This window comes from Streptopelia decaocto (assembly GCF_964273445.1).
Source record: "Streptopelia decaocto genome assembly, chromosome: 1".
NCBI lineage: Eukaryota > Metazoa > Chordata > Aves > Columbiformes > Columbidae > Streptopelia > Streptopelia decaocto.
Window position 1 is genome coordinate 179,801,647 of NC_138663.1, and position 72,089 is coordinate 179,873,735.

General features: G+C 40.7%; 2 protein-coding genes across 4 annotated transcripts in view; one reads left to right on the plus strand and one right to left on the minus strand.

The window, feature by feature from the left end:
* Nucleotides 1-7,237: 7,237 nt before the first annotated feature.
* On the minus strand, nt 7,238-58,156 carry EPSTI1 (epithelial stromal interaction 1). 2 transcript variants are annotated; one of them, XM_082075951.1, is made up of 12 exons: nt 57,876-58,155; nt 47,421-47,479; nt 45,375-45,458; nt 41,471-41,544; nt 40,767-40,850; nt 35,131-35,204; nt 24,242-24,335; nt 19,806-19,889; nt 16,412-16,485; nt 14,243-14,348; nt 9,199-9,231; nt 7,238-7,848 (listed from the first exon to the last, which is right to left on the minus strand). In XM_082075951.1, exons 1-11 carry the CDS (start codon nt 58,070-58,072, stop codon nt 9,211-9,213), a joined length of 951 nt encoding a protein of 316 aa, XP_081932077.1. In that variant the 5' UTR covers nt 58,073-58,155; the 3' UTR covers nt 7,238-7,848; nt 9,199-9,210. The 2 variants fall into 2 exon arrangements, with proteins under 2 accessions (XP_081932077.1, XP_081932078.1); XM_082075952.1 differs by lacking the exons at nt 7,238-7,848; nt 19,806-19,889 and having other exon boundaries at nt 57,876-58,156.
* Nucleotides 58,157-68,101: 9,945 nt separating this feature from the next.
* DNAJC15 (DnaJ heat shock protein family (Hsp40) member C15) overlaps nt 68,102-72,089 on the plus strand; it is a 25,676-nt gene continuing 21,688 nt past the window's right edge. The window contains exon 1 of one of the 2 annotated variants that reach the window (XM_082043746.1): nt 68,102-68,306. In XM_082043746.1, coding sequence (XP_081899872.1) covers nt 68,121-68,306 — 186 coding nt within the window. In that variant the 5' untranslated portion in view covers nt 68,102-68,120. The remainder of the gene's footprint in view (nt 68,307-72,089) is intronic. The other variant, XM_082043745.1, reaches the window with a different exon arrangement.

The window sequence follows — 72,089 nt, forward strand, 5'->3', positions numbered from 1 at the left end:
GTGAAATTGAAAACAGAACCAGTAAGAAATATGTCCTCTATGAATCATAGATTTTGCAAAACATGAATGCAATAGCATTCATTTTCAGTACTTGATCATGAGCCCGCATAACCACCCCCAAATCGGAAAAGCTGTCCATTTTGCATGTCCGTTTTGTGACACCAGAGAGCAGGAGACCCAAGTGCTTGATGTGAAGTCAAAATGAGCTGCAGCTTGCAAGGCAATAATTACATGGAATCAGTTTATTAAATTATTTTATCTTTATGGTTGGGTTTCTTTCCTACCAGTTTAACCTGTTTCAGTTTTAGTATTTCCCACTGCCTTCTGCTGGAGAAAACTGCCAGGGTACAAAGAGCAAGTAATGCTATTTCCCAGATTAAACAGAGAAAGCAGAATGAAGCACTGCTTCATACAGTCTTTTTTTTTCCCAAGGAGAGCCAAGAGACACATTGATTTAAAGAGTAAAGCAGTCGGCACTTTGAGTTTTGATCTCACTTATAGAAAACATAAAAGTTCAAGAGAACAGAGAATTCATTAGAATTGATCCAGTGTGACAAGGTACTGCAGAACTTCTGAAAAGTCATGTAAAATAAAGGGTAATCCAAAAAACAAAACAAAAAAAAAAGCAGCCTATCCAATTCAGTATTTCTTCTCTCTAGAGGGAAAAAAAAAAGAAAAAAAAATATTTTGTTTTATTTTGGTTTGGTTTTGTGGTCTGGGTTTGGAGGTTTTGTGGGTTTTTTGGATTTGGGGTGTGGTGTTTTTTTTTGCCATTTTATTCAGGTCAGAAAGATATTGGACAAAATAGGTGAATCTATACATTACAGCTTTGCAGTTGCAATCCACTTACCTTAACCTCCAGTAAAAGGTCTGGATTAGTTCATGACAACAAGTCTTTTTGCTTTATTTATATGGGGTTGGATCAAGTATGTGAATAAAACAGAGTCTAGGACTGAATACTCCAGTCTCTGCTTTGCTGTGGTAGCAATTGCTGACCTTCAAGATGTGCTACAACAGCCTGAAGAGGGAGGAAGCAATTCAGTTGTGTAGATCAAGAAAACAAATACAAATCAAGATACAAGCATTCCAATAGGCCTTTTGCACCTTTTTTTTTTTTTTTTTTTTTTTTAAGAGAAAGTCAAGAGCAATAGAGTCTCTCCACAAAAGCAGAGCAAAACTGAAATAGCACAGGGTGCTCTACGTTAAGGAGGAAAGTGTAGATTCCTTAAAGTGAGGAAATGTGAGAAATGCCTTTTCTTGGCTTTGCATTGAACAAATGCAATTGAACAAACCAGAAAAACCTGAGAGGATGGTAGTGAAGAGTGGACCTGGTTGTCTTCCTCTCGGCTGCTGGGCCACAGTATTACTCAAAGCTTTGAAGTGACAATTAGATACAGCTTTGGTATCAGGAGCACACTAAGACTGCATTTCTTATTTTCCTCTTTTTATAACTTTGTTTTCACTTTTGTAATCCAAGACTTAACCTTTTCCTTGGTGGAGTAAATATGGAGGGTGGCTACTAAAAGCTTATCTGCTGTGAGGATAAAGGTTACAAAAAATGCGCTACCCTGCTTCTCCAGCAGTCACTAGTCATGTACCATGGCTTGTGAAAACAGCCTCTGGAACCAGCTGTAACCCAAGAGGAGTCTGGGAATTGCTGGCACTGGAGTAAGTCCCCTGCTAAGGGACCAGGGTCATTTTGGAGACTACTGCTGCTATGTGCCTACCTCCAGGGAAAAATCCCACTCCAGGCTGAGACCAAAGTATCTAAGACAAGGAGCACCAGCATAGAAAGTCTGCCACCCCCACAGATTAGCTCAATAACAAACACTGTGCCAAAGAGGAGGCAAAGTGCAAAACCCTTACTTCTGGTAATAAAATAAATTCTTATTTATTTGGGTGGAAACAGACAGATGGCTATTTGCAGCTTAGAACAGGGAAATATATATTTTTTTACTCCTTTACTAAAGCCATGGGTTACCAAATATCAACAAAGCAGAAAACTTGCGCCATTGGCTGCAGATGTATTGACTGATGAGACTGTCAAACTGCTGTTTTCAAAGTAGGATACTGGGTAAGTCCTCTGAGATACAGTGACTGTCCAAAAGATTGAATGGAGAAGACAGGAAACAAATTTTTCAATATATCAAAAGGATGATGTGCTGAAAATGTAACTATAGGTCTATCAATTTAATGCTTAGCCAGGGCAAAATCTCAGGAAGGCAAAATTGGATGTGGTCAATAAAGAATTAAGGGTGAACAGCATAATTAATACCAGACAACACGGTTTAATGAAAGATGAAACTTTAAAGATAAATAAGCTGCATTTTTGGTGAGATTACTAGTCTGACAATATGTTAATTTGTTAAAATAGCAGAGTTATATAAGGCCATAAGACTTTATCATTAAAAAAAAAAAACAACCAACTATTCATACTTCAAAGTCTACGTAAGCAAATTGAAAATTTACTAGAGAGATTTTAAAATAAAATACTAAACGGATTGATCTTTCAAAAATAACATTTCTGGTAGGGTTTTCTTACCCAAATGTAGTTCAGGGGAGTCCATGGACTGGGAGGGAAGGCTAAAGAAACTAGTGGTAAAGGCCGTGGTTGCCACTAACAGAACGAGAGATAAAAGATAGCTTCTAGAGAGAGGTCCAGACAGCAGGAAAATCTGGGCTTGACATCTTGTAATTAAAGAACTAGGTGCAAAGATCAAACAGCTAGGAACAGGGAAATAAAATATGAATTTATGTTGGCAAGAGAAAAACCCACTCTTTTTCAATGAAGGCAGACTCAAGAGAGTTCAGATGAGATCTCTAGAGTGGTTTGAAATTTGGAAAGCCTTTAATGACAGACTGAAGAAACTCAAGTGAATTCTCTCATCTTCAAGCCTGCATTTCTACCCAGTCCCAGCAAATGCTCCTCCTCTACTAACAGTGTCAGCACCTGCCGAGCACTTGCCCATGACTGCTGGGACTCAAATGACTCCTTTAAGGCCAGGATGAAAGAAGGCATTTGTTCCAGCTATCAGGAGACACTTACATGTTCCTCCTCCACAGGTGAGGGAGGGAAGTGAGCATTTCAGACCCCTGATGCACTGATGCTGGTGCCCAGGGTCCTGCAGAGCCATCCAGAGCTGCCCAAGGGAGCAAGCAGAGAGTTGGAGGAGATCCACCATGGGCAGAACTCGGCAGGACCAGGACTGGCTGTTGCTAACAAGAAAGGAGGATGAAAGCAAAAGATCAGCTGCAAGATTTAGGCAAAAAGAAATAATTTGAGATAATGATTTAAGCTACTTATTCAAAAATTAACTTAAAAAATGCAGGATCACTGTAAACAAGGTACAAAATCTAAAAAAAAGGACTGGAAGAAGTTAAAATTAATTGGGGCACAAACATTTTGGTTTATGTCTGCAGGATAAACAACGCTTTCTTGAATTGTGCCCTGAAAGTGGAAAATGCAGGCTGAGGAAAGAAGAGTGATAGCAGAAGATCAAAAAAGCTATGGACAGATTAGGAGATCACCGCAGGGTGGCTGAGGTTCAGAGACACCTCTGGAGATAATCTAGTACAAAGTCCTTGCTCAGAGCAGGATCATCTACAGCACGTTGCTCATAACTGTCCAGTTCGAATATGTTGAAGGATGGGGACTCAGCAGCCTCTCTGGGCAACCTGATCACTCTCAGTAAAAAAAACACAAAACCAAAACCAACCAACAACAACAACCAAACAACCAAACAACAACAACCAACCAACCAACACATGGGGTTGTTTGTTTAGACAGCATTTTCTGTATTTTAACTTGTGTCCATTGCCTCTTGTCCTGTCATTGGGCACCAAGAAGAGCCTGGCTCCATCCCTTTTACTCTTTCTCTTCTAATATTTACCACATGGATAAGATCCCTCTGAGTTTTATATTCTCCTGGCTGAACAGTCCCAGCTCTGTCAGTCTGCCCTCATGTCAAAAATGATCCAGTCCCTTCATCATCTTTTTGGCCCTTTGCTGGACTCACTCCAGCATGTCCATGTCTTTCTTGTACTGGGGATCCCAACACTGGACCCAGCACTCCAGATGTGTCTCCCCAGTGCTGAGCAGAGGGGAAGGATCAGCTCCCTTGACCCATGGGCAATGTTCTTCCTAATGCTGCCCCTTATCAAGATGGGAAAGGATGGGATAAGTAGGGACGCAGAGAGGACTCAGGAAAACACATGTGCCTCCCAGAAGAGACAAATGATTGCGAAATAAAAAAGGTGAAGCAGTACATAGCAATAGTATTTTGTCCTTTTGTTCATTGATGAGATACAGCAGAGAAAGAGTCTGTTGATGAAGACGTTAAGAGTGCCAAAAAAGAATCCATGGATTACAGGCAGCTGATTCAATTCAGCTGGTGTAGTAGAGGGATTTAACAAGAAAGGGGGCATGACTAATAGGGAAAGGTGGAAGAAAAAGGGATTTCTGACAAAGAGTCCATATTCCCAGAGCAGCACTAGAGCAAACAAATATTTGGAAGTGTAAAGGAGTGAGGGCGCTATGTGAGGGAGCCCTTAGGGAAGACTACGATGGGGAGCAGGGTCAAGGCATGGGCCAAGCAGGAACATTCAGCACTTGGCTAGATACAGCCATGTGCCTTCTCACTTCACAGGAGTTTCTATTCTTTTGCATAAAGCAGAAGGGCCATCACAGCCTGAGTGCTAAGAACTACCCAAAAGAGACCGCTGGTTAAGATATTGTCCAAGATGGGAGACAGGGATTTGGATTTCTTGAAGCAGAGGCGTGAACTGAACATGGATGAGTACCATAAAATGTAAGCTATGGATTAGCTCCCTTCCTAGTAGCTAAGAATATTCTGCCACAGGGTCTGAGTAGTGGTGCACATACCAAAAAGAAGAGTCCTATTGCATCTAAGGCTTTTGTAAATCTGGGATATTTTTAAGAATAAATGCTGCAAGGATTGCAAATTGAATAAAGCTGTCCAAACATGCAGATTGAATAAAATAAGAGTCCCATGAGCAGAAAACTCTTTAATTTACCAGGGAAGTGGTTAAGAATATTGAATAACTGATACCTGAAACTTGGCAAGCTTGAAGTAGGAGTCAGGCAGATATTTTTAAAAGCAGGGATAGTTAAACTATTGGAACAACTTTTAGGTACATAATGGTGAATCAGTCCTGGAAGTCCTTAAATGAACATTGCATTTCTTCATAGGAAGGTAGCTTCTAATTTAGGCAGACCATAAAATCCAAATACAGGAATCTTGCAGTCAAGTGATATTGTAATTCAGAGTAGCTGATCATACTGGTTTAGTCAGTTTGCTAAAATGAATTTATCTCAGCAATGTAAAGCAAAGGGGCTTCCTCTTGTAACTTCCATCCCCACACCACTCACTGTTGGAAGGTTAGTTTCTGAAATAGCAAGGAGATCATCAGTGTAGATTATATTGAGATAACAACAGTTTTCAAAACAAAATAATCTTCGTTCACTGTTATTTAGTAATAAAATCTGGTTTTATGCCACCTCATAATAGATAACTAATTCTGTCGGTGGAAGTTATAACTAGAAGAACCTATTTGGATTTGAAAACATTTATCAAAGGTTTACTCTAACAGGTAGATAGCAAACACACCCAACTATCAGTTCCTAACTCTCAACAGACATGAAGCCATTTTGCCCAGTCTATTGCCCATTCACTTCATTATAACCACTTTCAAGAGACGTCATAACGTCCCTTTGCTTTCAGTTAAAGTTTTGGCAGGATGTGTGTGTGGGGAAGTGGCAATTCTGAGATATTGGAAGCTTACTGATAAGAACAGTATTTTCCAGACATCCTGCTAACATCAATTTGTGGATGCATGTAACTTCTTATCATCTCCATTGCAGGCTATGGCTCTCAAAGACATTTCCTGGGCCACTGTTCATATAGATTTTTTATTTTTTTTTTGTTATATATATAAGATAGGAGAGGAAAAATTCAGATACTTCACCATTAAAAAGGGCTGGAATAGTTAATATCTGAAATAGTTTGTAGAGAGCATTTCAAATAAGAGATTGAAATGTGGATAAGAGGAAACACTTTGAAGATTGGGATCAAGTTTCATCTTTGAAGACAGCTAAAAGAAAGTAGACAAACATAATGGAAGAGGTTACTCAAGGTGACCTGCTGTCACTATTCCTGAATGTGAAAGTAGCATATTAATAAAAAGTTCTCATTTTTCTTTGGATATAGGAACACAGCAATATGGCCACATCAAATTTTAACTTGTCAGTGACCACAGTGACTTCTCCTCCCACTCAGCGTTTGTCAGTGGGGCACAGAGGTATCGTGTGTCAAGTGCAGAGAGGCTGCAGGTTCACTGCTTCAGAAAGATCACCTACAAGTCTTAGTTTGATTAGAGTACAATACAAGGATCTGATTAAAGCAAAGACATCTCCTTTAAAATATATGTGCATGCATGTACACACATCCCACTCTGAAGACATTTAGCCCCAGCCCTGATATCTACTGAAGGAGGTTGGGTGAGGGAGTTCTTGGAAGGAGATGGGAATTTAATTTCCAAAGCAGCAGTCTGAGAACACAGCCAAGTACCCTATGCAACACAGTGCCATTGTGTCTTCCCAAGGAATTTTCCCAGTGTCAGATACTTTTAAAAAAGGCTCAAACACAGAGCATTACCAAGCATTTCCCATTAACATCAGCTAGCTAGTAGTATAAGATATTTGAGTAATTCTCTGACTCAGAGAGAGCCAAGGGCAACTGCATAGAGTGCCAGAGGAGAAAGCAAACGTAACAACATCCATGGGGCAGAAGAAAACTTCAGGTGATCCATTAGGAAATTCCCATATTGCAAGGGTTATGGAAAAACATTGTCACATGCCTGCACACTGAAAAAATCTCCTCATGAAACCTTTACCTTCGCCTAAGATGTACTTGTAAATGCTGCAGATACTTTTTTATTTTCTGCATGGTTTACCTAACGTACTGTGGACCATTCTTTTCCATTAGAAATATCTTGGTCATGCATCTGACTTTTGGAAAGCATTAAAATGTTGTCATCTGCAGAAACAGGGAGATAGAAATTAAATTTCATCAGACTAGAAGGATAAAAAAAAAAAAGCAAGAAACTAAAGCTAACCTTGCAGTATTTTTTTCCATTCACGTAACAGAAATTACCAAATTAAAACAAGTAAAGCAAAAAACTGGTATATCATATCACAAAAGATGTGGGGGAGACCAAATAAATTTCAATATTATTTCAAGTTTTATTTCTTTCATGTGTTGTATTTTTCTACAAATATATTTAAAAGATCCTGTACACAATACACACATCTGTTGCTTCTTGAGCATCTGCTGTCGAATACAATAATAAAACAATTCCACAAAATCCCCACCAAAACAAACCAAAAATCCCAAGCCAGTAACACCCTCCTTCCCATCCCAAAAGAAAACCCTCTACCTCCTTTTTAAGTTCAAGTCTCAGAGATGTTTTTGGCTTAGTACACAGCAGAAAGTAAACACAGTTATTACTGCAGCTTCTATAGCCACTCTCTCCTTTTTCTGAGATCCCAAAGACTGAGATAATTACATTCTGCAAGAGGCAAAACAATTTATTGAAAAAAATGACACATTCACTTATTAAAAATTAAAAAGGACTTTCATAATCAGCTGCTTCAAATATGCGTGAATAATGACAGCTAGAAACCAGTCTCTGCAGACTGCTCATGAAGTGGGTGTGAAGCTGAAGTCAGGGTAAGGAAAAAAAAATCACAATGATAAAAGAGCATTTTCTCAGAGCTTTTACGAGGTCATTTGGCCAAGGCCAGATAAAAGTGAATATTTCTCCAATACCCTGTAACAAGAGTGAGAAAACAGAATTAAAAATTATCTTTTACAGCAAAAACAAAAATCAAAGTCAGGTTCTCTAGGATTAAGTCCACTGGAAAATAAAGTCTCCCTTTTCTTCCACAGGTTTTAGAGCTTTTAATTATGTAAAGCCTTCATGAAGGGATTTCTATCTTTTTGTAAATTTAATTCACAAAGTGTCCTAATTATCTGCAGAGGCAATAATAAATCTTTGAACAATATATTAATGTAGCAAGCTGAGAGTTGTTTTCAAAACAAAAGTAAAACAAAGCTTATTCCATAATTATTCCAAAATCCTTGTACAGTTCACATGTAAATATATCATTGGTATTGTAGATATTGTGAAAAACAACAAAGAATCCAATGTGTTGAACTCCTTCAGCTGTCCACAGTTTACAAAACCCAATAGTATTATGGGCTGCAAAAGATGGCCATTTATTGCCCTGTGGGGAACTGCCTTTATCTACTTGTTTTCATTTCTTTAGTGAATTTGAGTTAATTTTTAATAACAATTTTATTCCTCATAAAACTGAAAAGACGACTCATGGGAGACCAACAATATTATTTAGATACCGTCTTCAGAATTCAGTCCTGCTGCAAAAATACTAAAATAACTGTTGGCGCAGAAAATGAGGAAGAAAGTCGCAGAATACCTGCATTTGTGGGAGAAGGGTTGAAAGCAAGTGGCTTTTTTAAGTTGGATTTTTTAAAAAATTCTCCTTTACAAAATCTTAACTTTCACAAAAAATAATTATGTCAAAGCCATCTCCTAAGGCAAGAATAACGTGCCAGTACCTGAACTTCCTTCAAAAGTCTCCAAGGCTAGAAGTAAAGGCTCTGCACAAATCCTTCTATTGGAACTGGGGATTAGGGTAGGGAACCCCTTTCAGAAAATAATATAGGTGCAGTGGGCCTTATGCAAAGGTCATTTGAAAAGAGAAAGGCCTTGTTTCTCCAATTCAATAGTGGTGCTTTACCGACAGCCTCCACTGATGCGAACAGTCTCCCTTTTTGCTCATGGGTTATATAACAGCAGGAAATGAACGCAGGCCAAGACAGCATCATCTGTTTTCACTGAAGACCACTGTAAGTTTGCAGAGTCGCCTCCTGCATTTCCAGCCACATTCCTCAGCTGCCCAGGTTTATTCACCCACAGTACCTGACACAGAGCATGTTGCTGTACTGAGGTTTTAGCTGGGAAGCATTTATTTTAAGATTCCCTCTCATATTACTTGAAATTTAAGCCAGATAAGCTGTCATAATATAGCTTCATATTTGGCATTTCATTAACACCAGCACTGGTACTAAAAAGAATGAACAAAGTCATTATTCTTACCTTTCTCCTCCTTTATTCTAAGTAGTTTGGCCCCTGGATTAAAGAACAACAACAAAAAAGCCTTAGTACAGTACAATGTACAAGGTACAGTACACTGACATATTTATGCAAGGAATTACGGTTGCCCAGTCGTGTGGAACTTCCTTGATTACTTGGTGCCCTTTCCTGTCTTTTGAAACTCCACTTAAAAAAACCCAAGTAAACCTTTCTACAAGACTTCAGGTCTAGCAATAAATATTTATTTGATTTGAATTCAATATGAATAGCAGGATGTATTGACTCAAGAGATAAACATATCTTGTTTTTGCTGGAAAAAAATCAATATAGAAGTGTTCCAAATATCTTCAGATGCCTCAATCTTTTCCTGATCTCACACAATTTGAAGGAGTGAAAAGTTTCTTCTGCTTCTCCCCAGACTCCCACTACTCTTTTTTAGGGTGATATTTTCAAAGGAAAGAATGATTTAGCTGAAAGCTGAGCCATGCAGAACACATCTGCATGTGCTGTTTGCCTGCCTTGTCAGAGGTAAGTCATTGAACTCAGCTGCAGCATCCCTGGACTTTCTCATCTGAGGTCCCTACATCAATGTTGATACTTCCGCTGAGTATTTTATCTATTTTCTTCCATCATTCTGCCAGCAAAGATGAGCACATTACTCTCAACAAAAAAAAAAGAAAAGAAAAACAAAAACAAGCAAACAAAAAACCAACAACAAAAACAACCAGTTTTAGGAAAAAAATTAATAATCTTTCCAACTCAGATTGTACATAGACTAACCAGGTTAAGGCTACATTAGCAAAACACATTCTTTATTAAAACAGATGGATCACACAATTAAAACATTGTGGATTGCATTCTGAAACCTTCTTACATAAACATTTCATTCTCAATATTCCCATGTTAAACAAAAGCTTTGTCTTTGTGATAGGAAACCAGCATTTTCAGTGCAACTGTATCCATCTAAAAGTTCACTAAAGTCTGCATTAAAGACTGATTGTGCATGGGAAACTGAGGCATGAATGATGGCCTTGTAACTTTACAGACCTTAGATTTTGACAGTAAACTTTGTGACATTCTTCCTCTCAAACTGGTAGCAAATAGCATAAAGTGCTGGTTGAGACTCCAAAGAAACATTCCTATGGATCATGCTACAAAAACTGAGTGCTAACCTACAAACTACATTTATATGAAATATTTTTATCCATAAATCATGTTTCCTCAAAACAGATTTATCCAGCATCCATGAAGTTCCTGTTCTGAATATGGGAAAGGAAGAGGATGGGGCTTCCCATCACACTGCACCTGTGTATTCAGGGCACAGTTGCTTCCCAGAACAAATATCTGGAATTATGCACCCACTGAAAGAGCAGAGTCAGCACCTGAGAGAACATTTCTCATTCTTATGCATGACACTGGGTGTAATGAAGACATGAAATGGGGAGGTGCAATATATCATGTTGCCTTTTAGATTCTGGGTTTACTATAGCTCAGAGAGTTTCAGCAAGACAACTAGTATTTCATTAGAGTAGATATATAAATTTCATATGTTCACAATGTGACCTCTCCCCATTAACAGAATAGACAAAAACATCCTTGGCAGTGCTCCACTTCCACGCAAAAAAATAAACAAGGGCTCTGTTACAGGCTTGCCATGCATTAGCATTTGGCCTCTGCAAATCCCTCTGAACTTGAACATGGGCAAACCCGAAAAGGAGTGAATATAAAAATGTGCAATTGTTTTAAAGTTATTCTTTTGTAAAAATAGAAGTATTTTCATTTTTAAATAAAACTGACCATTTGTGCCATTACAGTGAACAGATACTATCTCAGTCATAGGTCCCAGCAGAATAAGGATAAGGATTTAATCTTCTTGATTAAACTTTGATGTCAAAATGACAACTGTTTTTTTGTGTGTGTGTTTTGGGTTTTTTTTTTACCCTCCTATCCTATAAGGTTTATCCTTATGTTAGAGACAATGGCGGCACAAAGGACATCAAAACTTTTTTAACAGCATACAAGACTCAATGGTTTCTCAAGGGTGAAGTAGCTCACAGAGAGAAATGGAAATTCATTAGTCTTCCCATTAAAAAAAAGAAACCACACAACCACCCAGAGAGTGTCCTAGCATTTATAACCAAAAAGAGAGAAAAGATTACTTCCATGAAGATACTTCTTGAAACAACAGCTCATAAATATTCCTAATAAAATGCAAGATATCTGGAGGGCACACAAATTAATGAAAACTGGCTTCCTATAGATTAATGGAGAACTGGGCAATGCAACTGCTCTCCTCCCACTTGCCCAGACACACACAATAAATTTGTGTTCCTCTGCTCCTCTCCATGTCCCCTGGGATATCCATGTCCCCGTTTGCCTCTCCTAGCCCCCAGGACAGAGCTGCAGCTGCTCTGGAGCTGTGCCCATGCTGGTCAGCTGGAGGACTGCAGCTGGACAACACATGGAGTGCCCAGGTCCTTCCCACCACCCCTCAGAGCTGGGCACTGTCTTGGGGTCCCTCCTCTGCCCAGTCACCACTTTTCAGGAAATGTGTAGAAATTTAATTATCTTTGAGACTTTTACTCCCTTTCAAATTTGGCTAAGATTGGCCAGCAGGTTGAAAACCTTTTTACATGTAGACAGTGTGATCATACAAACCTCATTTCCTTAGGAAAGCAGGCTAATAATAACAAAAAATACAGCAGGCAGATCAATAACACAGCATGATGTTCAGTTTCTGCAAGTGAGAAACCATTGTGACTATAGAGAGTTCAATCAGGACGAAAAGAAGTGGCAAAGAGAATGAATATTTCCTCTTTGGTGCCACTGCACAGACAGAGCAAGCTCAAAAATTACCTGCAGGTCTTAACTTTGGGAACTTCTTTCATTTCTTTTAATCTTAGTATATAGTCTGACCTGCTTCAGTTAGCTCCCTTGTAATGTAAAACACCATGATGCAGACTACATGACTTGTAAGTCCCACCTGGAGTTCAATTTTTTTTCTGAAAATCCCAAGGCAAGGGAGACAAATCTCGTAATCAAAGACACTGAGGTTGCAGCCTCCAGCCTATCTTTTGAGAAATATGTTTCTTTCTTGCTCTTGTTACCAATACTCATTTTTAATTCCTTTCCATGATGAGATATTCTTTCATAGTTTACTCTTTTCCTGCTTTATTTAGTCTTCTAATCTCACATCATAGCATAAAGGAAAAATGGATAATCTAGCATTATCAAACAGAAGGCAGGTTCCTTGGGAGCCATTAAGTAAACATCAGAGTAGGAAATTTATCACTTCTACATGCAGGGTTTTATTGCATCTGTGTTTATGCATTCTTTGAAAATATATATATTAAAAAAGAAGTATAGGTTGGCTGCGTACATCACAGAGCTGTCTGTTGTTAAGACTGTGCCTAGGCTGAGTGCACTTGTTTGCTGGTACCAACACCCACCCTGTGGAAAATGACATATGGCATCTAGGTAAAGGCAAAACCCTGCTCCCCGTGCACACAATGACATGGTTTTCAGTGGTGACAGCAGGTGCTCTGATGGAGATACTTGAGTTGAAATATTGGGGATCTTGGCTGTGTCACAGACTTGCTTTCAAGTTTATCAGGAAATGGTTTACCACTTGGGATTAAGAACACAAAATTAAAGAAAAAGGAATAATTTCTGCCCTTGCTGCCGTTGTTAACCAGGCCCCTTTCAGCAGACATTACCATCTGCCACTTACTAGTTATCAGTTGGCTCTGTCCTATCTGAAGTCTCTAATTCTGCTGTCTGCAGACATGCCATCCTTCAGGAGACGGTTCAGACCTGCTACACAGAGTGCTCTCTTACTCATACTCTTTTACTAGTTTGGACATCTGTAGTTTGGCTTCCAAGAGCTCCTGGATTTCCTGGAACATGATGAACAGGCCCCACTAGTAAAGCCCCTAACCAACTGGTTTTCCAAGCAGCAACCTGTGGACCTTATGGGATGTCAATCTGGCAGGTCCTGCCCCTGCTTGGCAAGACCAAGAGAACTGCTATGCACAAAGATGGCCTCAGTCTGAGGTTCCCAAGTCCTTCACCACAAGCCAGGGCTTGCCCAAAGCTTGCAGTGATTAAGACTTTTTTTCCAGCTCCAGTATCTGGCAAACTCCAGCAGCAAGAATACCTGCATCTTCATCGTGCCTGGACTTTGTAGATGCTTGAACCCAAGTCTTCCAGGCATTCATCTGGCAAGACACACATCCACACCAGACAGTCTAGCTAGTCCAGTTCAAGCTTTTCTGGTTATCAGCTAAACATCTTTCTCTACACTGTCACGTTCACTAAATTCTCTTTGACTCTCATCCTTTTGCCGTTCAGTCTTTGTAAATCTTCCATTTTTGCACTATGGTCCTCTCAGCGATGGAATTTCAACCTAATGGAAATTTCCATGATGGGAATACTACATTTTTTTTTTTTTTAACGCTGAAGAGTGTAATTCTAAATAACAGTCACATTAATGCCTCATGAGGACAGCTGAAAAGATTCAATAGGTGTTTAACAGGCTATAATCAAGATATCTTTTCTTCAAAGAATCCTTAAAAATATTTTGTATTTTAAATTGGATGCAGTTGAGTCTTAGTCATAATTCTATAGAAGTAAAAAACTAAAAGCTGTACCTTTCATAAGATTTTTCTTCCTCCACTTTCAATATCATATTAAAATACTTATAGCATTTCCAAACATCTTTCATCTAAAGACTTTCAAAAAATCCTTATAATTTCACTACCATTGTTTTGAACTTAAGGAAGTACTTTGGATTTTGGTTCCTTGCAGTACCTTGCATGCAAAGCAACCAAGTTCTGCTGCAAGACCAGCTATTCCTCCCTCCTCCCATTTGAACAGCTTCTATATTTATGACAAGATTTCTTTTTAAAAGCTACTGCAGGCAGCCAGCCAGGATTGTAAGTTCTGTCATGCAGGCTAAACGCACATGGACATAATAGTATCTGGGAAAAAAAAAAGTCAACTTTCAAACAATCTCATTGCTTTTGCATTTTTCACCCAAAAAGCTTACCCAGGCACTGTTACTGAGGTAGTTCAGACTCCCAGAATATCCAGGTTGGCTGTTGCAATTATGTTGTGTTTTGTTCTGGAGTCGGTCCAGGAAAGCATTATTTACCCTTAAAATACAACAAAAAATAAATAATGATTGAAGGTATCTGAGGAGTTCACAAACTTTTGAATTTTAACATCCTCTGAGCATTTTTCCCTTTTCTCAGTTCAATACCCATCTTCCCATGTTTTTCAAGCCTCTGCTGAATAACCATGGAGTGGCACGAAACTGTGTGGATTGTACTTTCATTTCACTAGGTACATCCTTATCCTGTGATCAGTCTGTTTTAATTAAAAGGTATACCTCAGCTGCTGTAAGAAATGCACCAAAATTCCCTGCAGAAAGAGGACCTGCACACCACCACCCACCCCATCCAGGAGGTGAGCTGTTTCAACAATTCACCTGAGGTAGTTTTTCAGCCTTCAGTACCCAAGGAGAGTTTCTAGAAGTACTGATTTGCTAATGCAAATGAAAAAAAAAAATACTTAGTTTTGTTACTTATTGAGGCAATTTGTGTAGCTGATAACTTTCCCTACCATACAGCTTTGAAATCAACTCTGGAGTCCCACATTCAGCTCTGGAGCCCTCAGTCCAGGAAAGACATGGACTTGTTGGAAAGGGGCCAGAGGAGGCCACAAAAATGGTCAGAGGGCTGAAACAGCTCTGCTGTGAGGACAGACTGAGAGAGTTGGGCTTGTTCTGCCTGGAGACGGCTCCAGGAAGACCTTATTGTGGCCTTTCAGCACTTAAAAGTGACCTATAACAAAGATGGGGACAGACTTTTTAGCAAGGCCCTGTTGCAATAGGACAAGTGGTAACGGTTGTAAACTAAAGGAGGGGAGATTTAGACTAGACATGAGGATGATTTGTTTTTTTACAATGAGGATGGTAAAACACTGGCCCAGATTGCCCAGAGAGGTGGCAGATGCTCCATCCCTTGAGATGTTCACGGTCAGGCTGGATGGGGCTTGGAGCAACCTCATCTAGTTGCAAATGTCCCTGCTTATTGTAGGGGGATTGAAATAGACGACTTTGAAAGGTCCCTTCCAAGCCAAACTGTTCAATGATTCTGTGAGTCTAGAATTTTCTTCTACCGCTCTGTCAATCTGGAAATCATGTGCACATACAAATACATTTTCCTTCAGTATGCTTAAAATATTTTCAAACCTTCTGAAAACTGTTTCTTTTTTCCCCCCCGTTAATGCTTAGGACTGATACACATGCTTAGACATGACTGTTGTTTTAATGTTTTACAACACTTTTTGTAAGAATGATGTAAAATGCAAGATACTGGTTTATTTCTATCTAGGGACATGAGACGGACTGAATTGAAAATCCTTCATTAACTTCTATGGGTAATTATCTCAATATCTTTGCTAGAGACAAAAAGAAATGAAAACAGTATGGAGAGTGATTGCCTACAGAAGTAATTTTTTTTTATATTTCCCTAATGATAGAAAAAGAAAGAAACAAATGGGGCTTTTACTTTTGAGCTTGAGTGTTATTTCTTTTTACTAGCAGAAAACAAAGCTGAGAATAAAGCTGCGCTTCAAGATAATGGAAAGTCAGTTAAGTGACAGAGGGCAAGATGAGAAGCGCTGAGCACAGAGAGGGCACAGCACCAAGCAATGCAGCTGCAGAATGCCTGCCTGCACGGCAGCTTCTGTCTGTATTGATATCGAATCCCATGTTTAGCTCTGCCTGTTAACCCCAGTGACAATCAACCACAAAACGTGGCAGGGACAAAGTAGCCCATTCTAAAATAATGCAGAAATAAATAGATAGATAGGTAGATAGATAAAATGTTTTCCAGCTGAAATTACTGTACTAGATAAAATGTTTTTCCAGCTGAAACTACTGTACTAGTAGTTACCCATGAAACTACTAATACTTTCTACCCTATGCTATATCATACGCTGATAGGATAAAGTGAAAAAGGCACTCTCGGTCACACTGCCGTACAGCGAGCAGCTGTAATGATGGATATTAGTGGCTCATTTGAAAGCAAAGTTAAACCAGAGGTGAGATCAGGGATCCTCATTGCAATTGTCTTCTAAATCATGAATGCCTGCAATTTTAGACCCTTTCCAGATAAGAATTAAAGTGTATTCTCGCATTTTTGCATCATACCTCCTTTGTTCGTTTTGATGTGCTCTTGTCCTGGCTTCCTCTTCATGCTTTTTTTTAAATTCCATTAATTCAGTCTGGAAATGATAAAAGTAAAAAAACCAAAACAAAACAATAAACTTACTTTTAATTAACACACCAATATTGCGAACCCAATTAATTCCACACAGTGTTAACTTCAGCTATAAAGCCATGTGCCATTCCCAGAACTTTTCCCAGTAGCATTTTATTTTTGTGACAGTACTATGTTAAAAACTGAGTTCATTTTTTCCATTCAGTGTTGCAATTGCTGAGTTTTGTTTGTGCCTTAAAAAGTGGGAAGTTACAGGATTCAGACATTTACAGTCTGGGTATGCCAGACACCAGTCTGCTTCCTTTTATCCCAACCCATGGGTTTGAATTTCCTTATGGGTCCAAGGGAAAAGACAGCCAAAGTCATCTAGCAGGAGCAGACATAGCCATTGCACCTGTATGAAGGAGACGTGGCCTCCACCTCCTGCCTCCATGGGGCATGAGGAGAAGATGAGAAGGTGGGTATGTAGGATGGTGTGCTACCTCCAGCTCCCTGGGGCTCCCCCAAGGCTGAGTGAAGGGCAAATGGTACCTCTTGTTGTGGTGAAAGCGTGTGCAAGCTCCCAGCATTGCAGCAGCCTACCATCCTTACGTTATGTAATATTAAGGTATATAAATGGTGTCAAAGGGAATTATTTTCAGAGGAGAGCTGGCTCATGCAATTTTAGCCAGGACTGTGAAGGAAACACAGCTTGTATGACTCTGTTCTGCTTGCCTGCTTGTTTGTCTGGCTCTTACTCCCTGCAATGTACCCAGGAATTGAAGATGTAGATTTTTCTGCAAGGAAAATATGACTTGCAGGGTGAGGGGAAGGGATAGAAACAGACCTATCTTTCATATTTTCCATAGCAACTGAGCAGCAGTAGGAATAGGAACTAAAATAAAATTATGTGGTTAGATAAAAGCTTCAATAACTGAATGGAACTACGAAAGTTTTTTTTTTCTTTTTAAATCAATTTAAGTGGAGCATTAAATAAAAACTATGCAATAAATACATGAAGAAAATCAATAACTATGAATGTGTTGTGTATCAATATTTGTCTAGCCCTAAAAGAAGAAACAGGATTAAGAAATAAAAAAGCCAACCTTAATTTTCACTGTTTTAAATAACTATTCAACCTGAAAATTAAAACCCAGTATCTGACTTTCCAATACGCTAAGTCCTCTCTCGAAATAATGTTCTGAAATATATTGTATGTATATGATGTAGTGTTCAAAGTGTACTGAAAATTTCTAAGTCGAGCAATACATACTAAAACCCATTCTGAAAAGAAAAAAAAAAAGGAACTGACAATACCAATACGTTTTATAGCTACACTGTGCTAGGAGGTACACACAAGACTGAATTCTCAATTACTTTAACAAATACCAGTTTGAAACAGAAACGAGTCAACATATATCTGAGGGACAATTATTGGAGCCTATAAAATACATATTATTTGCAGTAGGTTTGTAAGTAGTGCATTACTCTGTGCAATAGGCAGCAGCAACTGTGAAGTCAAGGAGCATTTGGAACTGTGTACCAAGCAAGAGCAGCCTTAGAAGCAGCCAACACCTTCTTTGCAATGTGTGGAAATCATTAAAGAGCCTAAAGCCCTACATGAATCCCTAAACCAAATTAATAAAGTATGGGCATGCTAATTCATATCTGTGGTTATTTTCTCTATGGAGGAATAAATGTAAATAATAAAACCGCTACAGGCCTTACACCCATCAGGACTGGCTTTCAAAGATTTTCCTCTGTATAGTTCCTGGGAATAAGCATATAAATAACAGAAAAGCAATTAAGAGCCTCTTTTCTTCCCCCCACCTTTTTGTTTCCAGCATCCTGGTTGCTAGAATACTGTGAAATGAGGACACATCCTCAACATGTAAAGAAAGGTATCTGTGAGGGGGGATTGAGTCACTTCTCCAGCTCTAGTAGAAACTCAACGTGTGAAATTTGTTGCACTAAAATTCTGCTACTGGGGAAATAGTTTAACATTAATTTGGATGTTAGCAACAGCAGAGGCATAGCAAGAGGCTCAGTATGTGCTAATATGTTTTCAAATTATTTGCAACCAATTCTGCCCTTTCCCGTACTTGCACAGTCGGACCTGGAGTCATGACAGACAGCACAGAAGAGTGCTATCACCTTGAGCAGATGAACTTTATGTGGATATGGTACCCAAATCCACATCAAAGGGACTACAGTGGTTCGGATGCATTTCAGAAGATGGAGTTCAAACTTGTAGTTTAAGGCACACCTGCTTTTTTAGACAATTCAAAACTTTTCAATTAGGTAGTTAGCAAGGAACAGGGAAGCATACAGACTTAAGAGCAAATTTGAGTGCTTCCACATCCCCTCTGGATGCATTAGGAGAAGTGTGACCAGCAGGTCGAGGGAGGTTCTCTTCCCCCTCTACTCTGCCCTGGTGAGGCCTCATGTGGAGTACTGCCTCCAGTTCTGGGCACTCCAGTTTAAGAAGGGCAAGGAATTACTGGAGGGAGTCCAGCGGGGGGCTACAAAGATGATCAGGGGCACCATTCCCATGAAGACAGACGGAGAGAGCTGGGTCTGTTCAGCCTGGAGAAGAGAAGGCTGAGAGGGGATCTTATAAATGTTTATAAATATCTAAAGGGTGGGTGTCAAGGGGAGGGGACCAGACTTTTCAGTGGTGCCCAATGATAGGATGAGGGGCAACAGGCACAGACTGAAGCACAGGAGGTTCCACCTGAATGTGAGGAGAAACTTCTTTACTTTGAGGGTGCCAGAGCACTGGAACAGGCTGCCCAGAGAGGTTGTGGAGTCTCCTTCTCTGGAGACATTCAAAACCTGCCTGGACACATTCCTGTGTGAACCTGCTTTAGCAGGTGGGTTGGACTACATGATCTTCAGAGTTCCCTTCCAACCCCAACCATTCTGTGATACTGTGATTTGGGAAGGCAAAGCACACAGGCCTTGATTCTCTAGAAAGAGACTACTCAAAATCTGATATCATCATGAACACCTCAGTAACGATTACTTCTGCCTGAAAGAGAGGAAATTGGTTTCCTTAGCCTGTGACATCAGGTACCATGATCAAAAAGTGCTTGGCACATTTGTTTGAATGGAGAGGCGAGCAGGAGCTAGTCATCCAGATGCAAACAGCCTTGAACCCAGGAGATAATTGTCCTGTCCAAATTTTACAGCTTGGCTCATCTCTCTCACAATATTTGCAAACAGTGACTAAATCACTTTTTCTAAAGAGAAGCTCTGTGCGTAGGCTACAAGTAATCAATGTATTTAATTGGTTTCACAGCATGTAAAAATGATACAATATGCAAACTGTTAATGTATAATTACCTTCCTCCGTTGTTCTTGCTTCATTTCCTCTAATCTTCTGTTTTCATCCTCTCGAAGAGCTTGCTTATAAGCATGGCTCCTAGTCTATTGTTCAGCAGAGAATACAAACATATTGGTGTGGGGAGAGGGAGGACCAAAATCCCAAACCTTATTCCCAAGTCTTTATACAGGTAATTAACAAAACAGAAATGGTAGAATGATTCCTGTTATTTAAGAAAACAGATTAGTCTCAAGACTAGAATTTAAACAAGAAGTGGTTTAATGCCTCTCAGTCATTCAATTTGGCTGAATGTCCATCTGCACATCACAACAAGGCAGCCACAGCACATGCTGCTTCTGCATCCCAGTGGCAAGCATTAAGATATTCTGAGCAGTCACAAAACACGATCAGGATACGTGACAGTGAGGTAGGGTATTCTGGGAAGAAGGAAAAGTACTAAAAATATTACCAAGATAACGAAGCAGAAAGGAGGCATGGTAACAGAGGGGAACCAGGATTATTTCCATAGGAGTATTGGAGAGGCATTTGTGGAGGAAGGTAGGACAACAGAAGCTGAGAGATCAGGTCTGCTGAAATATTTGTGGGGCAGTCAAGAGAGCTGAAAATCTGAACTACACATGATGCATAAAGTATTCAACTGTGTAGGCTTTTATTATGACTAGCCCTGTTGTTTCACAAGTTGTAGGTCTTAGCAAAGAGCCAGCCTGCGATTAGGATCTTACAGGATCCTTAGGATCTTATACATAGGAATTTATACTGTAAAGTCTTTGAGCAGGGACAGAGCATAGCACACCAAATAATGAGCCAGTATAATTTAATACAAGAACTATGCAGGTTTGACTTTAGTGATGAATTTGCTGCAGATCTACACAATGTTCTCAAATCTTGATATATGCATGCAGAATGATACCATTAAAACGACAGGCACATAATTTGCTAAAAAGACTGAATACAGAAAGCAATTATTAATAGCTCAATTTTGAGTTGGGAGGAGTTGTTACATGTGTCCAGGGAGACTCATTCCGTGTGCAATATTATTCATTACTCTCCGTAATGGCTTGGAGAATTGTGTGGAGTGTATGTTAATCAAGTTGGAAGACAATAAAAATCTACACAGGATTGGGAACACTTTGAAAGACAGGATTAAAATTAATTATGAGCTTGATTAAATAAGCAAGCCAAAAAAGTCACCAATGACAGAGTCACTCCAAAGAGTCAAATTTGTTCATGCCCATCAAGTAATATTTGACACTGATATTTGAACTAGGTATGCTAAATTAATATCACTATCAAAGAAATTATGTCACTATCAAAGAAGTTATGTATGGGAAAAATTCAATCAACATTGCATTGTCCCAAACTTTTTTTAGACCATTAATTTTAAATTTAAAAAATCACGTAGATCTGTGCCCCCCTTTTAACATGCATGTCAGGCACTTCCTAAGCTTATCACCCTTCACTACTTAAATACATTGGTCCTGAATCTTTTTAATTACTCCGGACAAATGACAGGTGCAAGATAACATGAAAATTAAAGCTCAAGTTTTCTCACTGGTTTAGCATTTTGGTAATATGCCAAGTTTATTTAGATAACAGCTATTGGTTATGTGCCTCAGATTCCTCATACAGAGTACAGAGGCTGTGCATATGCCTACAGACTGTACCTCACCCAAGTTGGTTGGAAAGGCATTTTGCTAACTGCATTGCTGCATTATAAGCAAGTAATTAATTGATTCACAAAACTATAAAAGTGGTGCCATGCAAAAGACATCAGCTAGTATTAAAGAACAGTACAGGATCCATGGATGACTTCAGGATATTCACACAATCCATAGATTTACAAAATCTAGCACAGGCAAGGTCCTGATTCATGGGTAACCCCAAGCATTTTGGTAATATATAAATATAATAAGATTTCTGTTTCTCTTTTTGAGAAACTTTATTTCTAAATTAGGTCTGGCAACACTTTGTGACCTCAAAAGAGAGTTGCAATATTGCACTAGTATCTTAAAAGACTTTCACAATGTTCATTAAGCAGAAAAGCCTATGCATAAGCAAATTGGATGTTTAGCTGTATGTGTCTATAACAAGCTGCTGGTCACACTATATTCCTAATGGAAAATTATCAATATTAGAACACCCCCCTCGGACAATTTTAACCCTTGCTGGTAGTCCCTGAAGAATTTACGAGGACTAAATAAACATAAAGACTGACTTTTAAGTTTGTAAAAATTCTGACAGGTATAGACGTGAGGGTGATGGCTCCTTCTTTGTTAAAGGGCCTTAGCCTCGCATTTTTTCATTATAGCACAAGTGCCTCCTAAAAATGCACTCAAATTTAATGTGTAAAAACTTTAGACATTTTTAAAGCTATAAACTATGGAAAACATTGAAAGATTGGACCAGATTTCCTATACTAGTGCATTCAACTCCGGGGTCTCCAACATGAGACAAACATGGGTGTGTGGGAGCAAGACCTGGGTGGGTGGCCACAATGATGATCGGAGGGCTGGAACACCTCTCCTGTGAGGACAGGCTGAGAGAATGGGAGTTGTTCAGCCTGGAGAAGAAAAGGCTCCAGGGAGACCTTATTGCAGCCTTCCAGTACTTAAAACAGGACATACAAGAAACCTGGAGAGTGACTTTTTGTAAGGGCATATAGTAATAGGGCAAGGGGTAATGGCTTTGAACTGAAAGAGGGTAGATTTAGATGAGATTCTTCACTATGAGGGTGGTGAGACACTTTAACAGGCTGCCCAGAAAGGCTGTGGATGCCCCATCCCTGGAAGTGTTCAAGGCCAGGTTGGATGGGACTTTGAGCAACCTGGTCTAGTATGAGTTGTCCCTGCCCATGGCAGGGGGGTTGGATCTTTAAGGTCCCTTCCAACTCAAATCATTCTATGATACGAATAAACTAAGTATTTTATCTGCTTGGATACTAGTGAAGCCAAAGATAAACTATGGTGTGTAATTTGGCACAACTTATTGAGGAACCCCTCAAAAACTGCAATGAAAAAGGCACACATAGGTAGGTGAAGCAGCTAAAAGTAGGACCTGTACACCTGAAAGAATTCTGTGTTCCTTCATGCATCCACCCCTTTCTTCATAGATATGAAGACACCACACCAAAATCCTGAAATCCAAGCCAGTCCTGGGGACATGAGCTCACTTGTCTTTGCAGTTCAATGTTCACACTATACAAAAAGCTGCAGAGCTGTGTCTTTCCAACCAAAGAACAAGTTCCCCACTGTTTAGAGTGTTAGATGCTTCAAGAGGAAGGTAGAAGTGGTTTCAAAACATCTTTTCTCCCTTCATCTTGCTTGTCTGCCCAGGGCTACAAAAGAGAGTCTGAAAGTCTCTCTCCTGCAACTGACCTTGTGCCCAGAAATGCTGGGCAGAAGTTGGCTCCTTCAAGCTATACATCTGCCCACATACACTAAGATTTCTTTAGGGTTTTCAGAGACACAAAATGACTCGAGGAATCGAAGCGCAGAGGAACCTGTTTTCAGTATCACTTTCCCTTTCCATACAATGAAGACCAGGTGGAGACACTAGAGGCAAAACGGAGCTGTCATATATTGTTTGCAGCAATCCCTATAATGAAGGGTCTTGCACATTTCTAAGGTTTCTGAGGAAATACAGAGGTAAATCTTTCCATCTCTTTACTTAACTGTTGATGTTCAAGGTTGTATACAATAGATGGCTGCCCAGATCAGATAATTCCAAGTTTCTGCTGACTAAGGACTATTTCTTGGAACAACAAGTTCTGTCCTGTTCTCCGTCTTTCACCAATTACAAACCTCCCTAAAGGAGAAATAATTCTGTCTCAGAGTTAATATTCATCACCACAAGTTTTTACATCAGTAGGAAAGCTTGGTTTAGACACAAAGAGACTAATAATATGTGAAAAAAAAAAACAACTTCTGAGGCAATTAGAATAATGAAACTTAAGCGAAACTTCATCTATTTCATAATTACATTGATACTTACCAGGCTCATTCAAACCAGGAAAACATCACTAAACAGTCTATGGTATCATTTTGGGGATTCAGTGAGAAATAAGCTTCTCTTCTGCCTAGATTTTCAATGCAGTAAAACACCTGCTGACATGAACTAGTTGAGATTTCATAAAAGCTTGCCACCAACAGATGTGTACAGGGCACATTTAAGATTCTGATCTGACCTTAGAATATAAATCTGGCTCTCATTTATCAGAGAGAGATCTGTGAGTAATAAAGGCAGTCTCCTACTTTGTAGGATACTCTGCCAGTGTGTAAGAGACAACGCAGGCAAATCTCATTCAACAGAAAGACTCCTTTGTACTCACTGACTTATGTCTAGACAATTAAGCTCAATTAGAATATTCTAATATTACACTACTGACAGCACCTGGAAAGCTGACAGAAAATATAGCACATGCCATGGTTTTGCTTACCCATGCTGTAGATTCTGGGCCACGAGCAGCAATCTGACAGGAATCACTCTTTGGCAAACCCAAGTCCAATCTGTTCAATAATTCATTGGTTTTGCTACGAAGAAATCCAATCCAAATAGAATTGTTAGTGCTTCCATAAAAATAAATACAGCTTTTTATTCCACTCTTGGAATCTAGCCTAGATATTTTATCATATGACTGCTGAAAAACATCACAGGTGGAACAAAGGGTTATGGAGACAAAATTAAACGGGACAGAGGATACAGAACCTATATTGTGTATAAGACATTTGCTGGGAGGACTTTTTAAGCAAACAGCTCTTGTCATTTGCATATTTGGGGTCTACAGTGGCCATGCTTGCTTTCCTTGTTGTAAAACTCCTAAAACACAAACTCGCATATCATTGGACTTCATCAGAATGCAACTGCTTCACTGAATTCTTGCAAATCATTCTACCAGATCTATAAATCTCGAGTAAGTGATTTAAAAGATTATTTTAAGGAATTTTCTTTTATGATTAATACAATGGAGCCTTACAACAGGTTACTTCATCAAGCGGAGAGACTTCGAAGCATTTTGTATCATTGAAAAAAAAAAAAAAAAGCTTGCCTTTAGTTGATGCAGAATTGCACAACATTGTCGCTTCTTATTCTGGCAAGGGCAATTTTATTTTTCCAATCGCATCCCTTATAAATCAGATTTTCAAAGTAGCATCACTTCGCTCACAGTTTTAATCAGTTGTGGTTAAACAAAGTCACAAGCAACAACGTAAACAGATGTTAAGGTGTTTCAGAGCCATGACCGGGAATCAGTTTCCTAACCTGCAGTCCCAGGAATGCAAGTCCCAGATTCAAGTCTTTGCTCACTCAAAGGAAGAGAATTAGAAGAAAGAGGCAATTTTACTTCTGTATACCGCTGTTGAAAGCATGAAAGTACTGAAGTGAGAGCAGAACGAGTGCTTCAAGAGGCATTCAACACAAAGATTTTCTCTGCTAACTGGGCAAACAGCTAGCTCTGCAGGGGAGAAGATACCACTACCAACAACAGCTACTTAACCTTGGAGAAAAAACCTTGGATGCAAAGCGTGATGATGACTAACTGCTGAAACAGACTACCAAGCATGTTTCTGTCTTTCACTCCATGTTCTGAAACAGTGAGTAGACGCATGTTTGGAAAATGCAGAAAAAGAACAAGAACCCACAAGTGCTTCTCTGCTATTCTACACAATAAATAAAAAAAACCTGTTACCACTTCAGGTACAGAGTACTTGCTCAAGCTGTAGCAAGCTATGCTTTGAGAGTCTCAGCATTCCCAGTTCACTCCCTTTCCTTCATCACCTGGGCAGTTAACATGGATCTCAGCCAATGAACAATACAGAAAAAAACCAAGTGAAAAATAAAGTTCCCCAATATACAAAGCACCTGTACATCAAGGTTAAATAAATTAGTAGTCTTCTTACGCAAGTGTTAAGTACACACTTGTGGTTGTTTTTTTTTTTTTCTATGAAAGATGAGTGGTTGAGTGGTGAGATTGCACAGAATAATTTTGGGAACCTGATGTTTTAAATTGCAGATTTTGTGTTACTCTACCTATGCTAAAACTGCTAAAATAAAGACTAAGAACTTCTACAGAGAATCTGGATAGATTTGAGAAGGTTGAAGTTCTGCAAAGAAATATCTGGCAATTTGGGGGTATACCCGGATGTCCTAGTTCCTTATGGGTAGCAAAAGAATGACATGGGGTATCTGGGAGTTCTCATTACTTGCATAAAAATGGGGTGAAGGGTGAAGATACTGTAATTCCCAGATCAGCACACTGATAGATGAAAAGCTAACTCAATTTCAGTATTAGAAAAGATGATTACAGGAGTGGAAGCTTCTCAGCAAGACTATACACTGCCTCTGAACACAGAAAACACCCTACTAGACCAAATTAAGTAATACATTAATGAAGTGCCCCTAGCACAAGAAAGTGACTTTGGTTTCTGAACCTGACTAAAGACAAACTCAGTCAAGTCAGTCATATATGCTAATTTGTTGTGTATAATCTCTATGGAAACCCAGCAATGCATCTGAAGTTGCCAGACTGTCAAAATATTGCCTGAATGTTATTTTTCATAATATTAGACTTGTAACAACACAGAGCATAGCATAAGCCATGCTGCAGAGAAAGGGGGAAGTCAAAGAGATGACAGTTCAATTAATGTTCCAGTGAGGAAAACATTATCCCCAGAAGGAAACCAGCATATCGAAGTGTCCATAGGTATCCCATGTTCAGACAGTTGGAGCAACATCTCACTCGCTTGCTAAAACTTTAAGGGCTAATCAAAGACACTACGAAAATGTGTTCCTCTAAAGTAATTATTAACAAAGAAAGAAGAGCATGAGCCAAAGAAATTCCTTTCAATGCAGCAGCATCCTGATACCCTTCAAAAACAGCTAGGCAAAAGGAGATACAAAATTTAGACAAACCAAGAAGATGGCACCCTCCTACCAGGCAACTAACCCAAGCTTTGACAATCTCTAAGCATCAGGCTGGAGGGAAGCGAGATCTTCAGAAGCGCTGGTTAAACTGGAGTGACCATATAAGGGTATTTTGTCTTTGTCAGTAGCCCCATTTCCTATTACAGTGTTGGGAACAAGCCTCTTGCTCTGTTAATTAAAATAGGCTACTCCCATAGGTGGTACATTTAATAGCACCATGCAATACTCTTAGCATGGGAACTCAGCCTTCTATAATGTGGTAACAGCTCCTGGAATAGTTCTGACCTGTTCCAAATAGCACTTGCCCAAATAACTCCTGGCTGCTGTCTAGGAATCAATATCAGACACCAGTAACTCCCAACAGGCACTTTGGATACAACTGCCCTGTTTTGGGAGGTAAAAATGTCTGCTAGCAACAGAAGCAGGCAGTCTTAGGCTTGTTGGCCTCAAAAGTGACAGTGATTGACAGTGTAGAATTTATTAGTACAGATGCAGCTATGGAGGTATGATGCACAATACTGGATTCGGGGGCTGAAAAAGTCTTAAGGGCTGTCATAGGAAAATAATGACTTTGCTGCCAGGATCATTGAGAAATGTGCTGGGAGGGGTCAGGGCATGACTGTGGAAATCAGCCCCTGTTGCAGATGCTTTCTGTGGGTTCTCAGATACACAGCTTTAACTTTTCACAAGTATTCTTCAGGCAGAGTCCTTTCTTAAAAGCTGTTAGGTAAATGCATATACTTGAAGCTCAACAAGCACATGTAAAATGCAGAAACATGAATTTGCTGAGAACTATGTAATTTTGGGATTTAGAGCTGGCACCCTGCACCCACAAGCCACTTGTAGATCAGGTAATCCACAGGCATTTCTCATTGTTTGGGACTCAATGCGTGCGCTGCCCGCATTTCCACTGGGGTGAGACATGGGGGTGGATGTAAAAGCCAGAGTGAGCCGAGGTTCCTCTGGCCTAGCTAGGAGCTGCCATGCTCTTACAGGGTCACCAGCCTCGACAGCCAAGAAGCAGAAAGCTCCACAGTTGACCCCACCATGCAACTGTGGAAGATCTGAGAACCCACAACTGATCTTGTTGCAGGACCTGAGGTCTAAAATCCTGTGCAGAATAAGGTCTTTAACTTTGTGTATCATTTGGTCTTAACTCCTGTCACACCTATAAGGCAAACAGAAGAGCCAGTCCTGAAAAGGTTTCGTCCTTAGGGACATGAGGAAGGACATGGACTCAGGCCCCAGCATCTGCTTCCACCCAGGAGCTGCATGGCACCACTTGCTAAGCTTTTCATTTGCAACTGTATTCCTCTCAGAAAAAAGATGTAAAGAAAAGAATTTTTCTGCCTACGCATAAGGTTCTTGGATTTAAGTCTGGTTTACAGACTAACATTAAGAATGCATAAATTAAAAAGGCTTTTTGTAATCTTCATTACTGCTTTCCAGTGCCCAGTGGCACCTAATACTTTTGCTTTAATTGATGGATATTGAAATGCCAGGGTACAGAAAAATACACTGGCTTTTATGCTGGTGCTTTTGGGAAAAAAAAAAAAAAGCAGCACAATACTTTTGCATATAACATAAACCTATTTCTCTTGACAGGTTTTAAAAGATAATGGCCACTCTTATTACTACTGAAAAAAAGACAGCTCCTGAACTTGTTTTCTCAAGCTGCGGGATCTCCAGCATTACAATTCTGCTCTAATGAATGTCCACAAGTATGCTAAGAGACATTCAGAAACAGCAATAAAAAATAAAAATAAAGAATCACAAGCCAGGTAAATCACTATAGCCATTTCAGAGAAGAGACAACATGACTAGTGACTAAGCCAACAGAAGTAGCATCTAGTCCTGAATGATATGGACTCATCAGCCAGTAAACAATGCTAAAGTAGTATTTCACAATTTTCTTCCAATTCAGCTGAAAAACTAAGAACTGTGCATAATGCACACATAGTGTTAGTTTCACACATCTGCCCACAAGTTTCATGATTTTTTTTTAAAAAACAGCAGGACTCCCCCTGCTCGAAAACAAAACCAAAAAATCAAAACTGAATTTCGTGACCATGAGCCAGCACTGTGCCCTTGTGGCCAAGAGGGCCAATGGCATCCTGGGGTGTATTAGAAGGGGGGTGGTTAGTAGGTCAAGAGAGGTGTTGTGTGTTGCCAGATGCATCCTATCCAGGCACCTGCTCTGACCCACAAGCCAGGCTGGATGGTACTAGGGCTGTTGCTGCTCCTCTGGCACATGGCCTAACAACATAAAATGTTAAAACAGAGGGAATTCCAGATGTCAATGCAAAGGTTGATGAGATTGTTGTCCATTTATGCAGGTTTCCCATAGATTCTATGTTAGGAGATAAAGAAGGAGACCCCAAAGTGAGGTGTAGTTGGGATTTTCACTAATAAGAATAATTTGCTGAAGTGGGTATGAAGCTGAAGAGCCGATAATAGCACTTGTGAAAATAATCCCACCAATGGTACATACTTCAAAATTAAGCCGTTAAGAAAGTTGCAAGTGGCTTTTGCTGGTGTAGGATTACACATGCCTCCTCTCACATCCCCTCCTCTTTGCAGAGATTTACCACAGCAAGAAGTTTAAAGGTTTTAAATAAGTTCAGACAGCTACAATCAGCTGCCATGTTTCCCACAGCTGGGTCATAACAAGGAGCAAGGCAGAAAAAACATGTCTGTCAGCAACAAGCACATCCTCAACTGCAGGTCTCCTGTACCTCAACTCTAACCCACACCTGCAGGACAGAGTCCACTTTTGGGTAAGAAATAAAAAACAAACATCAGCTATGTGCAAAATTGTCAGCATGAAGTAATGTCCATTTTTTGGTGTCGCTGGGGGGATTAATCATTTGCTGGAAGCTATAAGGTGAAAAATTACAATGTGTAATAATTAACCCATTAAATTCCTGTATGGTGTTGATGGTTCTTCTGCTATGCCCTTTACTGGGAAGAAAGGCCAACCTCTGGGTATTTAGCTCACTTGCTTTCCAGCACAAACCCTTCCAGTAGCCACATACCAAGCTTAATGCAGGATTCACAGACTTGACTGGGAGTGATCCACAAGCATACTAAGTAGGACTTGAACAAACCTAATGATAGTGATCAAAACTCTGCTATCTTTGGCTGGTAGGCTTTCTTGTTTGCACGTTCCTGAGTTTGTGTTCCTGTTCTTGGGGATAAGAACAAATAAATGTGGTACTAGTTCATTTTAGGTATAAGGCTTCAAGAAAGTATAAAAATAGGTTTTAAAAAAAAAAAAAAAGCAACTTTCTCAGCAGAATTATTTCCATCACTTCCCACCCACGCCAAAAACCGATCTTTCTTGTCAACCCACTGCCTTTTTTTTGTTTTCCTGACTGGATGAAATAATGCAGCTGGGATATTCTTTCCTCCCACCAACTCATCCAACATTCTTGGAAGTTATTTTAGACATCAAGCTTCATCTATTATCTGAAGTAATAAGCATAAATCTAGTTTTAAGGAAAATGCAGTTTTGTATATGTCTATTGCATAGATCTTCCATTCTGTGTGCTCCATCTGCATGTGCAATCTGCTTCTATATTTTCAGCCAGCTTGCATGGGCAGATTAATGCGTACAATTAGAAAGCAACCTCACAGGCGTTCAATAAACTGCCTTCATTATTACACTCAAGAGAGTCCCTTTGGATGTCTATAAAAGCCTAGTTTTCTGCCTGTTAGCTAAATAATTGACAATGTTTAAAATAATCAGGAGCAAATGAACAAAACTAAGACCATTGTGGTGAAAAGAAGCAAACAAAAGACTTTCAAGGCTGCAAACCCTTTTTGTGTGAGCCCTCTTTCATTCTCTCTGGCAACCTGTATTAAAAGTCTGGTCAGGTTTACATTTGCACTTCTGTGGGGAGAATTTGTTACCAGGCTGCTGTTTGAACCACACATCATAGGAGACTGAAAACGGGCAAGGACACTAGTATTTATCCTGTAAAAATAGATAAATAAATAAAAATTCTGTTTTGATTCAGGTTTCAGCTTCTTGCATTTTATGACTTCTGAGAACACTGCTTTGGCAGAGAAGCATATATCAGCTTGGTTTGGTGAACCTCCTGCATTGTGTTTGGAATATGCACTTGGAGACACTATGGCAAATTCTGTTTCCAGCTCCAAATTCTGAGCAGAATATATTGAGTGCACACATGTACCCGAGAGCAGCAGTGCCAGGAATTTTTACAGGAGTCAAACCTTCACAAAAACAGAGGCACAAAAATGTAGCAAAGGGAAGGATGAAGTGATACAACAGCCATCCTGTACTATTAAAAACTAACCCTACGTTCTAGACTGCTTTTCCCATTACATAAAGAGGCAGATGGCTATTAGAAAAGCAGTGAACCACATCCAACACTACTGTTTCTGGGAAGTTGAATCCAAATTAAATAAAAGTACCTTACTAGAGAGCTGGGTTAAAACCATATGGTGAGACACGCTACAGTTCAGGCACAGATTCATACAGCCTGCACAGCAATCCATCCCTCATTACTGTTTAAATAGCAATTTTTGTGTCCTAACTAAAGAGCTATGTCCTGAAAAGTTCTAGGTCAGCCGTCTAACCTCTTCTTAATTTCCATTTGGAAAGATAGACACTCAGTCCTTTCCTCACAAGGATTAGCAATTGCAAAATATGGGCTACAGAAGCATTCATTCCATTTTAATGTACTCTGACAGAAACACAGTCTCTGCCACAGGCCATCAAAGCAAAATGCATCCAAGACACCATAACTCAGAAGAAAGGACTCCATTTCATGTTTAAGTAGCTTCCAGCAGAAAAGCTCACAGGTACTTCTTAGTTTCTAGATCTGGTTTCTGCAGAGGCAGAACCTCAGTGACACTATCACTGATAAATCCCTCAAATGCTTCTTCTCTGTTAGTACAAACCACAGCAATCCTGCCATGCAGTAATTCCCCCAGCCCAAAGTCTGCTCTTGTGTGCTCTTCGGGCCTTTTATACACAGCTACTTTAGGAGATACCTTGTGAGTTTTGTCCATGTTAGTCCCCTACTTGAGTGCCCTTGAGTCCCCTTGAGTCAGAGGAGCTGCTGATCCCAAAAGAGAGAGACTTGCAGACTTTTCCACAACACTCTGCATGTGTGTCTAGACCTCATTCTCACAAGGCACAAACACATACTAAAGCAGCTGTGATAACAGATACAATTGACTTTCAGGGGCCAGTTGTACACAAAGAAACTAACAAGACTTTCAAGAGATAGGAAATAACGGTATTCTGCAGACAGTGGACAAGGTTGCAGATAATTTTCCCTTTTGGTATACACTTCCTTCGTGTTACAACCTTTGAAAGGGGATTTCAGTGAGAAGTTCTTGTTTTTAATAGTGACAGGAATTTAATCAGAAAAATGAACTTCTGGTCAGTATAATACTTTATTGTTAGAGGACGTTAATGACATCAGAATCTTAAGTGCCTTTCCTTATCAAACAGAAGCGGCACTTCATACAAAAGAGGTACTGATTGGGCTGTGCCCCATGGAAGCCAATACAGCTAGAGGTGATGATCAATTTTAAAAGGTTTCCCCCGCTAATGAGATTGCTGGTAGGCATTGATCTCCTCAGGAAATGGTGAAGTTGCAGCTACAGATGCTTACAGAGGACAGACTAACAAGGCAGCTTATCTTTTGAAATGGCTCCACAGGCCAAGACTTTGCAGAGGTCATTGCTTTATATGCAGCACATGACCTCCCTTCCCCTCTCTCCCAGCAAGCAGGGAAAGAGATCAAAATACTCCAGCAGAGACAGCGAGGAAAGGGGCACAACCTCATATTTGTTCTCTTCGTCTCTAGACATAAGGTCTTGGATGATGGAAGTAATGAGTCACTTGGTTTTGCATAGTAGGCAAAAGCACATCTTTAAATACCAAGCACTTTCATGCAAACATGTCTCTAATAACCAATAGATAGTACTTCAGTGGAGTTACCTCAAAGATCTGAGGTGTCACACAGTATCTTTCCATTACTCCTGGATATCGTGCTCCATAATGGCAATGTATCTTAGCAATGCAACCTCAACAACATCCAGAGGTAAAGATTCCTCTACCCACCAGAGGATTCCTTCAGACCAGGGAAGGCACCAGGGGCACACTGTACAGTGTGGGATGTTTTTGCCCAAATGTGGGGGACTACGGTGGGTCCGTGGATTCCCTGATGGAGGGCATGGGAACAGAAATTAGCCTTGAAGATATTAAGGCCTACCCCTGAGAAAGATGGGAGTAACGGAGTATCTGGAGATGTTAACGATGTACCTGTGAGAGAGAAGGGAGTAAAAGAGTAACATTGATGATAGCAAAAATAGCCAATGAGATGTTACTGCTGTAACTTGTAACCAATAGTGAAGAGACACATGAATCAGTAAAACTGTATAAAAATGCACTTGTGGCACTAAATGGAGGTACTACTTTCATCCTGGAAGAACTTGGTCTATGTCATTTGTCTGTCTCAGCCACGACACCCAACCCAAGTTGCATTCACTGTAGGTAAGTTCTCATCTCACTTTCTTCAGGTGCAGTATCTACAGGGCCCTCCTGTGTATTTTCAATACAGTACACACAAATAATCTTCTGATAATTGAACATAATCTCAAGCAATGGAGCTCGACAGTCCATCTTCACCTTCAGTTGCACCAGTCAGTTTGGTTTCCTAAGATAACATCAGCTGAATGCTTGCAAGGCTTTCCTAAATCAGTGGACAGAACGGCTGCCAGCTGGTCTCCTTCTCAGTACCCAGGCACCCTGAGCTCCTACACCACCTGGGGACCACCCACATGAAGGTGTTTCAGAGGCTTTGGGCCTGCTTTTGACAGCACAAAACTTAATTTTAATGGAAAAAGTGCTGATCAGCAGAATTCATTTCACCCCATGCAGAAAAAGGTACAGACAGGGAAGGTGAGGGAAAGGAAGAGATATGTATCTGTTTATAACTGCATAAACCTTAAGACAAAAATCATATTAAATGGAAGATAACCTTGACAATCCCCTCAGGAAAAAGCAAGTCCCATAACTGAGGACACTGTGCTGAAAAGACCTGATGACTTAGGCTCAAAGATCATGAAGGTACTCAAGTCTGTTGAAATAGGCAGAGACCTAATGCTACACAGGGTCTTCAGAAAACCTGAGGCATCAAGGTGTGTGGTGAGGAAATCCACACTGGGACACACAGAGGACAAACAGCAGACAAAATACAAATATCTAGAGACAAAATGTTGGCAATGTATTTAAGGAAAGAGTTGTACCTAAAGCCAAATAGGTAGAAATAAAACGAAAAAGACAAGAAAGGTTGAGATCAATGGGAAAGCACTAAAATGTCTATACATTAGAGAACAGAGTTCAGGCAAATGATGAAAGAACCAGAACTACTAGCATGGGACAAAAGTGACTCTTTTAAAGGTCACAGAGAAGGGAAGAGCAATCAATCACGCTAAGAACAAAGATGAGTAATTTCAGGAGCCAAAGATAAAAATGGTAAAGATGACTTAAACAGCATTGTGTGATAATTATGGATCAGTTAAAAATAAATAGATAGGGTAGAGTGAACTGGCAAGGCAGGACCTTCACTGCCAACGGAATTAGTTATGTCAGGAGTTAAGCCATATCTACATCTGACATTAAGGAGGTATTCTTGGGAAACAGGTCTTCACAGCAGATCTCTACGTTTAAAAGCTGTAAGACTATGCAAAATAAAGGAAGTCTGCATTATTTCCATGAGAGTTAGATTTCTTTAGTAGTCAATACAATGAATAGGTGAGGATGTAATCTATATCCTTGTTTCAATAGTTAGTCTGGGATTGAATTATCACATATTGATTCAGTTAGAGAAAACACAAAGTCATTCTATAATTCACAGTTTTCATTTCAAAGTGTATGTTTCAAGAAGTTAAAAGAAATCTACTAAACCAAATTTCTCACAGAATAAGGTATGGAGGAGTCTCGGAATATTTCACAGAAGTGGTTGAGGCTGGAAAGGACCTCAAAGGTCATCTTGTTCAACTCTTTGCTCAAGCAGAACCACCTAGAGCCAGGTGCCCAGATCTTGTGAATGTCTCCAAGGATGGACACTCTACAACCTTGCTGGCAGCCTGTGCCCATGCTCAGTCATGCTCGCAGTAAAAAAAGTGTTTCCCGATGTTCAGGGGGAACCTCCTGTGTTTCAGTTTGTGCTCACTGCCTTCTCGTCAAAAGTTTCAAGTCAAAAAGTGAAAAAAAACAGCAACAGAAGCCAAACCCTTCCTGAGCCCTGAACCAGACAAAAGTAAACAACAAAAGAACCACAACAACCACCAGCCCCACCAGCCTCAAAACAGAAGGACAAGCAGATGAAGAATTTTAGGTACTAATTTTCAAATATTACTTACTAATATTGATCTTCAAAGAACATCTCTCTTCTTTGCATTTGTTGTTGCTTTTTTTTAACTTCAAGTCTCTCTGCCTGCAGCATTAAAAACAGGAAAACATACTTGAGATTTCCAGTAAGCCAGAAACATACATTGATTATTTCAATTCAAGTATTCCTATGTTCTGTTTTCTAAAACAACTACAGCAGTAGTTGGGTACAGAAGTGACCCAATCTCAAATGTAAAAGTATTCAGACATGACCGAACAGATCCTAGTTGAGAGACAAAATAGAAAACTGCACTGTGCTCCTGGCAGACCCATTTGTCCACGTGAAGGGCCTTGTGAGCCTTCCCCGTTCTGATGCCACAGCACTGTGGGGGCCACGTCTTGGTACAACTGATGCAACATTGGTCCTAGCAAGAAGGTAGAGGACATGAACCCCACCCCACCAAAGCAGTTGATAGTCTTGTAGCACCAAAAGCGCAGTGATGCAAGTACCTGTAGCTATGCACATAGACCCGTGGCCTTCAGGAGCACTAGGTACTGACCAGTTGAATACATGCTAAGATGGATGAAAGTGGGAGACATTTATCCTTAACTGGTATTATTGTCCTTCAGATACCATGCCCAGTGCAAGAGCTGACCCAGTCCTTGACACAGAAAACTCCTTTGGAAACCTGGATACCCCATAAGTGATTAAGTCCTTTAATATAAAATTGCACATAATTTCCAGTGAAAGGTTCATCTAAGCTGCTCCACCCTCCAAATTCAAGTAGAATAAAATATTAAAGCAGAAAGAGAGAACTTGCTGCAACAGTAATACATAGCTCACGCTAAATTCAAGCCAAAAAGAGGAGAGCCAACTTTTCTTTTCTTTTTTTTTTTTTTTTATGTGCAGGCTGTAGGTAGGTCCAGTGGGAAGAGCAGTCAAAAGGCAATTCAGTGTATTAAAAGCACAAATCATAGGTGCCAAACTGAGATTTCAGCCCTGCTATATTTTGAGCACAAGCTCCCAACTGCAGTTGGTGAGGGGATACTCCTACATGACCTCCCACCTGAGGTTCGCAACGACTAAAGTTGAGCAAACTGCAGCCTCTGGTTGTCACTCTGCTCATCACCCACCCCCAAAATGAAAAAAGTGATTGTTTAGTAACCCACCAACCAGGCATTGCTCTAAATGATGTGCCCTGGAAATTTCAGACAATATCTTGCAGTGATGAGAAGGGAGCTGTAGATGGGAATGGCCCATTTTGTCAGAGCCCCAAATCAGGGAGCTGACACTGTACCTGGGTAGAGATATTGTGCAAGGCCAGGTAGAATGTGTGTGTGTGTGAGGGGGAAAGTGTTGTTAAAAACAGGGCTGTAACCCTCACCCCAATAATTTTCTTCTTGTCCTGCAATCAATAACATTTCAGAAAAAAACTACATTTCTACTGGCAGTTACTCAACTACTTTGCCTTCAGTGATTTCAGGGTGGGTATTTTATAAATGGATAAAGAATCACTGTCTGGAAGAGATTTGCAAAACAAGTGCAAATTCTTCCTCAGCATATATTGGATTAAGAAAAACAAAATCCTGTCAGATGTCTGCAGATAGGAAAAGAGCCACTACGTTGTATAACAATATAAAATGTTGGAAGGCAAATAACTTACAAGTTATTATTTGGAAAAAGGCAATGGAAAAATAAACAAAAGGAGGAAGATGAATCTCTGAATAAGATGTCCTGTTGCTCACTCATTTGATGTGCTGAGACAGTTGTAGAATGCATGAAGTACTGATACAATTAAAACAAGCAAACAAACAAACAAACAACTAAAGTAAGGAATATCACCCAACAGTATAGGTAAATTTTAAAGGTGTTCAAGTGTTATCTTGTTTGCTCCTAACCCCTCTATCCAGAGACAGATGATTCTTTTAGGCAAAATACCCCCACCTATCTGTGCAACTTAACAATCTACAGGGAAATAAAGAGGAAAACAGGAAATCTGTTGGCATCTATTATTGTCAAAGGCGATGCTGACACTTGCAGGACACCAGCAATAGCTCCCAAGCTTTTCTCCACCACTGCTCAACACTGAAAGCTGATGCCTTCACCTCTGAAAAAGTATTTGACATGAGCTCCACCATCACATTGCCAGGCTCATGAAATTTCAAACCCAAAGCTCACTGTGGTCTAGCTTCTAGCTAGCAGAATACAGTGGTATTAACTTTGATAAATACAATCCTTCAATATAACTCTATGTTTTCCACTAGATGAAAAAGAAGGAAATATCCTACAATTGTTCTACCACCAGAATAGTGCCTGAAAAAAACTCTAGCATATTGAAATTATTTACTTGTGACTGGTGTGACTGTTTTCTACCATGGAGGTTTACCCTGGGACCCCTGCTTAGGATGTGTACAGATGACAGGCAACGAGACTGGGACATTCTAATGACAATCTATCAATAGACAATGCCAAAGCACTCCACATTTGGCACAACCTTCAAAAACAAAGCCAAGAGTGGAACATCTGTGATATTGAAGGTAAACATGTTGAAAAGCATTAGCAGAAGGTCTGTAAAGTGCCTGGTTTTAACAAATTCCCCAAAAAGGCTATTCATACTGATTAACACAGTCAAATTAAAAAGCACATGATTTGATAAAGAATGAAATGGAATTACAGCTTATTCTAAATAGGATAGTTTCTAAAGATGTCAGGACTCTTCCTACGTAATCTAAGAGCAGAAGAAAATTGCACGAAGTAGAATTACACTGAGCCTTTTGACTTCAGATCTTTTGCCTCTTCTAATATTTAGTCAAGATTTAGAATATACAAGGAAAGGCTAAAGGCAGGATAACAGGAACAAAGAGACTGAATGACAGAAACCATAAACACCCAGTGCACTGGCTATTTTGTACAGAGCACAAATGCAGAAAGCTTTAAAAAAAAAAAAGAAGCCAGCTTTTAACCATTTGCTTATTTTTGGGGGAACTTTGACTGTCCTTTCATCCAAAAGGTACAAATGAAGTTACAGTTCAGTCTAGTTAAAATCTCTGATGCGAAGGCCTGCACAAAAGGAACCCAACTGCAGATGCGTGCTACTAATGAGTGAGTAATAATAATAATGCTACTTCCCATATACTCACACTTTCTGCACCTCAGACATGCATCTCAGCACTAGGGACAAATACAGAAATATGGACTCCCCAGCTAATGTTACAGAATGTCTCCAAAAAAAGCAAATCAAAGCAGTCCCAGGATAAGCTGCCTGACATGGAGTGCACATGATCCTAAATTCCATTCACCCCTACACACAGAGATTCGAGTACTAGTTCACACAAACAGGTCCTGTGGAACACAGAATGAGGGGGAAGAATCCACCTTTCTTCTCTCTGGGAGCTGGAGACAGACAAGGCAGATGCCAAGAGCATTGGTATTCCAGTATCTAACCTCATGGTTAATTAAAGACTGACAGAGACAGGCAGGTGGACTTGTACAGATGGTAAGGCAGACCTTCCACACTGGGGTACTGCTTTGGCAGACACCCATTTTTCCCATGGTCACACAAAGATAACAGAAGCGTGGATACTGCCTCTCGCTGCAAAACAAGCATTAAAGTAGTAACATAAAGAGATCCTGTGCTCATAAGCAGCACTGGCTTACAGTTCATCATCCTTGCAATCAAGGAAGAACCGAGTTGAGTACCAGCACCTGTTCTAGTCATCATGCATTGATCTGCAGGGCTTCACCATTCACATTTGTGGCAAAGTAAGTACGTCTCCAGCTGTGAAAGTTTCAGGGCTCCTGCTGATAAAGCCAGCTAGCCAGTATCTCCTTTCAGACAATTTGTTTTTTACTGAATGAATAACCTTGAGCAAAAGAAAGACAAAGACTAGCCAGCAAGAAAAGGCTGCTTGTAAATTTGCAGAAAAACATGCTCTCAGCTGATGCCCTGCGGGGGCAGTTGCCTACAAATCTAGTACTTAAAAACAATGAAGTTCCTCTCCTGTGGTAACCAAGGCCCATTGTTGGCCCTACAGTACCGGTTCTTCAATATCCCTTTCCCGTCATCCTCAGCTCCTGGGAGCCTTTCAACTGCAGGCAGGGTGAGACAGCAAAACTGACACCTTTTAGTGGGCTTCCAGCAGGCTTTTCTTAAACACAGAGCCAATTTTTTTAGTATATAAACATCTTCCGAGCAGAAATCTTCATCAGCTCAATCACTATTGTGGAAGAGAACTCAAATAAACAAATTCAAATTAAGAGTTCACTTTCATGCTCCTCTGTTTGTTTGTTTTGTGAGTATATGTTTATTTATTCAAATTAAACAGTCTGTTTGGCAAAGATGTTTGCCATGATGTTGCATTCTCCTTTAGAAGAAACTGATGGTTACTATTTTACTGTCTACAACATCTATAAAGATTTTATAATCTGTGGGAGTGAAGGGAAGGAAATTAAAGAGCATGAAAACAAAACTGATACATCAATGTATTTTCTAAGTGTAATTATAAATTATAGCAGTCTTGCAAACATTTTTCTTGTCCAATGGCCATGGGCAAACAACATATATTTAATAGGTGAACCATTACTTCTGGAGATACACGTGAGCTGATAATATTTAATGCCTTGTGAGCTACTGTGTATGGGTTTATCCCCAAAGATTAATGCTAACCACTGAAAGACTGGGAACACACTAGCCCTTACCTAGATGCAATTAAGGCTATTTTTGTTTATGCATAACCTTGTACACCATCTAGTAGTGATGATTTTTTAATTAACCTTCAGCTTCTGCACAAAAGATAATTTTTATTCTTGTGGAGACAAAACCTGCAAATCTGAAACTTCCCTTTCTCTCATTACTACTGTGCACATAAGTATCATGCTCCCTTTTTTGTCTTTTTTTTTGGTTTAAATTTCACATTACAATCTCAACCGAGTGCTACTTTCTTTCCACCAAGAAGACAGGAATGAACTTTTACCAAGATTTATGCAGCACGCAGGATGAAAAGACGCTTTGTGAGAATAACTAGAGAAAACAAACAGATGCAAAAATAAAACTGGAGATTCAAAAGTCTGCTATCATTGGTGTCAATATATGGCAAATACTAGAGGGAAAAATGATCTTACATGTTAGCAATGCCTTGGTGTGTGCACCCTTAGGAGCACTGGATGGGCACCTGAATTTGAGAGTGCATTCAGCACAAGGCAGATAGACTATACTGACCTTTTTGTGATGTGGATGCCTTTTCCACGGTGAAAAGCTGGGTTTTCTTGTATTCCTCCCACGTGCACAGCAGGCAATTATGGATTTCTATAAGGTCTGTGTGCCACTTACTGTAATCAGGTCTTACAGAGAAAGCTCATGCCACAGTGAACCATATAAACCGTATCACTAATGACAGCATGAATCCTGATGCTAATGTTCTCCCTTTCTGTCTCGTCAGTACAGATGCAAGTGAAAGGCTGGATTTTCTGAAGAGCCAAAGGAACATCCAAGCCCCAAAGAACACCAGGTCGGGCAGCTACTCAGAGAAGGACTGCATTTCCTAACTCCCTGATGCAATCCAGGGCTAACATTTCATTCAGTTAGCCTATTCCATGTAGTTCAGCAAAATCAAAAATCAAGACATGAACTTTGTCATATGATGCCAACTCTGCAGTAACAATATTTACCTTTTCTCTCTGAATTGCTTTCATTTTCAGGATTTCAGCTTCTTCAGCTGCCTTTTTTGCTCTTATATATTCTTCTCTCTTGTGCTGTATGCCATAAATATAGAAAATTATTTTACATATGTACGTACACAAAGAACACATAGGTAACTTGACTCCTGTACTGCACATCTTTCAAACCTAAAGTGTGTTTGAGGAAAGTTTCCAGGACTTTTTCTTAAAACGAGACACTGAATAAAGCAGGCTGTGCACCAATATTGTCTTTAAGAAGGCTGAGAAATCTAGGACTGATAAATGGGCATCCATGCAAGGAATCACACAGGTGATTGATAACTTACAAGCATTTATACCTTTTACAACAGGAACAATGTTTCTACATAAGCACAGCATGGGGTGGTACATTGATCAATTAGTCGAAGTGTAGGCAGCATCATGCCAGAGATATAGAGAAGCATATAAGTGGTTTTACAACTACATCACTTATCATTCCAGGTATGATCTGTTATACAGGTTGCTACATATTTATAGCAAGATTTCTCATTTTCTTTGGTGCAGAACATTCGTTTCTAGTTTTCTGCTGCTTCCCTCAGGTTTCATGACTTTCCTATGTCAAGCAGCTGTGAGTTTATTTTATAGCCATATGAAATACTTCATGAAAAGCTTTTTTTTTTCTGAGTTCCTAAACAAACCAATTTATTATTTCTGACCTTTTGCTGATATTTAGATTGCATGAGCATCATTTGCTGTTTTTGCCTCGCTTGAGCCTCTGATTTCATTCCACCTTAAAAAAAAAAAAAAAAAAGTATAAATTACATTTTGCATGAGAATTTTAAGTTCAAATGCAAGCCATTTCAGAAAACAGCAATAAAACTTGGTGGATGTATGCATATACAGGAAATCTTTCATAATTACAGTAGCTCTCTGACATTAAAGAGAACAGACAGGAGAACTTCCTGATCATTTTATCCATCTGTCAAAGGCAGTAGCTTGTTATTTACAGAGCATCCACTGTACCATCCACTCTTCCAGCATATACATCCTGCAGTATATGATCAGTTTACTGAAGAACTATTCCATTTTCAGAAAATCAGTCATGCTTTGCAGACGAGTCTTCATTTTCAAATCCAGCTCTCCCCACCTTTGCTCAGTTTGTCACACAGAGTCAGAAATTTTATTGCCAAAAAGTTTATTTTTTATCACATTTAGGAGCTTGGAGTCTCTGCCAGCTCTAATGGGATGCTATCATTTGAATATCTTCTAAGTAATGTCTTGTGGCCCAAGGAAGAATCATCTTTCTGAAATGGAAATCAAAGCCTTTTCCCACAGACCCCTTATACTCACATCTAGGTAGCAGAAGGTGCCCTTTTCAAAAGCACAGGCTCTCTTTTGACAACATCTAAAGCTGTGGCCAGAATGTTCAGACTTCAATTTAAACAAAGAAACAAAACAAAACAACACAACCCCCAAAACAAACAAACAAAACAAAACTCAAACCATACGGTACAAAATACAAACAAAAAAAAACCCCAAAGCCAACCATACAGAGAAAATGCTAATAGGTCTTAAGGGATGGAGGGAGTAGTTTTGCTTGTATCATTCTGCTTTACTATTTTCCAAAGTATTTTCTTGCTTTAGGAAAGCCAGTAATTCATTCCCTCTTTTGTTGCAAAAAAACAACAATGGCAGCCCCAACCCCCTTTTGAGGATGAGGGCTGTATTTTCACCTGATGATTTTCTGAGAAGTTCCCCACTATGTGACTGTTTATTCTATAGAAACAGCCAGACAGGCCTGTGCTGCTTGAGGTTCCTGAAATGTAAGACAGCTATACTAGATCTTTCAGGAGGGATCACCCGTCACTAAAAGCAGCTTTCTCCACTGACTAAGGGAAGATAACTAATCTTTAGGTATTTTTGTGAGGTTTAGCAAATGGGAGATCAATTCCCTAAGCGTGGAAACGTTTCTACGCCCAGAAACAACTCCATAAGATGAAGCTCTTACAAAAGACTGGCCACACAGCACACAAGCAACAAGCCTGCAGTAGAGGTAAGCATACAGCTGGCACTGGAGAGTGTTGCCTCCCTGGGTCTAGGAAATAAAATTGCTATTTTTGGATGCTTGATCTTTCTCTCTAGCCTTTTACTGGCAACATTTAACACTCATGTTCACTGCACATTCCTGCATGTTCTGCTGGACATTGGCTCACAGTATCACAGTATGTTTGGGATTGGAAGGGACCTCAAAAGATCATCTAGTCCAATCCCCCTGCTGGAGCAGGACAGTATCACAGCTCTAAGCAAGTATTTTACTGATCATTATTAGCCATTGCCTATAGCCTTTCAGATGAATTTAATTCATTCAGGCTGGCTTGTCTGTAACGTGATGAATGTTTCACTGAATTCAGAGTATGTTGTGGCTGGCTTTAGGTATGATCAAAAAGGAGGCTGTTGCATTTACCAGGCATGATTTGTTGCTCTACTCATTGCTTATGGAGGAGGGTAGAACTTGCATCCTTCATTACTCTCATCCCTCTGTGGTACCTGAAAGTTTGCCAGTGAAATACTACAGAGCTGAAATTCAGAATACTCATTTCCCTATGACAAGCATGAGTGTTAAGAACCTTCAGCTTTAAGAATTCTCTGGTGATTTGCACTAGATGTGTAGCCTCTTAAAATCACTCCGAGAAAATACCATAGGATATTTTTTACCTTAATGAGTACCTACAGTTGTGAAATTAGAGATGACACTTATATTTTTTTTTTCTCCTTCCATAAGCTCTCTTCTGTTCCAAATTTGTTCCTCTGGGAATGACAAGATCTAATAATCTTTGCACCTTACGTCTTTTCAGACCCGCTGAACATAGTGCATGTGTCTCAGTCTCCAGGGGTCTTTCTAAGTGGCAGCTAGACAGCAACTGAAGAGCTCATATAACCTCCTGGAATTCTTTCAGCTTTCTCTTGCCTTTTTTTCCCCCTCCTTAATTTACTTTTTTTCCCAAGAAACATTTTAAATGCAGTAGGACCAGAAGAAGTTAAGACTCCCCACACTCTCAATCACTGCAGGTTTGCTGCCACATCCCCAGTCAGGTAGCCAGCCTGCACACATTCTGCATAGACATCACACACTTACTTTCTGTTTTCAGATTTAACTCTCTTCAGTAAAAAGCTTTGTGGGGATAGACGCATGCCTTCTAGGAACTACTCAGAGGCAAGAAGCACTTAGAGTGCATGAACTCACAAACAGCATGTCTGGCCACATGGTAGTGGGAACACAGGCCATTACACCAACTTGCAAAAGGAGGTTCACCAGGTTCACCATGGCAAACAACTGGGCCTCAGGCTGCAGGGCAAAACAATCGTGTGGGACCCATATCACCTCGACCCCAGAAATAAATCTGGGTTGGAGTCAACTCAACTTCCTTCATATCCCACCTGGTACTTATTTTTATAAACAGTAAACCACCCCAAACTTATCTTGTATAGTACAGCAAAAAAAGAACTTAGTTCCCACGTCAAGCAGACAACAGTCTGCACTCTGTACGCCAAATTCTCCTACAACAGCCAAGAGAAGGAAGAGGAGCTCTAGTTTCACAAAACTAATAAAGCCATCATTATAATAATTCACATTGTCAGAATGAATTTTGTCTCATTTTTATTAATGCAGTTCCTCAAGGTCATCCCATTTTTGCTGTGCAGTGTCCTCATCATGTTCTATACAAGTGATGCTTTCAAGTTTTGTCTTGTCAGCAAGTTTCATCAGCTCCCTCCTATTTTTCATGCCAAAGACATTAAAGAAAGATACTAAAACAAGACGGGTCAAAGATTGGTACTTGAAAAGCACTTCTAATGACCTTCCTCCTGCTTCAGCACAACCTGCAGCTCTATCCTCTGTACAGGATTGGGGGTGTATTTGAGCTCTTTTTGGTCTTTTAATTTTTTAATTAAACTAACTGCTAAATAGTACTAAATTGTAGTGATTACAATTGAAGAGATCCATTACAGTTCCTCTCATCTATTAAAAAAGTTGGCTATCTTATCGAACACATGAGTTCAGTTTAGTGTGACCTAAGTTCCTGTAGCTCTTTATGCTGTTTTCCATTTAGCTATCTTTGTTGTTATTTTTATAAAATTAGCAATACAGAGCCCCACACACATTTAGCGGGCAAATGCCTGAAGCTGCAGGGATTGCTCTTCAGGAGTCAGGCACCATGAAAGCACAGGTACTGGCCCATAACACAGAGGAGTTTTCTTATGGGTAACTGGAGGATCTCTGACACATGCTGGTCATCTACACACTAATGCAAAGTATGCACCCCCTCATAGACATCAACCACAAACAACGTCACCAGCAGGAGGGATAATCCACCTCCTTTTCCCAAATATTAGTATAGATTTTCTGAACTGATCCTGGCAGATTTCTTGGGTGACAATCTATGTTGCTTTGTTTCAGAAACATCTTAATTGCCATGACCACCAATGAGCACAGAGAACAGCAGGCTCATGTTAACTCTTATTGATACTGAATTTCTTTAATAAGTAGCATGTGAGAAAAAGTAGCATGTGTCCTGGAAAATAAAATTTTGCAATTCAGCATAGCTGATTTACACGTCTTACCCAGTTTCTGTGGATCCACCTTAACTCGCCCTGGCCTGTGTTCTTCTTTCCACCTCTCCAGGTCCTCTAGCTCTTTCTTAGCAACTGTGTAGGTACAAAAAGAAACAAATATATGGAAGTTAGAAGCAGTACTAAAAAGCAGGCAGTATCGCTAATTGTATGTAAACATGAAGACCCAACCAAGAACAGATAAATTAGTTCTTGAGTGGCGCAGATAACCCCCAAGAGGTTACACAGTCACTGGAATCACTAGCAAGGTAAACATTTTGCCTGACGTGGGACTGTATGGTGACCAAACCCTAGGACTCAATCCCAAAAGCAAAAAAAAAAACACCTAAAAGACTGCTGATAGACTGCTTTTTAACCCCTGGGAACCTGTAGGTAAATACCACAGTATTTACCCCTGCACGTAAAGCAGAAGTTGTTACAATTAAGATGTTGCTGCTGCATGTAGGGAAATGCTTGTAGTATAAGACTCGTCAGCAGGAAAATGAAGAAGTTTCCCTCCCAATCAAATGGTTCCTAAATAAAAACAAGAGGAATGCATGATCCAGCTTCAAAGTAAGACACTTCAACACGGTGTCTGCAAGGGAGATGGGTGGCAAGCTCCCAATGTAGTCAGTGGAAGTCTAGTCAAGACAGCCAGGGACACCAGCCACACGCTCTGGGACGGCTGGTTGGTTAAACTGTGCTCTCTTTCATCGACTGACAGAGGAAAAAACCCAACAGTTTCTTCCATAGCAAGGCCCACAAAGCCTACAAAAAGAGAAGCTGCGTTTTAGAGTAGTATAATATCTCACTTGCTCTAAGAACTAATTTCAGGTTTATTGAAACTAACATGAACCATATTTTGTAATGGCAGGCCATGGCTATCAGACACTAACACAAGCTCTCCTCTAAAAAGATAAAGCCAGCTCCTGGGCAAGTCTCTAAAGAGGCCCAAATGAGACAGCAGCTTGTTATTTCACCTTTAAAACAAGCACTTAGCCAGAGAACGATTTTGGTGAGGTCCTATTTCTGCCAGTATCCAAGGCAGAAATACCTGGCATGCTTCAGACCTTGCACGCTGGTGACACAAAGTGAAAACAAACCCTTATTAGAACAGCAGCACCTTTGCTGTTAGTGTCAGAATCAGCTCCTCCTTCAAGAAGATGATGGTTTGGTTCAGAAGTCCATTTTCTTTCTTGCAACCAAAGGAAACCAGGCTCACACCAGCCTGCTGGTGAAGCATTTCAGCCAAACTCACAATGTTTGAGAATAAAGGATTTAATTGCACTGTTCTTTGAGGGCCCAAAATGCGAGTGCTGACTGACACTCCTTCAGCTTCCATTTCTTTCACAAATAAAGAGCCAAGAGTATAGGACTGCAGTGCTTGTTCAGCTCTGAATACAGAATTTCATGACTGACTCTTGCTATAACTTTGCCAATGAATCCTTTCTGGCATGTGCCTAATCTTTGTGGTGGAGGTTCAGGGTGTTCCTCTTAGCTACTTTCACCAGCAAGACACAAAGTCATGCGAAAGTGAACATCTAAAATGATCTTTCCCAGCTCCATTAAAAGAGCCCCCCTACAATCATTACATGGAGATTCAAGAACCAACAGTGGTTCTAGTTGCTTTTTCTCCACATGAGAGTATTTTCCAAAATATATATTATTTATATCTTTTTTCTTCCTCCCCCTAGCCCAGAGAGAGTTCAAATTCTGATTCTCCAATCTGAATTCGATCCTGTAATAGTGGAATAGAGCTAATTCCAGCTGAGTCTTGTAGAAGCCAGCTTGAACAGCTCCAGCACTGAAATTACCAAAAACCGTTTCCTGAACAAGACTTATTCTGCATGAAGTTTAGTCAGATGAGAAGTTAATCTTAAGAAAAACCTACATGATGATGAATATCGCTCACAGAACTGACTTCACTGTCACCGCTGCAGATATAAAAGCATTGTAAAAATGAGGATAAAAGTTGCAAGGGCAGTAAAGCGAGTAAAGTGCACAAACCGCTAAGCTTATTCAAGTAGAAATAATGTATTACTGTATTAGATAACTTACTTTGTTGCAACTTGTTTCTTCTGGTTTCATTTGGAGTTATCAAGACATACGGGTTGACACTAAAATGAAAGAAACACTCTTATTTTTCCTGTCTACAGAAAACCAGGACTAGAAGGGGGTTCCTTCATCAGCAAAGTCAGTTTTCTGCCATTGTGGCAAATAGCTTCATATAAAAAACAGTATTTATTTTGATTCAGCTCTTCAGGAACTTTTGATAAATAATCTAGAAATACTTATTTTATATGGAGTTGGTGGCAAATACTGAAGACAAAATTTTCAGAAACTTTTAGCATAGCGTTCACTTTTCTTACGCAAGTCTCATTCTAGACTGCTGACCTCAAATCTCAGCCTTTTCAAATCAAATGGCTTCCCTGAATCAAAATGCTTCACACAGTAGACTATTTTCACAGCTTGCTCAAGCACAGAGGAGGACCATTGTCTACTGGGAAGAGCACTGGTGCTGGCAGTCCCACCCCATACCTTGAGGGCATGAAGCACTTCATGGATTTAGGCAGTTTTGCCCAAGAGTTGTCTAAGGAGTGTGCAAAATCATATTGTTTGTGATGGACCCATGTGATTTGCTCGCAGCCTAAGCCTCAGTTTCCTTGTCACAGAATCACAGAATGGTTGGGGTTGGAAGGGACCTACGGACATCATCTAGTCCAACCCACCTGCTAAAGCAGGTTCACCAGAGCAGATCACACAGGAATGTGTCCAGGCGGGTTTTGAATGTCTCCAGAGAACGAGACTCCACAGCCTCTCTGGGCAGCCTGTTCCAGTGCTCTGGCACCCTCCAAGTAAGGAAGTTTCTCCTCATATTCAGATGGAACTCCTGTGCTTCAGTCTGTGCCCATTGCCTCTCATCCTGTCATTGGGTGCCACTGAAAGGAGTCTGGTCCCATCCTCTTGACACCCATCTTTGAGATATTTATAAGCACTGATAAGATCCCCTCTCAGACTTCTCTTCTCCGGGCTGAACAGACCCACCTCTCTCAGCCTTATGTGTGTCAGGCATGGGGAATTCCTTGGGCATATTTATCTTGCTGTCATACCTAAGGAGCAACTCACTGAAGCAGGACAAAGGCCTTGTTTTGCTCAACTTAATTCAAAATGCAGTTGCTGTCTCAAGGAGCTATCAATCTAACGTGACAGCAAAGAAGCAGGACAGGGTTCAGAGTGCATTAGAGACTCAAGGTGATCAAAAGAGTGATGAAAATATGTCAGTTCCACTTGGAGAAAACATAGAGGTTTATCTACATGGTGTATTGTGTGAGTATGAGACTACACTTCAGCAGGAGCTGAGCCAGGGGGTGAGGTTTACCAGAAATGCACTGAGCAGCAGTTGTCTCCGCACTTCAGATTAAGCTCACACCTCTCTGCAGCATTTGGAGGGGTTTTATCTGCACGCATGGGGACAAATATTTCATCTGACTTCATTGCGGTGAAGACCTGAGGAGAAGAGATGAAAACAAAGAATAAAGAGGAGCAAAAGCTGAGCGTCTGAAAAGAAGAAAGGGCCAGAAGGGGTGGCTAGAGGACAAGCCGTGAAGCAGAGGGAGCACAGTTGGCCATGAAAAAGTAATGAGAGAATGAGGCCTGAGACTAAGGCTAAAAAGGGGTATGAAAATCATGCAAAAAGATCAAAGTGCAAAAAGCTGCCTGCTGCCATATCACTGTAATTCAAGGTTTGAGAAGGAAAGTATTTATATCCAATTACCCCTTTCTCTTTGAAGACTTATTCTAGGAGGATGTGGATTAATTTATGAGATTAAACTAGTAAAGATAGAGTTGCGAGCTTTAATGGTGCCACTTAATATGATCTTTTTCTTTCCCGGCAGCTTACTCTGGTGCCCGTGAGACTGTTCTTCACCTCTCCACCAAATCCCAGACCCTCAAAGGCAGGAGCTGGAGAGCAGTAACCCCCCCCTCCAGCGTTTGCAGCACAACAGTTACTTAAAAGAAGTTTTGACAACCCATCTTGCTTATGGCATAACATTCCCCATCACTGATGTTTTTTTCAGATTTTTCTTTATTTGACTGAGTAGTAGCATTTACAATTTATCCCAAACTGCCTTTGACAAGCTGCTGTATGGATTATCAGTTTCAATATTTTTTTTAGTAGGTTTTGCTTGGCTGTTTCAGATATTAAGATCATATTTCTCTCAAGTTCATACACTAAAATTATTAAGTACCTTTTACACTCCTCTCCTTCTGTCAGTGAAAAAAATGGCTGGAATTGTGAGTTGCCAGACTACATATCTTCCCCACACAAACATCACCGCATCTCAGACATCCCACTGCTTCACAGCACTAGAGGGCAGGAGAGTTTTTATATCATCTGACATATCTGATGACTTCAGGTTTTGTTTCAAATTAGGAACTGAAAGCATGGACTCCTCCATGTCTGCACATGCATGAGAAATCACAGTATCAAATCCAGCCCTTATGCCTTGAATCATTTCCTCTCTCTGCTTCTGCTTTTTAGCTGGAAGGTTTTGAGTCTGGGAGGCCAGATTGGGGCCACTCTTCTGACATCTGACTGTGGTCATTATCCAGGAGCTCAGAAGGACAGCACATGAAATATAGCCAATATCAATCACTTTATGAAGGGGGTAGAGGCGACACTACTCTTAGTACCAGGGAAATCGCTGCTCTGTTTTCCAAAGAGCAGCACAAGAGTCATTGTAGTGAAAAGAATGCTCACTTAAAGGCCAACTTGGTCTCTATGTTATTGAAATAAAGGCAAAGTTAAAGTAAAATTAGGATTTCAAATCTCCACAGGGGGAGGGAAAGAGAGAACAGGATACCAACTTCTGGTTGTCTTTTATCTAGTGCTTATACTATTATTGAGTTTATCTAACTTCATAGTGCTCACCTTAGTCTCTGGAAAGATAGACATTTAAGAGTGTATCTTTGGGTACTGGGATCAGGGGGAAGGAGAAGTGAGCCCAAGGTAAACTTCTTGTGGGTGGGTGAAAGTCAGGGTGTGAGCTGGTCCTCGCTTTTCCAGCCTACAGCAAGAGTGGAGCCAGACAAGCTCTTGCCTGAGAGACTCCATCTGCCCTACCAGTTCTAATGCTAAAACTAAAATCAACACCTAGCATCCCTCATTTTCTTGAGGTTTTTTTTTTTTTAAAGGAAAGAAGGTTAATGCAAAACCCCACCACCAGGTTTCACCTTGTGTTTTAGCCACTTTGCAGGATATTGCATGTCATTTCTTTGTTCAGACAAAACCTCTGATCCAGCAAAGCCTACAAAACCCGCTACAGCCTGTCAATTTAATATTCCAGTCAGTTTCTGAGTTGCCACAGTAGCCATAAGCCTGAAGCAAATTATCCTACTTACCTGGGTAGCAATTAAGGAAATGTGAAGATCTGAAGCTATCAGCGATGTGCAGACCTTTTGTACTTTATACCAATAAACGAAGTGCTTCAAAATCCACAACCAAAAAAGATGATAAAGAATTTAACTTCTCAGCTTCACTAATAATGATTCTTATTGTTACATGGCTTAAGCCTACCTTTGAGGTAGGATTGTTTTATAAATAAAAATACAGAAGTCACTGGAGGAGGCAGGACAAATGACTTATCCAGGTTACAGCTCTTCAAAATAGAGAAACAAATCGTTTTCTACCTTTATAGATCATACTAATCTTGATTAGACCTTTTTCAGTTTGCCTCCACAGAAAATGGAAATGTATTGACTAATTACACAGAGCGTGCAGATATTAACATGAAAAAGAAAGTTATAATCCAATCAGAGAAAGTATCTGTATTTAAATAAAGACAAAAAGCAACCTCATATGATTTTTTAAACATAAAGACATAAAATACCACAGTAGTGGGAAGAGAAATACCTAGATAAGAGAGGAGAGACATACACTGCAGTCATAGGAAAATCTGCAAAGGTAGTCTACAGCTTGAATGATCAGCAACACAGAGAACACCATGCCTGCAATCTTAAATTTTTAAGCTTGTGTGTAACTCTGCTCATTTAACTAGCACTGTTCAAGGACACATTTCCAATGCTTTCAGAGTACAGACCAGATAAACCTTTGTCCTACTTTCTTTTTGGTTTGTATAAAATAGTTTATTTCTAAAATTGAATAAATATAGGATAACTGCTGTTCAGCGATGATGTTTTTTGCAGAGCTATGCCCTTCAGTTTTTCCTCAAGCCTACTTCAGCTGTCTACCACTGGGAAGCCTTCCAAATGAAGTGTGAAATAGTCTAAAGAGTTACAAAAGTAATGGCTGTTATAAACTATTTCCAGTTCCACTGTGTTTTATACTGTGGGTGCATCGGTACATGAATGCCACAAAGCTGAAAGCTAAATATTCTGCTCTGCCGGGCAATGTGCTCTCTGTAAAATACAGAAACCTAGGAGAATGCAATTGGAGAGCAACACAATTGACTAAAGAATGGGAAAAAGAACTGGGCAGGTTCAGTCTGGAGGAAGGACTCCATAGAAAGGAAATCAATCAGTAATCAATGAAGACATAAGCACGAGAAAAAAATGCACACACACACAGATACGTATTTGCACACATGCTTATGTGCACACCAGTGAGCATGTGCATGCATATATTAAGCAAAGAGAGAAAAATAAGTACTTTATATATGTACAACTTAAGCTGGAAGATATAAGTAAAATACTGCATTCAATAATATATTAAGACTGAATTTAAAAGAAAAAAAAAAAGCAAACTGCCAAAGACAATTTCTGAATCTCCTTCAAAGACATGCTGAGCTGAACTTTGCATTAAATTATCCAGAACTGTTTCAAGAGTGGTCAAGTCTACGTGACCACAGTACTTTTTTCACCAAGGCTCCCATGATTGATGCAGCAGCCATATGCTGCTAAGCACCATGGAAAGCTACAAGACGCCACATCCCAGCAAGCAGACAACTGTCCTGTAGGTATCACTATTTTGCAATGCACCCATGGCCAAATGCTAACAGTCACTGTCAGCCACAGTTCTAGACCTCACTTGAGCAATACGCTCCATGCCCCAGCAGTGCCATAAGCAGAACCCTGAGAGGGTGTTCAAACCTTGCGTGCAGGCTTGGAGCTCTGGCTTTCCATCTTTATCAGCAACAGCATCTTATCAGTTTACAGCTCAGAGACATAAGTGAATTACTGGCGCTTAATATCATACACTGTCAGATTCACCCTAGCTGCACGCACGTTCTTAACACAAGAGGCAGAAAATAAACTGCATTAGCAGAACACATTTATCATAAAAAGTCTACGTTAGAGGTCTTTGTCTTGTGTTTGCTGCAGGCTAGCAGTGCACTTGATTATCACAGTTCAGCTGATGTCTGGAAGCTTATTAAGCCAGGATAACTCACTTCTGTGTCTGGCTCCCCTGGTTAGCTAAAGCATTCATTAAAATGGGCAATATTTTTGCCATAGTGAGGCCTTGGGATAAAACAGAGTTAAAACCTGCAGAAGTGAACTTGCACAGGGAAAGAGCAAGAAGGAAAACAGCAGCAGAAAGAGACCCACGAGAAGGGCTGAGTCAGAGACAAGCAGGAAAACAACCAGATCCCAATTCCCCAGTACCCACAAGCTCATAGAGAAATTCCCGAAGTTAAAATTTGGTTCGAAGAGAAAAACTGAAACTCAGAACTGAATTTCCAGGAGTTAAGATGAGGCTTGGATTCAGGAGCTTGGTTTGGGCTCAGTGTGTGATAGCACAGTGGTAAGAACAGCAGGCACTTCAACCTGCACCCCACTGGTGCAGTAAACACATCAGTGCTGGAAGATGATCTCAACCATGCTCTAAACCTTCAGGGAAATCATCACAGTGACAGATCAAACCAGGGAGCCAAAGGGGTAGCTCTCAGCCCAAACTCAGCTCACAGAACAGCTTTCTCTCTTCATTGAAAATGCTAATGTGCCATTAGTCAGCATACACTCGTGGGCTGACTACTCCAACAGGAGAGAGTTTGCTGTGGCAATGTGGCAGACTAACATCAGACCCCTAGGCTCCCCAGGGAGGTGTCACGGCCCCAAGCCTGACAGTGTTCAAGAAGAGACTGGACAACGCCCTCAGACACATGGTGTGAACTGTGGGGTTGTCCTGTGCAGGGACAGGAGTTGGACACAATAATCCTCGTGGGTCCCTTCCAACTCAGGACATTTTATGATTCTATGAACCAGCAAAGTCTATGAAGTCAGCTACAGCCGTGTTTGTTCTGTCCCCAGGTCCCAAAGCAGCTCGGTTACCTCAGCACAGCACAGTGCCAGAGATGCAGTGAGCATGCCAGAGCCAGCTGGAGCACCTGGCAAACGCCAGCCATGAGGAGCACAGAGCATCCATACGTTGGACAGGCCAGGCACTGGGCTTGGCAACACCAGCACAGAGCCCAGCCACCCCCCGCAGAGGCGTCCGTGTGTTGTGAGTCAGGCTTGCCAGCATGCTTGGAGAGCTGAGCAGGTCAGAGGCTGTATCACAGGAAGATTAAGACCTAAACTGGTGGCATATTCATCTCTGCTTCTCCTGCTTTGTTTTCAACAACATATTTTCTCCTCCTCCTCTGCCTCTGCACCACAGTATTTGTTGTCCTTTTATTGCCCCTGCTCACAATATCCTCCAATATGTTCCTTATTCATTGTCTCACCACAGCTCCTCACCACACTATGCATCAAGGGAACGTCGGGTCTTGTGCAAACCAAGTTCTTCTAAGAAAGCTTTCTAACACAACAGTTAAAAGGAGCTCCTTTCCCCCACACACACATTGCGAGGAACACAGCAACCCCATCATCCAGCCTAACAGAAATCTTAGTGCATAGTTATCCTCTGACAGAGACCCTGCCACCAAACACTCAGCTGGAGATAAGACTGGCTTCTGACCACATCGAAGCCAGGCATCTCTGAATCGCCCCACTGGGCTGTTAATGATTAGTCCATCAGCCTGAAAGAGAGAGCTGGGAGATTTCTCCTCTGCAGCAAATGCAGAACTCAACTCTAAACAGACTGTCTGTAATTCAGATTACCCTTCTAGCACTTCCACCAGTTGCAGAACAGTGGGCAAAACAAGCATTTTGCTAAGCATCTGCCTCCAGTTTCATATACTGATAAGGTGTTTTTAAAGAGAAATTTCAGATTGTGAAGAAAAAAAAAAAAAAGTAAAATTTTCAGAACAGCTAAGTATACTCCACCAGCAAAAAATTGAGATGTCTTACAACATTATAGTTTTGGTCATTTTTAGTTTTTGTTTTTGTTTTTTGTTTGTTTTGTTTTGTTTTGTTTTTTAATTCAGGATGAAGATTGGAAAAGGAAGGAAAGAAAGCCCTGACAGATTTGGCTCCTGCAGTCAAAGAATACAATTTTGCAAGTCAAGCATTCTAGTAATTCTGCTAACACACAGAACAATGAGGGACTGTTACCAGCTCTGCAACAATATATCTTCAGATATTATGATTTTGATTTTTTTTTTAATGGATTTTACCAGAACCAATATTATTCTTGCCAGCTTTAATGGCGCCAAGGACAGACGGCTGACTGGGGCCAGCGTTTTCTTTCTCAGGCACCAGCTATAGTTTAGCCTCTAATTTCCCCAATTTCCTCCACCTTTTCTTCTGTATAGACTTTTGTCTCTGAATAGACATGAACAGGGGCAATTTGGGAATCCACTTTCTACAAGCTAATTTCATGGCACTTAGCAGACAAAGTGAAGTAACTTAAATGCAAGCTTATTATTATAAGCAGTTTCAAGCACCTGTCACCCTGATGATTTTTTTCTCCATTGCCTGAAACCACATCCTATATATAACTGAAGGGGGATGTGTAAAGCTTCATTTCAATTTTGCATTTGAACAAGTATTCTTCTTAACTTAATTAGGGCCATTTTATTATCACTTCTCAGCTTTGACATATCATATAAGGGTTTTCCCAAAGCAAGAGAAAAATTACTCTCTCATACCAGTTGCCCACTTTGTACTTTTTAATAGTCAAGTTTAAATATTGATTAGTGGATGTGGCTACAACATGACACATCCCACATGTATCTTATGTGCCCAGTCTCCATGAAAAGTCACCTGATCCCACCTTAAGAAGCTGCTAAGGTGTTTTCCCACTCCCAATTTCTCCAAAGCGCAGCCCAAAGACTGAGACTTTGTGTGGAAATAACTCAGTTACATACTCAGAGACTTCAACAGAGATTCCAACTCCTGCTTTACTGGCAGAAAACCATATCCTGGCTATTTCCAGAAAACAGCAAGCAGCAAACAAGTTGGAACAGAGCCACTCCTTGGCACACAGGTATCCTACTCAGGCCCCTCATGTTCCCTCTGCTACAAATACTCCTGAAAGCCTTCTAGGTTAATGCTGGTCTGTGTGGTTTTTTTCTTCTAGTGATGGTCTATGCCTTTAGCTCTCAAAACTGATCTGTTCAACCCTTGGTTATCCCAGAGCCTGAAAATGTGGGCTATTCTGAGGGTGTCATAATATTTCAGTTTTAAGGAACATGTTCAAAAGGACTGATGGCCAAAAGGTCGTGTCAGCTTTATCACTGTTGAAATGTGACTTGATCTGAGACCTTTCTTGAAAGGTAACTTGAAATGACAGAACAAAGATATAACAATGAATGCAACAATTAATTTTTGTTTTAAGAATAAAAATCTCCTCTGCTTTAGCATTTCAGATACCTTCTACCATTTTAATCAGGATTAGTTAAGGAAATCACAGTTTAAGTGGCCTCCTCTTCAAACTGATAGTTAGCATCTGCCTTCTGGAGAGATGGGAGCAAACCCCAATTTTGTTCACTTATTTTTTGAGTATTGGTTTCCCACTCATATTACATGGTTGGTTTGAACCTGCTTTTCCTTCATTCCTCCTTCGCATAACTACACGCTACTACAGACTTTAATTTGCACACTCCAGGCTTAGGAATGAATTCTTTGTTACAGCTTTATGCAGACACAGAGACAATTTCATATCGCATAGCAAAAAATACTAAGCACACAGTCCCTGCAGAAGATACCCAACAGCTTTCTGTCTGCAAGCATCATATAAAGATGAAAAAGGGAACAGGGCTTTAATTTATTCTTCCAAGTTTTATGGGAGATCCTACCATCTGGTCAGAATCTGTGTAGATATATTTGCTCTAGTCTTAAATTCCACAAGGAGCTTTGGTTAACCAACTGATTAAGTATCTACCTAAACTATACCAAGGGGTTTGTACCCCAGACTAAATCTGGGGAAAGGCAGTTATGGGAAAACTCCCACTATTCCCCCTACCAAAAAAAAAAAAAAAGGCAAGAAAATGCGCATAGCACAAACATGACAAGTAACAAGGGCTGTTCCTGCTGTACTGTGGATATATGCCAGTGTGAGGGCAGGCAAGACAGACGGCCTTTCATGTTTGGAAGTGGCAGAAAATAAACGCCAACTGTAACTCGAGAATGGTTGTTTGCTCTCCTGAAAGTAAGTCATTAAAATGCTGTCAGATTTCAAAGCTACGCAGCTCTTAGTAGTCCCTGGATCATTACTACCTAGTAGGCAAGCATTCATGGGTTACGGCAGAAAGCTGCTGGTTGCTGCTTGTGACCACCTCTTTCACAGCGTGGCTCCACCTTCTTCATCCAGAAAGAAGGGAAAGGAAACTGAAACAGCCTTCAGCTTCTGTCAGCTGAGCTTTGAAAGGCAGCGAAAGAACACGAAAGCTAAGCAAACTCAGCACATAATAATAATAGCATTACATGCACTGTTACTAACAGCTCAGAAAAAAGCACATTTGGGGAAAAACACTGTAAACAATTCCCTTTGGTCAGCTATGCATATATGTATTAAGCACACGTGCATAAAATACACCCACATTACTGTCAGTTTCTATTCTGTGTTATATCTGCAAACTAGAGCTTATACAAGCCACCTAAGCATTGTCACTGGACAACCATAGATGTACTGAACATAGATCCCAACAAAGCCTAAAATGAAACAAAGGGCTGAAGCTTTGGCTTTATTTTTGTCAGAATAAGGTTGTTAGAAGCTGTTCTGTGTCCTGGACTGCATTCAGATCAGTGCTGAAATGCAGTCTATATCCATTTCCTAAGTCAAAGGATGTATTTTTAGACTTTCCAATATGAAATATTAGGAGACAGGAAACAGGGAGCTAAAACAGGATTTGAAATTTCATTTTGGAAAAAGATGCCAAGAAACCAACACTATATATAGCAATATCAAATGTAGAGAAGTGGCCACTGCTATCACACAAGGTATATGCTACACCACCACAAAGCCTGTCAGAAGAACTCAAGTCCCATGTAGGATGTGTCATTCATAGGCAGGTTTCAGGCTGACTGCAGGTGGCTCTGAGAGGACAAGCTTCTTGTGTGCCCAGTCCCCTTCACAATCTCTCTATAAAATATTTCTGCCTGTAAAGGTGCACTCCTCAAGGTGGGGAACAAAAACCCAACACCATCTCAGCCAGACTCCTTGCTACTTACTACTGCTCTTGCTGTTGTCGGTAGGCTGATTCTTGGTTGCTTTTCTCCTCTTCAGATGCTGTCAGCTTCGGAGGGTTTTCAGCTTCCTCTCTTGTACTGTTGCCATCCCAGAGGTAACCTCGAGAGGAAAATGGGGTACTGGAGGCAGCAGCCGTCCTGTACCTGCTGCCTTCCCTCCATCCTTCAAACCCAGACATTGTTTCAGGAGTACCTTGCCTTGTTCAGCAAGGAGTATTGCAGCTAGGGCTAGGGAAAACCGCAAAACTTGGAGTTTCAGTTTCAATTCCCTATAAGACACACCCCTGGCTGGACTCTGAGCTGTAACACATACCAATCCATGCACTGCTGAGTCATCCTCCAGCTGAAGCTCGCCTTGGTCATCTCAACCACAGCACCCAAGCAGGCTGGAGTCATAGGGTGACAGCAGAGCTGATCTGTACTAATAAAACAGTCAACAACACTTCATGCAGTCTTGGAATAGACTGTTCAGCATAAACACACTGAGGTCTGGCTGAAAACCACATTTCTGACAATTTTTCACCCCAGCACTTCAAATTTGCCTATGAAAGAGGGAGATAAACTCTAGGGGTTTTGCTGGTTTCCATTTTGCAGGTGCATACAAAGAAAGATGAAAGTGAAACTAAAAACTGATGGTCAAATAAATCCTAAGGCAGTGATCCTACACAACTCAATTCTGCCTTTCAATTCTGCTCAATCAGAAAATTTTTTACTTTGACTTTACTACTTCAGTGTGAGGAATAGAGGATAAAATCTTAGGTGAAAATGCAGATACCTTCAGTGAGCACACCTGATCAGTGTTACTGTATCTATCTGATGAGGTATTATGGCATCTGAAGGGCTGGGGAAAACTAGCAACCTTCTTGGTATCACTGATAAAACAAAGATGTTTGGCAGCTCCTAACCCAAGAAAAAAAATAACTGGTAATGCTGCCCAAGCTTTATGTAGCAGAGCTCTGAAAATGCATCTCCACACCTGCAGATCCTGTCACTTTCTGTCCTCAGCTGCTCAAGGTGCACCAAAACCACTTTGCTGAAGGAGTGATTTCGTGGCTAGGTTTCTTGACTGTTCAGACTCTCTAGGTCTTACACCCTACATGTGCTGGGAAAGCAGCAAAATAAAATGCCACTTGGACAGCCACAGGCTGCCTGGTGTTGGTGATGCTCCTTGAGGTAGAGCCCATCTATGGGACCACATCACCAGCAGCACACCTCCCAGAGCTGCCACATCCAGCAGTGTGTATCTCCTATGGCTTCCCGATGAAGGTCCATCCCTTCCACTGCCCCTACTAACAACTGGGATGATCGTCATTTGTACACAAACCATTCTAGAGAGACTCTGGAGTGCAATGGTGCTCTGTTGCAAAGGGATGAGCGGGTGCACAGTCCCTTGCACCCTGCCCAGAACTGTCTCACTTTTGGGCCATGATGGGTCTAGCCTGGTCTGTGAACCCACAGAAACACTGTGGGAAAGCCCAGCATGGTCACTTCTCAGAGACACATAGCCACTCAGAGGCCCTCTTCCTGCCTTCTACCAAGACCTGATCTCTCTAATCCAAATCACTCCTGAGATAACAATGCAGCATGCATTGAGACATATGCAGAAGCCATCCCAGGCTAGCAGTAGCCTGTTCTTTTCATTTCTTGGAAGATGAATTAGTCTCTGGGACAGTCTCTAAGGAGCTGTCTCAGCTAGGGGAAAACGGATGTCAGTTGTCTTTTAGCTGCCTGTACCACTAACCACAGTGGTTACTCACAAAGCCCCTGCCTTGGTTCAGACACTGCCCAGGACACCCGAGCAGGCTACAGTCCTCTTTGTCCCATGTTGTTTAAAGCCATATGCTTTTGGCAAAGGAGTATGTCTAGGCTGTAAGACATTGCTGGTCATAGCTCCGAGGCAACTCTTGATGTTGCCAACAGCCAATATAGGCAGTTTCTTGTTTCCAAGTGTCTGGGCAAGAGTGTCTCCTATGCCAGGCAGCATCAGGACCTGCTAAAAGAGCAAAGGGCCTCACAGCCTTGGAGGAGATGTGTGGGTTTATTCTTTACCCCTGGTCTCTGTGGAGAACACAGACGTTTAGTCCTGGATAGTGATTGGCCCCTTACCAGAAATCAAATGCATGGAACTTCACAATCTGAGTCATGCCCAAAGTTCTCCAAGGCGGTGTTTGGGTTGGCCAGAAGGCTTGAGGTTTGCTGTCCTGCTTCATGTGAGCTGCCAGGCACAGCTAAAGGCAGGTCCTGGGGAAGACTTCCTAAACCAGGTTCCACCTCCTCTTCAGAAATTCACAAATACATATATATATATGTATATATGTATATACATATATATATATGTATATATATAAAAGTCATGCAAGGTGCTGGCAAGTGAAAGTAAGCGTTAGGCTTAGTCCTCTAGATAGGACTGTGGGCTAAACACATGAGGTGTAGAGAGATTAGAAGCAGCACAAAATGATAGCAAAGTCATGTCTGAGGACTGCAAAGATTTGTGGGATGACATCTGTGTCTACAGGCACATCTTCAACATCTGGATTCTTCTTAACCCATACAGATTGATGTCTTAATAACCGAAATTTAATCAAGAAAATTGATTATAATTAATGTGGCTGCTGCTGCTGTATCTTTAGTTCCACATTGTTATGTGAAATTCAGATATAATATCTGCTTCCTGATGAAATGCAGAAAGTTTCAGCTGCAAAAAGTAAATGTAGAATCTAAGTAGTTTTCATCTATATTGCTTAAAAAAAAGAGAGATGTAAAATTAACCTGAGCACTAGAAGCTCAGTTGCTTACATCACTTCAATGCTAGTTTATTTCTTAGCTCTGTTCTGGACAATCCAAACTACCTTCCTCCAGGACAGTATCCAGGCCTGGCTCAGAGCATGGTTCATACCAGATATGAGCTCCGAAAGTCACTATGGATATGACTGCACTAGGTTTAGTTTCATTCACCATAAACAGCCCTCCAACAGTGTCCCAGCAATCTCTGCATCTCCAACACATCCAATGTGCCTGTGTCGCACTTCACAGTATGTCAGTCATCAGCCCTTCAGTGTCATGCTACTAAAACACAACTTTTGATGGGCTACAACACATCCCTTATATTACTTCAGACACATTGAGCTGAAATATTACCCAAAATAACAATAATTAATTAAGTTTCAGAGTGATAGCAGTAACACCTGAGGCTCTCAGGACACTTGGAGCATAAGTGATATGTAGGAATGACATGCATGTTGCCTCCACTTGGCTCCCCCTAGCCACTTAGGCTCCCCCTAGCCACTTAGGCTCCTCCTAGCCTAGTAGAGACTAGTCTTAGGCAGCATACATGTGAGTAAGTCTGTGTCAACGGGATCTAGGACAAAGGATCAGTCTCTGGTCCCATTTTATTTGGCATTGTAGATGCTAAATAGATGCTAAAGAGTCTGAGCTTCCTAAGTATCAGAATGCCAACGTATTCAGCCCCTTGAAAAATGCAAACTCCCACCAAATCTCAACCCTTCCCAAGTCCTTCATAAGAGTTTTGACTCAGTACTTACATTTTGCTAGACCCACCAAATACTGGCTGCCTATTCTATCTGACGGTTTATATTTATAGTTGTCTTACACCCCTAACCAGGTCAGATGCTGTGGTGCATTTGCCTTTGCTAGCAGGCAAGAACCCACACAGCTGGTGGCTCCCTCCCTCCCTGCCAGTGGGATATGGGATAAAACAGGAAAAGTAGTGAGAAAAATAATCTGTCAAAAAAAAGCTTTATTTTGCCTGTAAAGCTGTTGCCTCTAGCTATTAACTTTTTGGTTTTTTTGCTTTGTTTTTTTGTGGGATGAAAGTCCTCAATAGAAAATGATATTTCTTTTGCTTTGAGAAAATCCTTCAGTGGACATACAAAATATTAAGAATCACCATATTCCCTCCCTCACCTGTGTTTTTGATGAAATTACAGCAATAAAACAAAATAACTTCTGTAGAGAAACATTCTATTTTGAATCTTTATTTCCAACTCTGCAGCACCACGAACTATACCAAAAATGAGAGATAGCAGAGATCCTTTCTCACTTCAAAGGATACTCAGAGTCCTGGTCAGCCACCTCATCCTTTCTTTGGGAACATCAGATGAGATAAAATGATCTTATACAAAACCAATAGTATTTAAAAGGAGAAAGAAAATAACAATGGCATGTCCCCTGCCTCTCCTTCCCTGAAAACACCTGTTCATTCTTCATTATTTCACTGTTGGTTTATGGATTTTGAGGTTTTGCATTTTTAAGTTTTTTACACAACCACAGACACTTTTCATTAAAAGCTAAGATTTTCATTTAATCCAAGGAGACTAGAAGCCTAAAGCCTGAAGAAAAGCATCAAACTGCAGGAGACTTTTGAGAAAGACAGCCAAGACAGCCTAGATTTCCTACAGCATACTCTCGTTTTTTCCCAGGAGCCAGAAAATGGCATCAGACAGCCTTGACTGCTGGAGAACTGCTTTTTCCTTTGCCGTCAGCTAAAATACTTAGTCCTACAGCTGAGCATGATGCTCAAGGGCTCACATACATAGTCTTTTCCCTGGATATTTTGGCTAAGCAGGTAAGACAGACAGCTGAATACACTACAGAGCATATGCATGTAATGGATCATTGGGAACATCTTCCTCTATTTTAGGGCACTGACGAGGGATGTCAAATATACGTAGAAACATATCTATAATTAGTGCTGGTTTTATATCATCATGGCAAAGTGAAAATGGAATTTTTAAAGATGCATTTTACTTTACCAAGGCTTTTTCTGGCTGAGTACTCTAGTCTGCCATACAATTAGTTGTGAATGGAAAAACGTTAAGTTGGACAATGCAGAAATGCTCAGCTCTACTTTTAAAATGCTTGTTCTGAAACATGTCTATGGCAACTAAAATATTTAATCTCACTGTAGACCATGCCCACAAAACATTAATATGAACAAAAGCTGTAGTATCACTTTTAGATTTGCGCACTTCACATAAAAGGTTTTCTTAAGAGCAAGATTGCTCTGTTGCGAGGACAGTGCATTCTGCAGGGCTGATTGCACTAATTGCTACAGCTCAGGATGCTGAAGAAAATAATATTCCCTGCTCCCTGGAAAGGTAGTCCCAGAAAGAGGGCAAAATGTCAACATCTGGCCAAGATTTACCCTTGTTTAGATTTAGGACTAGAATTTGTCAGGCTCAGCAGAAAGAATGCCATTAGTTTTGACAAGTGCGTGTGTGTGTCCGTGTTGGGTAGTCTATTTAGGAGATGTAAAAATGCTGCATGCACTTTCCATTTTATTCCAAAAAGCCGAAATTGATGGTACTTGTCAAAAACTATCATCTTCCACTTTCAAAAAGAAAATTGACCCTTGCTTTCTCTGCAGTATCCTTCAGCGTTAGAGCAGGTCCACCTCTCCTTTAGCTAATACTACTTCAGTAAAAGGAAGTCGAGATTGAAAATATAATTGATCTGATGTCCAGAACTTGGTATATTGAGGTCCTGAAGTAGTGCCTGAAAATTATTGCTAAATTTTAGTAGTATTCTTCTGTCTGGAGAGTGCTATGCATATCTATATTGCTATATAGATAATACTACACAATAAAGCAGGGCTATTTTAAAGGTCTAATATTATAAAACCAATCAGGACTACCAATGAATGTTTTATACTATTAAAAATGCCTGCAACAAATCCATTGGAAAAGACAGTTGCAAATTAACTGGTAAACTACACAAATGCTATCAGAAAGAAAGAATTCTTACAGGTATTGTTCCACCATTGTGTCCAGAAAGAAAAAGTCCTTGAGAAGTTTGACAATATTAAAATAATATTTGTAAAATTTCCCAAATATATCTTTTTCTTAACAATTTTTAAAGCAGATAAGATTTACTTGTGCATAAATTATTTCACCTCTCTTATTCACAAAAGATACCTGAGGGTCTCGCCATATATACCATCTTCAAGGAATTTGTACTCTTGTAATTCCTGAAGGCCATGATTAGTTCCAGCTTAGGATTTTCTATAATATACTTCCTTGTGGTACCTAGTCAACCAAAGGTGTCATACAGACAATTATCACAGTATCTACAAAAAACATTACATTCTTTATTGTTTAATGTTTCAGAATATGTTACTTAAAGAAACTAGTAGAAGTCTACTGCTCATGCCTCTTTTTGCTTTTATAGTATATGGCGGTAATTAAAGAAACATACAAATGCTTTTAGGAGCAATGAATTCTTCCAGCCTCTAATCCTGGTGCAGTGGCTGGGAAGATCTATTCTTTACTCATTTGTATGCACATGACAATTCGGCAAGGCTCAAGTACTGACTCTAACAATTTTATATTATACGCCTTATGATTTCCTTGATAATTCTCCATTATTATACACTCTTCTCTGCCTGACCTCAGAAACTTTAATCTTTGTCATGAAACTCTAGTCCCTGCCATTCTAATGCCATTGGTCAGGTGCTACACTTACAGGTATGTTGGAAATTCTCAGTGGTAAAGGGTAAATCCAAAAGGCCTCCCCCCTTCTGGTTATCAATTTCACAAGCTTTAATCTGGTATCTGTTTCTAGATTCTCCTTCATTCCTGACAGAGATTATTGCCAGCATTGATCCTGACAGCAACGTGGAATATTGTACCACAGTCTGTTTAGGAAAGTCATTTACAGGAAAAGTATGCAGACAATTAACTTAAATGGCATAACAAATACGGACAACATTGCTACACATTAATAGTGACAATATGCTGGAACATACCAGTGTTTAGGATTAAATTAAAATAGTAATGGACAGATTGTCTCTACCAGTTCCATCCTGCGTCTAGCGTAGCACACAGCTGTGCCATGCTGAGAGGAGCTTCGGGAGAGAACTGTCACCAAAGACCAGCTGCTTTCGTTCCTCCCCTCCCTGATTCCATGGCAAACAACCTACAGTCCTTCACTTCCAGCAAAAGATCTCTTCTCCTTGTGTTCATTATCTTCCTGAGTCTCACTGTCCAGAAAGCGGTACCAGTAGCATAGTTGGTAATATGAGGATGACATTCAGAGCAATGTTTTTTCTCTCAGACCTCATCTAGATGTATTTGGATGGACCATAGTATAACCCAGTGTCTTTAAAGGTCAAATTTTACTACTCTTACATGTTTCCTGAGTGGTTTGATGATAACTGCCTTGAAAAGGTGATCAAGGAGTTGAGAAGGGGAGATGCTCTTCTGGATCTGATACTTACAAATGAGGAAGAGGTTGACTGCAGTGACCACAAAACAGTAGAATCAAGGCAAAATAGCAGAATTACAACCCTAGACTTAATGAGAACAGACCTGTTCAACGGCCACAGGGATCAGCTTGGAGGGATCCCAGGGGATACAGTACTAAAGAGGAGTCTGGGAGAGCTGTTTGATTTTCAGGGATCCCTAACTAAAAGCTTATGAGCAGGAGGAAGTGAAACAAGAGTGGCAGGAAGCCTGCGTGGATGAACAAACTGCTCTCGACTAAACTCAAATATAAAAAGGAAGGGTACAAGAGATTGGAGTAGAAGCAGGTGACCCAGGAAGAATATACGAGACACCCTCTGAACATACAAGGAGGAGAAACTTCTTCACAGTGAGGGTGCCAGAGCACAGGAACAGGCTGCCCAGAGAGGCTGTGGAGTCTCCTTCTCTGGAGACATTCAAAACCCACCTGGACACATTCCTGTGCGATCTGCTCTGGTGAACCTGCTTTAGCAGGTGGGTTGGACTAGATGATCTCCAGAGGTCCCTTCCAACCCCAACCATTCTGTGATCGGGGGAAATACAGGTTGTTCAGCCTCACCTTGATCCCAGGGAAGGTGGTGAAGCAAATAATTCCTGGTGGACAAGTTGACGGTAAGCCAGCAAAACATTTGGGATTCCTCACCCTCCTGTATTTCACATAGATTTTATATGATACCACTTAGACAGATTTTGTAAATTACGGTTGTATATTTGGATATTAGAGAAATTCTTCTAAACTACTTTGGGTTTTGGTGATCTAGAATTGCAAAGCACTGTTAAAGTTCATTATTGTTGATTTTTGTCCACTGAGTCTTTCAAGTTTTCAAAGCAATGCAGCTGTTCTTGTTTAGAGCCACTCAGGTGTATTTCCTATAGCTGCCTGGCCAAACACACATGGTGGCTAAAATCAGTAACTCTCATTTGCTTTACTGTCCCATTGGACTCAAGGATGCTACCTTTATGAGAAGGTACTTTTCAATATGAGTAAATGTTGCAGCAGCTGGAAAAAACTGATATTATTTTTGGCAGTCTTTCACTTCATCGATTCGCCTCTTACTTTCTCCTAGTCTTATTTTTTTAGCTTCTTTTTATTTCTTGTCATTTTAGTTTTCTCCCCCAAACAAACACAGTATTTCTTCTCTTATGGCCAATTATCTTTTAACAGAGAGCATTACGTCAGCAGGACAAGACCTAGATTTTTTTTTAAACAAGTTGCAATAAAACGCAGAAGAGGGAAGTTAAGGAAAAAACGCTAAATTCCAATACTTTCAATTTATTATTTTTTTAAACTGAGTTTGCTAATCAAAAGTAGTGACATGCTATTCTGCATTACTTCTATGCAAATTAATGAACAGAAAATGATTGAGGACATTTGTATAGATTTCAAAATAGGTTTTACGATTACAAGAAATTCAATTTCACTGAAGGTTTAAATAATTAATCATATATGATAGTACATGTTCAATGAAGAAGTTAAAAGGAATGCATTTCTTCCCAAATGGACCATCATACAACTTCCAATGACTTCTGTGCTGCAGAAAGTTAAATTTATACATCTGTCTGAGCTAATGAAATGCTATATATGGTCAACTTGGCTTTATGGTTCATAGAAGCTGTAATTTAAAAAGATACTTGAGATGAATTAAAGCAGTTGTCCTGTGGTGTTACAGGATTGATGAGTATCAATCAGATATACAAAACCATGGTATGTGCTTCAAACGTTTCCTCAGAAGAGCAATTGTTGTTTGAAATAGGAGATAAAAAGAGAAAGCCTCCTTGTTGAGTCACACCACTTAGCATCTGCAGACAATTTGACTGCATTGCCAGTACTGCCCCGTAGGAGAGAAAACCAGCATAAAGGCAAAAGAAGAGCTGTTATGCTGTGGTACTGAATTAAGAATGAACATTTCACATTTTATGGTACAGGACTAATTGTGGTTGAGACATTCTCCATATGAGGTACCACTTCAAGATTTTCAGAGGGTGAAGTATGATCCTGAGTGTCAGCATTTTCAGGAAATTATAAATATACTCAAACATATGCAGACATCCAACTAAGGTGCAAACATATAAATATCAAAAAGCTTTTTAATGATTTTGCCTTTTTTTTTTTTCCAGATGAATTTCCCTTTATCCCTTCCATGTTTTCCCTCTTCTACTATTCAGAAGATACATACGAATAATTTGTGTTGCCTTTCCTTCTCCCAAGTGCTTTCTCTCCTTCTTCTTATCACAGTATCACAGAATGTCAGGGATTGGAAGGGACCGCCAAAGATCACCCAGTCCAATCCCCCTGCCGGAGCAGGAACACCCAGATGAGGTTACACAGGAAGGTGTCCAGCCGGGTTTTGAATGTCTCCAGAGAAGGAGACTACACAAGCTCCCTGGGCAGTTCCAGTGCTCTGGCACCCTCACGGAGAAGAAGTTTCTTCTCATATTTAAGTGGAACCTCCTGTGTTCCAGTTTGAACCCACTGCTCCTTGTCCTGTCATTGGTTGTCACCGAGAAGAGCCTGGCTCCATCCTCGTGACACCCTCTAAATATTTATAAACATTAATGAGGTCACCCCTCAGTGTCCTCCAAGCTAAAGAGACCCAGCTCTCTCAGCCTTTCCTCATAAGGGTGATGCTCCACTCCCTTAATCATCTTCGTGGCTCTTATCCTATTTTTTAACGCATAAATTCTTATCCCTTTACCTCCTCCCGCCACTGCTTTCTTGGCTGCCCCGGGACCCAGCACCAGCAGCCACCTCCCGCATTTCAGCTCCTGAAGCCCGTCAGGGGGACACATGGAGTTAAAAAACCCAGTCTCTAGCCCCCCACCCCGCGCTAGGCTCCTTTCCCGCCCTGAGGTCCCCACCGGTGACCGACTCCACCCCCCGCCCGGCCCCTCCCGGCGCCCGCTCCCGTCACACAGGGGTCATGACGCGCGGAGGAGGAGGCTGCGGGGCGGGCACGGCGGATTGACGATGGGAGGAGCTCCTGAGTCCGCCCTTCCCACTGGTTTGTCCCTCCGGCCGCCCTGTAGCGCTTCTACCTACTCCCCCTCCGCCATGGAAGGAGCCGCGGCCTCCTCCGAGGGCCTGCGCTACGCCGAGTACGCCAGGGTCCCTACGGGCGCCGGCAAGGGCCAAGCCGAGCTGGACCGAGGGCTGGTGAGCGCGCTGGGGGCGGGGAAGAGGGGGCAGCGCATCCCGCGAGTGGCGGCTGAGAGGGGACAGCGACAGCCGGCTCTGCCTCTGCTCCTTCCCGCTGAGCCGGGACGGGAGCTGCGCCCCCCCTAACGGTGCCACCCCGCCAGCCCGGGGGGCGGTTGGGCTGCCCCGGGGCCGTGAGGCCGCCAGCAGCCCTGGTTCCCAGCCCAGGGCTGTCACAGCCCCGCGGGGTGAGGTGTGTGAGCTCCGGGGCAGCGGGTCGGGGGATGGGGCTGCGGGGGGCAGGCGTTCTCCGGCTCCCACCCGTGTCCTGGGTGCACCAAGCACAGCATTGCCAGCCGGTCAGGGAGGCGATTGTCCCGCTCTGTTCTGCACTGGTGCGGCCTCACCTGGAGCACTGTGCGCAGTTCTGGGCAACGCAGGATAAAAAAAGATATAAAGCTACTGGAGAGTGTCCAGAGCAGGGCTATGAACTTGGTGAAGGATTTGGAGGAGAAGCCATATGAGGAGCAGCTGAAGTCACTTGGTTTGTTCAGCCTGGAGAAGAGCAGACCGAGGGGAGACCTCATGGTGGAATGTAGAAATAAGCTTAACAGCAGAGTCCCTTATACTGTTAAGTGGCATTCTGTATTTTATCAGCTCTGCGGATCATTCTCCATAAGTGCTTCAAAGACTGGAGGCTCTTGCGTTGCTTATATTCACATAATTATTACATATGCATTACAATTTTTGAAAATTTCAACATACAATACACCTATACTAAAAAAAAATGATGATGCTAGTTATAATTGTTTAGTATCTTACTTACAATACATCTGTTAATTAATAGTTAACTATAAACTAAGCATTCTGCTTCTAAACAGTGTATTACTTAATCTTCTGTCTCCCTCTTGTCATGCAGAAGGATCTAAAACTTGAAAAATATCCCCTTGTTTTGCAGGTGGTCAGAAAGCATTTATCTCATATTAATTGGTTAACGATGGGTACGTCTTCTATAACTTAATTACAATATACATTAATTTGGCTGCTTCTCTTCAGTGGCGGCTACAGCGTCTTCACAAGGGGAGCAGGAGGGGCAGGCACCAAACTCTTCTCTTTAGTGACCAATGACAGAACCTGGGGGAATGACAGGAGGATGTGCCAGGGGAGTTCAGGTTGGACATCAGGAAAAGGTTCTTCACCCAGAGGTTGGTGGAGCACTGGAACAGGCTCCCCAGGGAGGTGTCACAGCCCCAGGCCCGAGAGTGTTCAAGAGGAGACTGGACAACACCCTCAGACACATGGTGTGAACTGTGGGGTTGTCCTGTGGAGGGACAGGAGTTGGACTTGATGATCCTTGTGGGTCCCTTCCAACTCAGGACATTCTATGATGTCCGTGGGGGTTGACAGGGAGGTTGGGTTGGTGGTGCTTGGGGTCAGAAGGTTTGTGCCTCTTTGCCATAGGCCACAGGTGGGCCTGGTGGTGCGAGGGGAGCTGCAGCATGGGCAGCGGGAGTCACGGGAGCGCTTTGGCTTTTGCTTAAAGTGTTGTGCTGCTCAAATGTTCACAGGCATGAGCAGACGCGGCCTCAAATTTCATTCGCCTGCTGTAAAGAGGATACCTGTGGAATTTCCATGTGCTGTGTGAGCTTTGTTACCACAGCCTTGAGCATTAATGGCTTTGTAGGGCTCTGTTTCAGAAAAGTTAATTCTCACCTGACAGTTCCTCATGGGGGAGAAGGCTGGATGGGCCTCAGAGTGAAGGTGAAATGCCTTCAAAGTTTCCTATGCAGTACTGTGCTTTAGTGGGAAGGGTGCTGGAACTTCATCCCACTCCTTCATTCTGGTCACTTCGACTAGTTCGTGGGACAGTGACTTCTCTTTGGAAAACAGTTGTGAAGAATACATGGATTGCTGCTTAAAGCACTGGGTGGTAAAGATTTCATGGTTGTAAAATGGCTTTGAGTATGTATTTGCCATACTTCATTGTGTGTATGCTGTTGCATCTACAGTATATATATTTACTTTTTTTTAAGAACAACCATTTAAAAAACGTTTAGTTAAGCAAGCAGTTTACCCTCGTATGCTTATTTGAATCTAAATATGTAGTTTCTGTTTTACTGATCTGTGATTAAGCATGGACTGACAACAAAATGCTGTCCAAATCATCACAAGTTATTATTTTGCCTGTGGTTTTTATTCCATTATGACGTAGGTTTTTGAGGCAAAAGATGGTAGAGCTCTTGCTGTGTGTCTGAAAGCTAGTTGTGAGAAGAGCAAAATATTTTCCATTTGACAAAGAAGGGCGTTTTCACTGTGTTAGAAGAACCAGTGTATAAAATACAAATCCTGTGCAAGCAGGTATACTTTAACATTTGTAAACGTGTTTCTTGTAGCCAGACATAATAGTGTTATGCTGAAATTTTAAAATCATGTGTGGGTTTTTTTTTTTTATATTTATAAGTTTAATTTTTTTCTGCCTCACAGAAGGAGAAGCTGCAATGCTCAGAATTACAGATTTATTTATTTGTTTGTTTGTTTTATTATGATTAAGTTGGCAGAGACCATGGATTAGAAATTTGCAGAAAGAATATCTCGTTCTTCCTTGTGTCTTCTACAGAAAAATTTAGGCTACTGGAAAATTACATGTGAAAGGATTAGGCCATAGATCTCTGTATGCCAACAGCACATTATGTATACCTGTAAACATACTGTATGTTAATTAATGTGTTTTATCCTCGTTTGCCGAACACTTTGGAGAGTCAGGTCTTACAGATGCCTTTCTAGAGTGCGTGTTTTCTTACACACATTTCAGAAAATATTTTTTTAAAAAATCAGGTTTTGCAGATTTAGCAAGACTTTGTTTCATTATTTTATGTATCTAAGAGGGCTTATTGCAGGAAACTGAACTACATAGTAAAATTAAAATACTGAGATCAGCAGAGTAGCATAGGGTTGATGACTAACCTTTGGGAGCTGATTCATTGAATAAAGAAAGGGACAGATGTTACTTTTAAATATTTTATTTCTTTATTATTCCCTCTTGGATTTCATTTAAAACCTACATCTTAGAAATTTCTTAATGGCATTTTGGGTGGGGGAGGTGGAAGGTCGGTTCTATCATAATTGACAGTCAGTAAGTATTTATTTTTTTAGCCTTTATGTGTCTGAGAAAAAAAATGTATCTTCAAGCAGTGGGAGCTAAAAATGTCTGTGGTGGTAGTTGCATTAACATGCTGTAAATGAACTGATCCCTTCCACAGTGAGAGTGAGTTGCTTTCATTTAGTATTGACTTGAAAGGAGTGCATTTAATTAAAGCTTTATGCTCTAAATTTCAATTCATAAGACTAGTATCGACATATTCTTCTAATTAATCACCTGAGATAAGTGAACATGGAAGAGGAAACTGAGCCAAACTGGATGTAAAGGACTTATTGGTTAATGCTTGAAGTTGCCACTGATTTTGTGAGAGGCTGTGTCAGCAAAAAACTAACCATGCAGTTGTTCTTATGTTGATTCAAATGAAGTGTTTATCATCTGTATAGGTAAGATTTATTCACACCATAACAAACATTCAGGGTGCTTTGGCATGACAAGTTACCACTTCTTGGCTAGTAAGTGGCAAGCGACTTCTCTAACCTGCTCATAAAGCAGATAAGGTGTATTGCCTTAAACCAAGTTAAGTTTTATTGTAGTTGTACCTCACTTGAAAATGTGGGCAATCTTTCATGCCTCTCTGGCTTGAGTTTTCCATCACTTTTACCTAGTTTTCTGGCTTGTCTTCATATTTCTGTTAGTGTTGA

Bases quoted from the DNA above. Each gene is read 5' to 3' on its own strand.
- EPSTI1 (XM_082075951.1), bottom strand. From the start codon at position 58,072: ATGTCTGGGTTTGAAGGATGGAGGGAAGGCAGCAGGTACAGGACGGCT. The intron at 19,890-24,241 runs GTAAGCAAAACC...GCTGAACAATAG, and splicing joins GCCCAGAATCTACAGCATGG to ACTAGGAGCCATGCTTATAA. The intron at 16,486-19,805 runs GTAATTATACAT...TATCATTTCCAG, and splicing joins AGCAAGAACAACGGAGGAAG to ACTGAATTAATGGAATTTAA.